This window comes from Lemur catta, chromosome 12 (genome assembly GCF_020740605.2).
Source record: "Lemur catta isolate mLemCat1 chromosome 12, mLemCat1.pri, whole genome shotgun sequence".
NCBI lineage: Eukaryota > Metazoa > Chordata > Mammalia > Primates > Lemuridae > Lemur > Lemur catta.
Window position 1 is genome coordinate 62,592,431 of NC_059139.1, and position 63,078 is coordinate 62,655,508.

General features: G+C 33.6%; 1 long non-coding RNA gene across 1 annotated transcript; it reads right to left on the reverse strand.

Moving 5' to 3' along the window:
• Positions 1-2,605: 2,605 nt before the first annotated feature.
• LOC123648056 lies at positions 2,606-60,397 on the reverse strand. The gene is made up of 4 exons (XR_006738468.1): positions 60,381-60,397; positions 42,632-42,740; positions 26,267-26,328; positions 2,606-2,636 (listed from the first exon to the last, which is right to left on the reverse strand). It is a non-coding gene; the product is annotated as an uncharacterized LOC123648056 (long non-coding RNA).
• Positions 60,398-63,078: the final 2,681 nt, after the last annotated feature.

The following is a 63,078-nucleotide window of genomic DNA, read 5'->3' on the forward strand; positions in this document are numbered from 1 at the left end:
CCAGCAATCCTCCTACTAGGTATTCAAAGGAAAAAAAGACATTCTATAAAAAGATATCTGCACTCGAATGTTTACAGCAGCCCAATTCACAATTGCAAAGATGTGGAAACAACCCAAGTGTCCATCAGTACACGAGTGGATTAATAAAATGTGGTATATGTATACTATGGAGTACTACTCAGCCATAAAAAATGGTGAGCTACCTATTGTATTATACTGGCTGGAGCTGGAGCCCATTCTTCTAAGTAAAGTATCACAGGAATGGAAAAATAAGTACCACATGTACTCACCATTAAATTGGAACTAATTGATCAACACTAATGTACACATATGAGAAGTAACATTCATAGGGTGTTGGGCAGGTGGGACGGGGGAGGAGAGGCTGAGTAAATTCACACCTAACGATGTGGTGCGCACTGTCTGGGTGATGGGCACACTTGCTGGGTGGTGCAAAGGTAATTTATGTAACCAAAGCATTTGTACCCCCATAATACTCTGAAATAAAATTAATAATAAGATAAATAAAATAAAATAAATAAAAATTTAAAAACACTAAAAAAAAAAGACAATAAAGTGACATCTTTAAAGTACTGAAAGAAAAAACAAACCAAAAACACATTCTACACCTAGAAAAAAACATCTTTAAAAAATGAAGGTAAGGCGGGGTACAGTGACTCATGCCTGTAATCCTAGCATTTTGGAAGGCCAAGGTTGGGGGATTGCTTGAGGCCAGGTATTCAAGACCATCCTGAGCAAGAGCAACACCCCATCTCTACAAAAAAACAGAAAAATTAGCCAGCCATAGTGGTGCACACCTGTAGTCCCAGCTACTCAGGAGGCTGAGGCAGGAGGATCGCTTGAGCCCAGGAGTATGAGGTTGCAGTGAGCTATGATGACACCACTACACCCTAGCCTGGGTGACAGAATGAGACTCTGCCTCAAACAAACAACAAAAAAAGGCAAAATAAAGACCCTTTCCAGGCAGATAAATACTGAGAGAAATGGATGGTATCAGACTGGCACTATAAGAAATGTTAAAGTAAGTTTTTGCAGGGGAAGATAGAAATTATACCAGAGGGAAATGTAACTCCACACAAAGGCGTGAAAATGGTAAATATGGGACTAAAAATAATAATATTTTTTCTCACATTTTAGTCTCCTTAAAAGATATCTGATTAAGGCAAAAGCAATTACAATGTATTGTAGGCTTTTATGATATAATAAAAAATATATATTTGGTCTTTGCCCTCAGTTCCTAAGACAGAGCCCCTAAAACCTTTGTAACTAGAGGTGCTAGGAGAATCTTTTGTTCTAATATTTGATCTTTTACTCCAGTTTCCTGACACAGAGCTCCTAAGACTTTCATAATTTCCTGAGTGATACAGCATCTGACACAAAACCCCTAAATCTATTGGAATTTCCTGAGTTATAGGAACAACTTTTGCCCTAATGAGGCAATTCTTGGTGGGCTCCTGGATAGCCATGGGTTGGGGGTGGTTGCCAGGGGAACCAACCATGTGATTAGAGGGTTGGAACTTTTAGCCTCATCCCCCAACCTCCAGGGAGTGGAGAAGGGCTAAAGGTCCAGCTGATCACCCATGGCCAGTGATTTAACCAGTCACACCTACATAGCGAAGCCTCCATAAAAATCTCTGAACTATGGGAATCAGAGAGCTTCTGAACTACTGAACATATGGAGGTGCCTGGAGAGTGGTATGCCCTGAGATGCTGTGGAAGTTCTGTGCCTCATTGTACACACCCTGTCCTTGGCTTCTCTTCCATCTAACTGTTCTTCTGTATCCTTCGTAATATCCTTCATAATAAATGGGCAAATGAAAATAAAGTGTTTCCTTGAGTTCTGGGAGCCATTCTAACAAGTTAATCAAACCCATGGATGGGGTCATGGGAACCATCAATTTATAGCTGGTTGGTCAGAAGTACAGATCACAACCTGGGACTCATGAGTGGCATCAGAAGCGGGGTACAGTCCTGTGGGACTGAACCCTTAACCTATGAGATTAACTGTTATCTTCAGGTAGATAGTGTCAGAATTGAGTTAAATTATAAAACATCCAGTTGGTGTCTGGTGAAGAATTACTTGTTGTGTGGGGAAAATCCCACACACACGTTGTGGTGACCAGAGCTGAAGTATTCAGTATTTTGTTGAATGTATGAGAGAAGGAAAAAACAGTTTGTTTTTTCTTTTACAGGTTCACAAAATATGAAGTAAAATGTATGGTAACAGCACTATTGTAAGGTTCTTATCCTATATGTAAAGTGGTATAATATTATTTAAAGGTATAGACTATGATAAGTTAAAGATGTATATTTTAAACCCCAGAGCTAAACTAAAACAAAGAGATATATAGCTAATAAGTCAAAAGAAGAGGAGACAAATAGGAAAAAAATAGCAAGATGGTAGATTTAAATTCAACCATATTAATAATAACATTACAGACTGCCAGACTGGATTTAAAATGAAGGAAAAACAAAAAGAAAAGGACATACCAGGCATGGTGGCACATGTGTAGTCCCAGCTATGCGGGAGGCTGAGGTAGGAGGATCACTTGAGCCCAGAGGATCCCTTGTGCTCAGGAGTTCAAGTCCAGCCTGGGCAACGTAGTTAGACCCCATCTCTAAAAAAAAAAGAGAGAGAGAGAGAGAGAGAAACAATTTTAAATATAAAGACATAAATAGGTTAAAAGTAAAAAAGTGCAAAGTAGATATGCCATATAAACACTAATCAAAAGAAAGTTGGAGAGTCTATATTGAAATCAGATGAGTTAGACTTCAGATCAAGGAATATTACCAGGGATCAAAAGGAACATTTAATAATGATAAAGGAGTTACCACATCAGGAACACAAAACAATCCTAAATATATGTCCACTTAATAACAGAACTTTGAAATACGCAGAGCTAAATTAATAGATCTGGAAAAAGAAGTAGACAACTCTGCAATTATATCTAGAGATTTGAACACTTCTTTTTCAGTCACTGAATAGAACAAATACACAGGAAATCATTAAGGCTTATCAACACTATCAACCAACTTGACCTAATTAACATGTATAAAATGGTACAACCAACAACAGCAGAATATATATTCTTTTCAAGTATACATGAAATATACAACAAAATGGATCATATATTGGGCCATTTAAAAAGTCTCAATAAATTTAAAAGGATTGATATGCAAAGTAAGTTCTCTGGCCACCATAGCATTAAAACTAGAAATCAATAACAATAAAATATCTGGAATACTTCGAATATTTGAAAATTGAACAACACATTTCTAAATAACCAATGGGTCAAAAAAGAAATTGTAAGAGAAATTAGAAAATATTTTCAACTGAATGAAAATGAAAACACATCATGTCAATATTGGTTGGATGCAGCTAACTCAGTACTTACGGGGAAATTTATAGCTTTAAGTGCTTATATTAGAAAAAATTACTCAATGATCTAAGCTTCCATATTAAGAAACAAGAAAAAAAAGAGAAAATTAAACCTTAAATTTGCAGATGGGTAGAAAAAATAAATATAAGAGTAGAAAGCAGTAAAATATAGAAGGAGGACTAACAATCGAGAAAAATCAATGAAATAAAAAGCTGGGTCTTTAAAAAAATTTATAAAATTGATAAACTAGCTACACCAGTCAGGAAAAAAAAAAAAACAGATTCCTGCATGAAGGCTATGGGAGGAAAAAAAAGAAAGAAAGAAAAAAAAATGACAGAGGATACAAATTACCAGTAATAGAAATGGAAGATGTGATATCACAATAGATACTATGGACATTAAAGCAACAATAATGAGAGGAAATTATGAATTATTTTATGCCATTAAGTTTGACTACTGAGATGAAATTAACAAATTCCCTGAAAGACACAAATTACTAAGTAGTCCTATATTGTTTTTACACTTTTCATCAAAGAAAACTTCAGGTTCACATGGCTTCACTGACAAATTCTTCCAAACATCTAAGGTATAAATAATACCAACTCTACATAAACTGTTTCAGGAAATGTAAATAAACACCCCAGAACTCATTCCATAAAGACAGATGATGATATTGCAAAAAAACACAAATCAATATCCATCATAAATGAGACACAAAAATAGAATTAATTTAATATAATTTTAGTAAATTGAATCCCATAATGTATAAAAAGGATAATAGTGGAGTTTATCCCACAAATACAAGGTGTTACATTCAAATATCATTAGTATAATTGATCATATTAAAAAAATAACACACCACACTCAAAAGGTAATCTCAAAAGATATAGAAAAAGCATTTTTTAGATGTAAAATTTAACTTTTGAAAAATCAATGTAATTAATTGATGCTAACAAAATATATAACATATATTTTTTTAAAAGCTGGGAAAAGTCTATACACACACACATACACACACGATCATCTCAAAAGATGCAGAGAAAGCATTTGACAAAATTCAACACCCATTCACAATAAACTCTCAATAAATTAGGAATAAAAAAGAACTTCAAAAATAAAAAACCTACAACTAATGTAATATATATGGAAAAAGATTAAATGCTTTCCCCCTAAGACTGGAACAAAGCAAGGACACATGCTCTAACCACTTCTATTCAACATTGTACTTCTAGTCCTAGGAAAAAAAATAATAATAACAGGCATATAGATTGGAAAGGAAAAAAATAAAACTGTACTTTTGATAGCTGACATGATTATTTATGATTATTCCTATGTAAGGAATCCACAAAAAAGCAAAACAAAATAACAAAAACCTATCAGAACTAATAAATGCGTTAAGTAAGGTCAAACAATTCAAAGTCTATATGCAAAAATCACTTGTATTTCTATGTTCTGACAACAAACGACTGGAAATTACAATTCAAAAAGCCATTTACAATAGCAATGAAAAACTGGAAATAATTGGGAATAAGTTTAACAAAATATGTGCAAGATCTGTACAATGGAAACTATAAAACACTGCTGATAAAAATTAAAGAAGACCTACATACATGAAGAAATGTACTATGTTTATGGATCAGAAGATCCAATACTTTTTAAGATGTCAATTCTCCCCTAATTAATCTATAGATGCGACACAATTCCAATCAAAATCCAAGTAAGCCTTTTTCTAGAAATTGGCATGCTTATTCTAATTTAAATAAAAATACAAAATACCTAATATATCTAAAATTACTTTTTTTAATCTTTAATTTTAAAAGGAATTTTCAAAATTTTTAAATAAGTTTTGAAAAAGAAAGAAGACTTATGCTATCTGATTTCAGGACTTATTCTTAAGCTATCATAATCAAGTTAGTGTGATATTGGCTTAAAGAAAGACATATAGATTAATGGTACAGATTGAATTGTGAATATACCTATGATAAACTGATTTTCAACAAATGCACCAGGTTAATGTAGTAGTTAACAAAAAGAGCAAGAACAAGTAAATATCCACCTGCCAAAAAATGAAATTCTACCCTTACTTCACACTTTATATAAAAAATTAACTCAAAATGGATCATAGGCTTAAATGTAAGAGCAAAAACTATAAAACTTCTAGAAGAAAACATATGAGAAAATCTTTGTGACCTGGAGCTCTAGTGATAGGACACAAAAGCCATAAACCATAAAAACAAAAAAATCAGTAAATTGGCCTTCATCAAAGTCAAATCTTTTGCTTTTCAAAAAACTTTTGAGAAAATGAAAAGTTAAACCACAGACGGGGAGAAAAATATTTGCAAAAGGTGTATCTGATAAATAACTTGTATCCACAATACATAACAGCATTTACAACTCAAAAATAAGAAAATAACTCAATTTTTTAAAATAGACAAAAGCTTTAAACAGGTCATTCTCCAAAAAAAAAAACAAAATATACACATGGAAAATAAGCATATGAAAAAATGCTCAATGTCATTAGTCACTAGGAATATGCAAATTAAAACCACAATGAGATATAACTAGATATAATGTATTCACTAGAGTGACTAAAATAAAATATTAACACCACCAAATAATAACATGACTGTGGGGCAGTTGAACTTTCATACATTGCTGACAAAAATGTAAAATTATACAATCACTTTGAAAAAAAATTTGAATTATATATTTTAAATTAGTGAATTTAATTTCATATAATTTATACCTCAATAAAGCTGATTTTTAAAAATGAATTTGACAAAACATCTTTAAATTAGTAAAATAAAATTCTGATAATATCTTATAGTGGTTTAACATTTTTGAAATACTAGCTAATTTTTCCCCCAATTGTTCTTAGACTCTTCATCCATTCAACCAGGAGATATACTTAATTTGCCTCAGAAAAGTAATGACAGCAGAAAATAGAAGTAAGGAGGCTTTTTCCTGACCTATGAATTTCAAAATCCTTGGTCTTAACAACAGTAGTAAGGACTCATAACAAGTTTACCAGAGCCAGGCAGGTGAATAACATAAAACGAATGGGAATGTAGGAACTGGAGTGAGCACTCTTGACTTTACTTTGGCTTCACTGGGTTCTATAAGAAGCCACTATGCAGCTCCAGCTGATTCCTACCATATGGAAATGTGGGTCTAGTGTTGCCAAATTGTTTTTCCTCCAAAAAAGGTTTTTGGAGATTCAGATTTTTATGTGAATTTTCCCATTTTTTAAAATATTGTCCAAAGAAAAGCACTTCTGTGGGTTAAATTCAGTCCATGTATTTGTAATATCTGGCACAGAAGACAAATTTAACCAAACACCTTTGGAACAAAAAGGCTTTCTCACCCTCCTGACTTGAAAATACCCTGGAATAGGGAGAAAAAGAGTTAAAGGAACAATGGAACATTGTTCTTGCAGCAGAATGGAGAAAAATCTTTTTCCATCCCACCCACTCTCCCTTATTATCTTCCTTCCTCTCATGTTTCCTCCCCAAACATCTACCCTCTTTTGCCACCTTTTCTGCCCTCCTCTTTTGCTTTGTCTGTTATAAATTGTTTTTTACTTGCATACCACCCTCAAAGAATTCTTTTCCTATGAATCAGTATCCTCAGTAAAAGAAAAGTACTCCACTGAGAAATTGTTAAGAGTAGATCTGAAATTCCTTTATATGCCAAGGAGAACACCAACATCATCATCAACAGTATCAAGTACTCATCATGAAGGCAACAGAATGAGACAAAGAATCATAATGCCATTCCCTTTCACCTCCTACATCAGGAATTTTGAATGCTTTAGAACTTCATCTGCTTAATTTTCTTCTCTTCCTTCTCCAGAATATATCTTTAAAATACAATGAACATCTTTGACTTCTATCCTCACATTCCATTAAAAAAAATTATAACACATTCACTAAAGTACATTTGCTAAAATTCTAAGCCTGACATCCCCTTTTTAAAATTAAGTTGATCCTGGTATTTGTTCAAGTTAAAATAAATGAAAACTGTCAAGCAGCCCCATCAGGCTTATAAAGGATTGTTTGTGTATATATACCTCTCCCCAACCCTCACCAAATGACACTGGGTTTGGCATTCAACTGGGTTCTTTGAAGAATAATTTCTAATACATTAGCAACAGCCAACATAACAATGGCTATTAATTTCAGTTGAGTACCTCTCAAAATACCACACCCCAGATGGTCAAATTACTCATTTTTAAATCCCTCCATATAAGATTACAGGTAGAACATGTTCTCTGTAATTCACAGTGAGTTCTGGAAAAGTAAAGTGTAGAACAAAATTTTAGTAAAAACTTATAGTGAAATTCACAGGTTTATCCACTAGTCCTAGAGAGCAAAGAAAAATTTTTAAAAAATGTTTATTTTTTTAAATATCAAGCATATTAAAAAGTGATGAGGCATTAATATTTATTAAACTATATGATGACCTATAAGATACCCAGTCTTAAATAATTCACTCCATTTTATTAAATTTATTCTATTATTTTGGTAACTACATTTAATTATAATTATAATCATAATCATAAATTCAAGACTTAGAAGAAGAATAGAAGTTAATTCTACAAATTAAAAGTAAAAAAATCTAGCGCAGATGATCAAATGGAATCCCTCATTTGGATCATTCAGCTCATGTAACTCAAGAGTTTTCCCCATCACTCTTTCCAGTTTTTAAATCTAAGTCCAGCTCAGAGAAGACTTGTATAGTCAAACTATGCCATCCACATTTGGCTTTTCCATGGCACCCTCTCCCCTTTTTTAGCACCCTTTCCTAAGATCCTCATACTTCTACTTCACTTCCCAATGACCATCCCACACCTAAATTCATCTGAGCCTTGCCCTCATCAGGCCAATGCTCCATCCAGTCGACTTGATTCTAAGTCCTGTCTACCTGCCATCAAAATGTTATCTATTTCATGTTCTACTCTTATTCTGCTAAACAAATTCGATATTCTGGCAGGAACCTTTGTTACAGCTCCTACATAATTTGCATTTAATAGAATGAACCAATGGATAATTCTTCAACCCAAAATAATATGTAACAGGGATACTTTGGCTCACTGGTACAGATAATTTGTGGAAAAGCTCATTTTTGGCACTCTCTAAATTACAGCTATGCATCAACAATGGGGGTATATATTGAGAAATGTGTTGTTAAGGTAATTTCATCGTTGTGTGAACATCACAGAGTATATTTACACAAACCTGGAAGGTATTATATAATCTACTACACTTCTAGACTATATGGTACACCCTATTGCTCCTAAGCTAAATACCTGCACAGCATGTGACTGTACTGAATACTGCAGTCAACTGTAACATAATGGTCAGTATTTGTATATCTGAACATACCTAAACATAGAAAAGGTATAGAAAACTATGATATTACAATCTCATGGGACCACTGTCATATATCCTGTCTGTCATTGACTGAAACATCATTTTGCGGGGCATGGCTGCACTTTATGAAAGCAAATTATACTCTGTATACATAGAACCTAGTCATAGGAAAAACTACATCTCAATAAACAATCACAGTATTACAGAATCTCAGTGCCTAGGAAAAAGCCATGGAGTTTATCTAGTTTTTAAGTTTTCTTAGGCCAGAAACCACATCTTATTCATCTTCCACAGCAGCTAGCACATGCCTTGCACACAGTTCAAGAAATACATGCTGAATCCAGAAATACCTGAACCTCCATCTGACACATTAACCTCCTCTACATCTTTCTCTATTTCATCTTTCCACTTCCTCACACCCACATTCCCTGCCTGTTATTGTATGCACAACCAGCAGTAGTAATTCCAAGACCAAAGGCTACTAATGTCAATGCAAAAGCGTAACTGTATATATTTGTTTCTCTTGAACCCTCACCAAAACTGTGCCTCCACTGACATATATTTAACAGAAAATATGATAAGTGCAAAGTATATACAACTGTTTATGTATGTCTGTATTAGCATCACAACATATCTGCCAATAGTAAAGGGATAGGTCCAAATTTTGGTTAGCAGCCTAATCTGGCTTAAAACAAAATAAATCTCCCTAAAGCATTTCCATTCTGAAATAACCCATAGCCACAAATGGTAAATATTTACAGAACAAAAATCTAGAACAATAGTAATAGCAGCAAAATTTTCTGCCTTTTATTTTTACTAAGTTGGTGTTACCTTAATGAAATATGACATTGCTATCAGCATAATACAATAAAAATATGAGAGTACCCAATATATAAAGAAAATATGAAAATCCCAAATGATGACAGCAAAAATAAAAATTATGCTTTCCCTTTTCCTTTCATGTGCCTTTTGTGTTAGCTCAAGAGCATATGACCTGGTTATCTACATACTATAATAAAAATAAAAATTGGTTGCCAGTGTGCCTAGATGGAGGCTTTAAAACATAACTAAATAGAATTATATTTCTATGATCCATAAAAGACCCATTACACAGAACTCAGTTCTCATTTCTCTATGTTAGAAGCTCTACAAAATGCAGCTAACCAAGAGAAAAATATCTAAATAACTCTCAGAAGTAGCATACAAATATATTACATCTCTGTTGAAATCTCAAATCTTACATTATCTAAAGATTTGAGTCACCTTTAAAACAGAATTTATTAAAAATTCTAAACTCATATTGTGTTTATCTTTTCTGTAAGTGGATATATTACTCCTAGTAACAAGTTTGTATCTGATGTTACTCATATAAATAAAAGCATATAGTCATTTTAGGGATTAATAGAAAAACAGACATCTGCATGGAACATTTCCCTCATTAGATATTATCATGCTAGCATATTTTTCCTATTTCTGATTGTACTAAAAAATAAAATGAGCTGATTTTTACCCTTAAGTTTCTCTATAATGTATATTGCCAATAATGCGAATACTTTAATTGCACATTAGAAGAATCTCATTTTCCTCTAAAAATTGCTATAGAAATTAGCCCCAAAGAGACCTCATAACACATACAAAAATCAAGATATGACTATGTTGAATTGGCATACTAGTTACCACTTATACCAAATTTTACTTTAAATATTACTTTAAAACTAAAAGCTATCTTTTTGAAAATCAGGTGAGATTACATGGGTTATTAGAATGTTATTTGGCATTTTCCTGAATAAGTGCCAAAATCAATGAATTAGGCAAGAATCAATTAGCAAAAAACTGTACACTGATCAGCTAACTTAACAACTAGCCAAACTGTATATTCAAAACGCAATCCGTTCTTTGTCCAAAAGTCACATTCAGGGCTGGTGGGAGTACAATTTGGTAGGAAGGCAATTTGTTAGAAGGCAATTTGGTAATATATACAGTGTTAATGGCTGTTCTCTGACCAGTAATTCTACTCCTACAAATTATCCTAAGGAAATAATCAGAAATGCTAAGTTTCTACATATAAGTGTGTACATTCCAACATCATTTATTAGAGAAGAAGGAAAAAATTCAAATATCAAAAAAAGCTTAGTTTTAAAAATGAATGCTATTCACCCATTCATATCATAATATGAATAGACTATAATAATCTAATGAAATTATTAGCACATTTACATAAAATACACCAAAATATATCCAATGATTACTTTTGGTTTCAGGTGATATTTATATATCTTTTGCATGTTTTTAGGAGCTAATACCAGTGTTCAAGAATATTTGAATTTTCTACATCAAACTAGTATGAATAAAGTTTTTTGTTGGAAGCCACTGCACTGATAGTCATAAAATATTTCACGTGCACCATGAAGAAAGAACTGCTGGTCATAAATCAATGACTATAATCACCAGGCTCCTTTTGAAGCACCATGAACAGTGGTATAGTACCCCTGTTAATATCTATCAAAAATCAAATTAGTAGAGCATTCATGTTAATAGTTTGTATTTCCATCAAAGGTGAACTGATTTAACAAATTTAATAGCTGCATCTCTCACTAGGGATAGTTAGTACAACTAAACTTCTTGAAAAGGGATAGAAACCAATATTCATTGATTATATAACAGGCATAATCCTTTACTTATTTCATTTAATCTTTGCAACACTATACATTATGTATTATTATTCCCATTTTTCAGAAGAGGGAACTGAAGCTCAGAGAGGTTAGGTAACTTATCTAAGTTCACAAAACTAGTAAATAGTGATGCTGGAATTTGAACACAGTTTTTCCTTATGCAGAACCACTAATGATATTAATGAAGAAAATTAAACTAATAACTGTAATGATGGGATTGTTCACCTTGTACATGTTAATAGACTTGAAAATATTTCAACTGTAAAGCACCAAATAATTTTCAAAAAGGTAATCACTAATTTATTGATTGCTAATAGTTTTTAGCAGATTCCACATATTGAAGTCAAGAGAAAGATAGCTAAATGTTTTAACAAATGTTCAGCAAGATAATATAAATTGTGCCAGGAAATAGTAGGTGTTCAATAAATACTTGTTATTGAACCAAATTGACCTGAGATTGATGAAAATAAATAAATAAATAAATAAATATCTCCTTGTCACTCTCCAAAAGCTACATAAACATACTCTCACTGTAGATATAAAAAATTAAATTTACTAAATGACAAAATAAGGCAGTCCCTGGGTTACGGATGAGATACGTCCCTAAAGATGTCTTTAGGTCAGATTTTCTTCTGTAACTCAGATCCCTGATGAACAGTGCATGTATAGTAATAATAATAACAATACTATAATGGTGCATATGTGGCAATAATACAGTGTAATATTGTAATAATAATAATAACAACAATAATACCCCTGGACTGTAATAGTAAGTTACAGAAACTATGGTGCTCTTTCTTTTAATTCAGACAAACAGAACATGAAAACAAACTCATACAAAAGGTTTAGACAGGAGAAATTTCAAAACAGAATATTAAAGATTACCACTAACCTAATGTTGCATGAATGATAGGATAGTAAGAATGTTACAGTTATTTTGATCTTCTAACCAAATCATTAATAACCTTTCCATTTCAATAATTAATATACTACACTGCTTAGTAATAGCTGATGCTTTCATTGGAGCACTGCCTTTCACATGTTCCACTATTCTCACTTCATCCTTTATAATTGTTGTGATAGTTGAGCAACGGAAGCCTAGTGTTTTCCCAGTGAATAATGGCATCTGGCCTTTCTCTGAATACTTAATTATTTCTACTTTTGTTTCCATTGTAATCACCTTTCTCTTTGTGCAAGCTCACCTGGACTTGCAGTGGACTTTCACTTTGGAGGCATGGTCATAAGGATAAACACAGACTCAAAACTGAATTAAAAAGTTAAGACGCAAGTGATGCTGTGCATAAGTGACCATATAAACAATCAGAATAGCCGCTACCATAAAGATGCTGCCCCAACAAACCACTTACGTCATGTGGGTTTGTTTACATGCACAGAAGAAACTAGTTTCTGTACTATTAATTTAATTATTTGACTATAAATTGTCTTTATGGGAAACCTTGGGAGCCCATTTTTAAGTGTCGTCCATAACCCAGGAACTGCCTGTATATAATCAACATTTTAGACAACTGTGATCATTAGGTAGAAAATGCGTGTTGGAGAGGAGATAATCACATATATACAGAGTAAGCAGAAAGCACACACACACAGAGTGGTGCATTTAGTCCCTACACAAATAGACGCCTCTGAAAATCTAACAATTAAAATTCTAATCTGAACATTACTTCCTTTTAAACAAAGCATTCCAGGGATTTCTTGAAATTTCTTATTTTGGATAAAACTATTTGAAATCATAGCACCTAATCATTTAAATAATCTGTTAAAATGCTGTTGACCAAGCCAAAAGTAAATGTCTATGATTTTGATTCATAAAAATGATCTGAATAATTTTTCCTATTTTTATCAATTTATAAAACCTACACCACCTACATCATTAAGATGATTAAACCAAGTTAAGGCCCATGTGTCTTGTAAATTTACAAAGTTCATTTGTCATCTTTTAGGATTAAAAAAAAAATTACCAAAGTTCAAAAAACTTTGGTGCTGCCAAATGCACCAAGAGTCAACTTTTCTTTGCTATTATAGACAAGAGAGTTTAAACTGCTATAATCAAGGAATAAATTGGGACTAAAAACAATACAGTATTGACCCAACCAAAATGCACAGATATTGATATTATTAGAGAAATAGTCTGAAATCTGCCACATATAAAGTAAACTAGAGTTTTTTTCTGAATAACAAAGATATTAACTATTTTTTCTGCCAATAAAACTATGTTGATCTTTAGCAGATAGAGATTAGTTCTCGAAAATATTATCTAAAATTTTACTAAAAATATGTACAGTTCAGTCTTAACTATTTCACAGGCAGTGCCAACCCAAGGGAAAATATTAAATATACAGAGGTTTCTTTGGAACCCTCCCATTACCATCACTAGTATATCTTTAGTTATACTCCCAACACACTTTTTCCTACTCCAGGTTCTAACCTTGATTTCAATTATTATTAACAGTTAAATTAACTGATGTTAGTATCCCCTTTCCCTTACACCGGAGATATTTGAGGTTTTATGGTATACTCCTAAATATGTATACTAAGTAGATGAGTATGTTTAAATATATATATTGAACAATGTTACACACACAAACCAAAACCCCTTTTGAGATGCAAAAGAATTGAGACTATCTGGTGGAATAACAGACTCTGGGTATGTTGATATTTCTGAAAAGCAGACCTTGCTTAGCCATTATTCAAATTTAAACTCTGTCACTCCATGGATAACCATCTATTCATGGATAATTGAGAAATTAATTAGCACCCCCCCAAAGATCATTTGCACAGTTTATTTTGAGTTTAAATAAAACTAGCTTATAAAAAATCAGTATCCTTTATGTCTTATGTATAAGAAATTATAAAGTACAGAATTTACATTAATAAACAGCTAAAAATATATGAAAATTATATTAATATTACCTGAAATTATTAACCAAAACAGAATTATAAATAAGATGGAAAGGATTAATAAAATCTGTTGACTTAAACTTATAACACAAAACTTATCTCCTCTGATGGTTCAATAATTATATTTTTCAGGTAATTTTTATGCAAAATTGTCAATCTTATCACATTTATAACTCAAAGAAGATTTGTAAAAATACATCAAATTTTAACCAGTTCAGAGAGTGAAAAAGGCTTAAAAAAATAATTGTATAGTAATTCTGAAAACATGTCAATAATTTGTCAAAGCAAGCATAATGCCTAGAACACTACAAGTACTCAATAATATTAAACTGAAGATTCATCCTTCAGTAAGCCAAAATTACTTTTTAAGAATGTCTTAGTCCAATCAGGCTGCTATAACAGCATACAGACTAGATGGTTTATAAACAACAAATGTATTTCTCACAGTTCTGGAGGCTAACAAGTCTATGATCAAGGAGCTAGCAGATTCTGTGGCTGGTAAGGGCCTGCTTCCTGATTTATAGATGGCTGTCTTCTCACTGTGTCCTCACATGGCAGAGGGGGCAAAGCAGTTCTCTGGGGTCTCTTTTATAAGGCCACTAATCCCATTCATGAGCGCTCCATCCTCGTGATCTAATCACCTACTACAGGCCACACCAGGTTTCAACATGTGAATTTTGGGAGAACATAAACATTCAATCTGTAACAAAGATGATTTCCCATCCTGAAAATGTTAGTGTGTGTATGCCCGTGTGAATTTTTCTGGAATGAAGATCAATATCTTTCATCACAGACTCAAAAGTCTCTATGACACCAAAAAGTTAAAAGCTACAGATCTAGGCAAAATATGGACATGCTGAATGTAGGCTGTGTCTTTCAAACACACAGTAGATAGCACCTCTAAAAATAGTTCAGAAGAGGAAAGTCAACTCTAGGAGAAAAAGATAGGGATTTTGTTGCTTTTTTCACCTGTTTATTTACCACCTTTGATGTTTTGCCTATGTTAACCAAAATTAATAGGTTACTACAATTCTTCATTTACCTTTAATGGCACAAACGCAGCCACTGAAACAATTATAGTACAGCACACTTTAGAAAGGAACACTACCTGTATCAAGTTAAAGTACCTATGGCAGGATGAACAAATATTTTACTCAATAATTCTCTTTGAAATCCAGAGTTTAGCCTATTAAAGATTTCTCACATTGACCTCTGTAATCCTCACTTGCTACAACTTAGTAAAATAGTTGCTAAACCTTTCATGATAAAGCTAGATTTCACGTTAGTTTCCCTTTTCAGTATAACCTAATTTTCTTCTTTTAATTTTGAGCACAACTATTTTGTAGGTGAACACCATACAGCCCTGCCCCACTAAGCTCACTGTATGTGCCTCATGCCAACTGTAACTAAAATGCTATAATTCCACATCATTACATTAAGCAATAGCCAAGCTTCAGATGTTAAACTGCCTGATTACTAAAATCACATTAGCTTACTACTAGTGGTTTAGTCACTGTATCAACTATTGGTATTAAATCTTTGAATGCAATGAAAGTTAACAATGCTATTTTTATGTTGTGCCAAAAAAAATCATTCAGTCTGTTTTCTCTTTTTGATTACAGTTCATTTAAGGGAAAAATGTTGCTGTATGGTTTGACAATGTTTTATGTGTCTTTGGCTGATAGAACACACAAAACGTTTGAATAGGCCCATTTATTTGAGCAGACGTATTAAATAATACTTTAAATGTGAACATGCATGTCATAAATTTTGTAGTCTCTTTAAAGTAGGATAAATCTGGTATTTAAAGTAGTCTTTGTTCAAAGCCATTTTTTTTCTAACAGTCATAAAGGGACTCTGATTTGTGCTGCATGAACAATGCCAGCATCATCATTTTAATGTTATCCATATGGGCTTCTAATAATAGATAAGAGTCTACATTTGTATTATATGTCTTAGAGACATTTAAAATCTAGATAAGGAAAGGCTGATTTCATTGGCCCCATAGTTAAAGGAAAGCAGACCCTAATTAAAAGAATTCTGTTCTGAATTAACTAGTTTGACGTGTGCTAATTGACAGTTCCTGTGAAATGGTTCTAATTAAAGTCAATATGTCTTTTTCAATTAAAAGGAAATTAAGAATATACTAATATACATTAACAACTTAATCTGCCTTCAATATCCCATACATCAGCTGCTTTTCCCCCCTAACGTTACTGGAGAACCATCTGACATGAATCATCTACTGTTTGCTTATGGTATCTCATTATTACTTCACACGAGCACAGCAGTAGTAGATATCCCCTTGAGGAAGAAGATAACCTGCACATGCTTTGATTTTCTGAGCTCCTAACTCTTAGTTCATTAAATATAAACCCACCTTGTTGAATTTAAAAAATGGACATTTCTTAATAAGAATTTTTGCTAACTGAAAACAAAGACAAGTGTTCTCAATTAGTTGGTCTTTTTATGATAGGCCTTAGAGGTAATTGCATTCTGCTGGAAAGAAGGCTGGACTATGTTTTCATCATTTGGGTTGATTCAAAGCAAAGCTTGATTTGAGCAACATACAACAAAAACATCTTTCAAATCATGTTTTGTTTCCCAAGTGAAACTTTGGGGAAATCTCAGGTGGGAATACTTTGCATTGTATATACAACAGGAAAATAGAAAGTAGAATTGCTTAAATGCCAGCACCAACAGAAGGCTCGTCTCATTCAATGAAAATGTAACATTAGAGAAGCTGTTTATAGCAACATAATTAAATATTCAAATGTACATTACCAAAGCTATGGTGTTAGCAATTTTAGTTTTAGAGAAAGTAATATTAAATTGAAACATCAATACTAATGTACACAGCATTAACATCACAGGGAGAACTATGAAAAAGATTAAAACTATTTGTTTCTTAGTAGATGATTATAATTGAGACATTTTAATTATAATAAAAAGAATTTTTAAAGAAAATTTTTATACCATCAAGATATCATACGCAGTTTTTTAATAGTATATAGCTAATATTTTGATAGGCATTCCATCACAACCCCCTTTTTCCAGAGTGTAAAATTCAACACAAAATGTAGCTACTTATATAAATAGGAAATTATTTTACTAACTTTCACCAAAACCAGCTTATTCATGTTTAATACAGATCAGGAGAAAAAGTAAACAAGTCACTTCCACTTTCCCACTTCTATTCACTTACATTTTTAAAAGATAAAATTTGCTATCACCTGTAGCATTCTGAGTATCTTTTGGAGGGATGGAAGGACAGCCAGGCAACTAACCAACCCAAAATCTCTCATTGAAAGCATTTTTTCTCCAAATGTACTCTATTATTCTTTTCTGAGTAGTTACCAAAAACTTTAAAGAAAATCATCTTAAGTGGAACTCTAAAAGCAGCTGAAGTCTGGTGAATTTCCAGAATGAGTAAATGCATATTAATTCACTTTCAATAAAGCACCTCTTTATAATTATAAATATGATCAGACTCAACAGTTAAAATGTAGCACTGTGTATTACCATGTGGAGCCCCTAGTTTGATTTCCAATCCTAGGATCTTGCTCCTCGAGCTGGCATAGACTGGAAATGCTGCAGTAACAGCATGTACTCAGCTTTTTGAAATGGGAAAGAAGCCAATGCAGCAAGTTTTCTGCCCAATTAAAGAGCATTGTCTATAGCAGCCCTACACAACATAAGGCCTGCAGACTGAACACAGCCATGAAGCAATTGTTCATGACCCACCCACAGATTTGGGAAGGGGGAGCAAGTAGAAAGACAGACAATATGGCACCCATGTCAGCAACAAGAGATAAGACTGTTCCACAGACTTCACCTCTCACATTACAATGACAATGCTAACCTCAGGATGGCAATCAATGTGATCTGTCCATCCTTCCAACAAAGGCATTCACCATACCAATGCTGCACTAGTATAAGAATTTCCTAAAGGGCAGTTTTATATATATTGAACTGAAAAGAGGAAAACTGTAGCATTCATCTGAGAATTTATACTCTTTGAGCAGTCAATAGATACTTACTGATGATTCTCATGGTTTACATTTTCTTATAGAAACTTGTTTTCATTTGTCTCCTGCTCCTGTCATTCAAGTGTCAATGGGTGACTATATAACTTACTGTTCAACTGGAACATTTTTAGGAATGAACATGGAAGAAAGTAATGTCATGGAAGATGGTAGAATAGGATGAGTCCCTCCACCAAAAAAAAACCACTGAGCTGGCAAAAAGTATCAGAATCAACTATTTCAGAACTCTGGAGTCTAGCTGAATATCTGCAGTGTCCAGGGGACAGCTTCATGAAGAAAGACACTGGAAAATTTTGGTAAATTTCAGTGTTATACAGAGCAACTACTATCCTTAAGCTCTACAGAAAGCAGCCAAAGGGACAATGGCCTGTATTCCTGCTACAATTTGCTGGTGCCATGGTAGACAATGAGAACCTTCTGCTCCAAAAACTGGAGTTCTGTGTTTTGATCTGTCTGGCAGTTGACTGAGGGGCTGAGACAGAGGCTGGTCATTTGTTTAACACTTATTAGCTGAAGCAGATTTCCTGGTATCAGTTGAAGAAAGTTAAAGAGATAGAACATATTTTATTTTCCTTCTCTTATTGGATGCAGGCATTTAAGGAAAATTCTATCAGTTCAGTGGCTGACCATGCAGATAACAAAATATAGACTTCAGCAACCACACATGACAAGGAATAGAGTCTTTGCAAAACAATTTGGAAAAGTCACTAAACAAATGAACAACTACAGCCTTCATCACAAAACAACAGCAATTCTTGCTTCAGAGGGTAAACTGATTTCCAGAAGTGGACAATATAGTATTGAAAATGTCCAGTTCTCCATAAAAAAATTGTAAAGCACACAAAAAGATAGGAAAGTATGACCCATTCACAGGAAAAAAAAATTGACAGAAATTATTCCTGAGGAAGCCCAGACATGGAACTTACTAAACAAACATTTTAAATTAATTGTCTTTAATATACTCAAAGAGCTAAAGAAAACCATGGATAAATAACTAAATTAAATTAGGCAAACTATGTATAAATAAAGAATATCAACAAGGATATAAAGGATATAAAAAGGATAGAATTTTTTTTTAAAAAATTAACATAGTAGAAATACAGGAGCTGAAAAGTATAAGAGATGAAATTAAAAATTCACAAGAGAGGTTTCATAGCTAATATGTGCAGACAAAATAAAGAATCATCAAACTTGATGATAGGGTAATGGTAATTAACCAGTCTGATGAGCAGAAAGATAATGAATGAAGAAAAGTGAAGAGCCTAATGGATCTATGGAACACCATCAAGCATACCAATATACACATTATGGAAGTTACAGAAAGAGAAGAGAAAGAGAGATGGCAGAAAAAATATTTGAAGAAATATTATACAAAACTACCCAAATTTAATAAAAGACAGGAATCTAAATCCAGGAATCTCAACAAACTCCAAGCAGGACAAACTCAGAGATATCCACACCAAGACACATAAATAATTAAACTGTTGAAAATCAAAGAGAAAATCTTGAAAGCAGCAAGAAAGAAAGGATTCCTCACATACAAGATAGCTTCAATAAGATTAACAGCCTATTTCTCATGAGAATCTATGAGGGCCAAAAGGCAGTAGAATGAAACATTTAAAACACAGAAAGGAAAAAAATGCCAATGAGGAATTTATATATGGCAAAACAATTCTTCAAAAGTGAAGAAGAAATTAAGATATTGCCAGATAAACAAGAGCTAAGGGAATTCATTGCTAGTTGACCTGCTCTATAAGAAATGCTAAAGGGAGTTCTTCAGGATTTGTATGGAGTTACTAAAAAGTAACTTAAAGTCATACAAAGAAATAAAAATCACTAGTAAAAGTAAACGTACAGGTAAATATAAAACCTAGTATTAATATATTTAGACTATCTATTTCTCCCTTCAGTTCTGTAACTCTTATTTTTATTTCTTGTATTATTTAAAAGACAAATGAATAAAGTAATAATTATAAATCTATGTTAATAGGTACATAATGTATAAAGATTCAATCTATGACAATAACAACACAAAGGGAAGGACAAAGTTGGATAGAAGCAGAATTAATGTATGCTACTGAAGCTAAGTTGATTATCAATTCAAACTAGGAATTGTTATCAAGGATCAAAGTAGATTGTTATAAACTTAGAATGTAACTGTAATCCCCATAGTAACCACTAAGGAAATAATTTAAAATATACTGAAAAGGAAGAGGGAATCAAAATGGTATACTGTAAAAAATTCAATCAAACACAAAGGAGGAAATACTGGAGGAGTTGAGGAACAAAAAAGATATGACACAAAAAACAAATAGCACAATGGCAAAAATAAGTCCTTCATTATCAGTAAGCACTTTAAATTATAAATGGATCAAACTCACCAATTAATAAACAGAGACTGGCAGAACAAATTTTTAAAAAGCATAATATAGCTATATGCTGCTTATGAGAGACTAATTTTAGACCCAAAGAGCCAGGCTGGCTATACTAATATCAGATAAAATCAATCTTTACATCAAAAACTGTTGCAAGAAACAAATAAATACATTGTATAACGATAAAAGATCAATTCATCAAGACAATATAACATACAAAAATATACACACCAAACAATAGAGCCTCAAAATGTATAAACCAAACAGTGACAGAACTGAAGAGAAAAATAGTCTAGAATAATAGTTGGAAACTTCAATAGCCCACTTTCAATAATGAATAGAACACATAGAAAATCAATAAGGAAATAGAGGACTTGAACAATACTATAAACCAACAAGACCAACCACAAATATATATAATACTCTACTCACAAATAGCAGAATATATATTCTTCTCAAGTTCACATGAAACATTCTCCAGAATAAACCATATGATAGGCCATAACATAATTCTTAATAAATCTTAAAATATTTATTAAATCATACAAAGTATCTTCTCCAACCACAGTAGAATAAAGTTAGAAATCAATAACAGAAAGAAAACCAGAAATTTCTCAAATACACAGAAATTAAATAACAGTCTTAACCAATAAGTCAAGGAAGAAGTCACTAGGAAAATTAGAAAATACTTTCAGATAAATACAGATGAAAATACAACATATCTAAATTTAGGGGGCCAGGCACAGGGGCATGCACCTATAATTCCAGCTATTCAGGAGGCTGAAGTGGGAGGATCATCTGAGCTCACGAGTTTGAGACCAGCTTGGGCAATGTAGCAAGACCTCTGTTTTCAAAAAAAAAACAAAAACATAGATATAGCAAAAGCAGTGTTCAAAGGTAAATTTATAGTTGTAAATACCTACATTTTTTTAAAGAAAAATCTCAAATTAACACCCTAACTTTATACCTTAAGGCAGCAGTCCCCAACCTTTTTGGCACGAGGAACCAGTTTCATAGAAGACAATTTTTCCCCTGACGGGGGCATGGTGGGGTGGGGGTTTAGGCAGAGCTCAGGCAGTGATGCGAGTGATGGGGGGGCGGCTGTAAATACAGATGAAGCTTTGCTCCCTCACCTGCCACTCACCTCCTGCTGTGTCATCCCCCCACCCCTGCATTCCTAAGTTTCATGGAAGACAATTTTTTTCACAGACCCAGAGTAGGGAGGGTGGGTGGGGGAATGGAGCTCACTAGCCCTGTCCCTAACAGGCCATGGACCAATACTGGGGTTGGGACTGCAGCTTTAAGGAACTAGAAAAAGAAGTCCAAACTAAACCCAAAGTCAGCAAAAGGAAGGAACTAATAAAAATTAGAGCAAAGATACATAAAATAGAGGAGAAAATCAACAAAACCATATATGGTTCTTTGAAAAAAATCCACCATAATGGTTAATTTTTTGTGTAATTTGACTGAGCTAAGGGATATCCAGATAGCTAGTAAAACATTATTTCTGGCTGTGTCTGTGAGGGTATTTCCAGGCAATGTTAGCATTTTAATCAGTAGACTGAGTAAAGAAGATCTCCCCTCACCAATGTGGGTATCATCTAATCTATTAAAGGTCCAAATTGAACAAACAAGTGGAAGAAGAACAAATGTTCCCTCTCTCTTCTAGAGGTAGGATGTCCATCTTCTGCCCTTGGACATTAGAGCTCCTGGTTCTCAGGCCTTCAAACTCCAAGACTTACACTCGTGACCTCCCCAATTCTCAGGCCTTCAGCCTCAGACTTGGAGTTACGCTATCAGCTTCCTGGGTTCTCAGGCAGGCCCTCAGAGTCTTAACTGAATTATACTACTGGCTTTCCTGGTTCTCCAGCTTGCAGACAGTACTGGGAATTCTTGGCTTCCATAATCACATGAGCCAATTCCCATAATAAATATATGTATACACACACACACACACATTTCTCCTATCAGTTCTGCTTCTCTGGAGAACCTTGACTAACACATGAACTAAATCAATAAATCTTTAGCTACACTGATTAAGAAAAAGAGAGATGAAAGTAGCTAAAATCAGACAAAAATGCAGAGACATTATGACCTTTACATAAACTAAAATGGTTATAAGAGAATACTATGAACAATTGTACACCAACAAATTAAATAATCTAGATGAAATGGACAAATTCCTAAGAACACATAAATTACCAAAACTGACTTAAGAAGTAGAAAATCTTAATAGGAGTGATCAGTAATCAAAAACCTTCCAGAAAAGAAAAATCCAGAACCATATGGCTTCAGTGGTGAATTCCACCAAAATTCAAAGAAGAATTAACACCATTCTTTCTCAAACTCTTCCAGTAAAACAGTAGAGGGAACACTTCCTGACATATTTTGTGAGGTCAGCATTGCTCCAATACCAAAGCTAGACAAAGACATCAGAAGAAAACTATAAATCAATATCTATTATTAACATAGATGCAAAATTCCTCGACAAAATACCAGCAAACCAAATCCAACAGCACATTGTAAAAAATTATATACCATGACCAAAGGGGATGTAATTCAGGAACACAAGTGTATGTTGAACATACAGAAATAAAATCAATGTAATACATTAATAGAATGCAAGAAAAAACTACATGATCATCTCAATACATGCAGAAGGAGCATTTGACAAAATTCTATATCCTTTCATGATAAAAACATAAACTAGGGAAGAAAAGAACTTCCTTAATATGATAGCATTTATGAAAAACCCACAGCTAACATCATGTTCAATGGTGAAAGAATGGAAACTTTTCCCCTAAGGTCAGGAATAAGACATGATGCCTCTTCAACCATTGCTATTTGACATTGTACTGGAGGTTCTAGCCAAAGAATTACCCAAGAAAAAGAAACAAAAGGCATCCAAATTGATGACACCTTTTAGAAGTACAAAGAAGTTAAAACTATCTTATCTTTATTTGCAGATGACATAATTCTATATATACAAAATCCCATAGAATCCACAAAAAAAAAAAAAAACCTACTAGCACTTATAAATGAATTCAGCAAAGTTTCAGGGTACAAGAATTAGTTGTGTTTCTATATAGCAGCAGTGAACAATCCGGCAAAGAAATTAAGAAAACAATTCCATTTACAATAGCATCCAAAAGAATAAAATATCTAAAAATAAATTTAACCAAGGAGGTGAAAGACATATACAACTGAAAACTACAAAACATTGCTGAAATAAATCTTAAAAGACCTAAATAAATGGAAATGCTTCCCACGTTCATGATTTAGAAGACTTAGTATTGTTCACATGACAATCTTCCCCAAAGAAATCTATAGTTCCTCAAATTCATGTGGAACCATAAGGGACCCCGAATAACCAAAACAATATTTAAAAAGTAAAACACCGTTGGAAGACTCACACTTCCCAATTTCAAAACTTACTACAAAGCTGAAGTAACCAAAACAGTATGGTATTGGTATAATAATACATATATAGAACAATAGAATAGAACTGAGAGTCCAGAAATACGGTCAACTGATTTTCAACAAAGGTGCCAAGATCATCCAACAGGAACAAATGGAAAACCACATACAAAATAAGAAAGTTGAATCACTACCTTATACAAAAATTAACTCAAAATGGATCAAAGACCTAAATATAAAAGCTACTATTATAAAACTATTAGAAGAAATCATAGGGTTAAATCTTCATGACCTCAGATTTGGTAATAGATTCTTAGATTTATACAAAAACATAAGCAATAAAAGTAAAAATAGATATTCTGGACTTCATAAAAATTAAATTATTTTGTGCATCAAAGAATATTACAAAGAATGTGAAGGGACAATCCACAGAATGGGAGAAAATTTTTTCAAATCACATATCAGATAAGGGATTAATATCCAGAATGTATAAAGAATCATTACAACTCTACAACACATCGTCAAACAACTCAAATTTTAAAATGGGCAAAGACCTTGATTAGACACTTATCCAAAAGAGATACACAAATGATCAAGAAGCACATGAAAAGATGTTCAACATCATTGATCACAAAGGAATGGACAATGAGATACCATTTCACACCCATTAGAATAGCTTTGATCAAAAAAATAAAAAATAATAAATGTTGGCTAGGGCATATAGAAATAGGAATCCTGAAACATTACTGGTGGGCATGTAAATGGTACATCTTCTCTGAAAAACAGTTTGGCTGTTCCTCAAAAAGTTAAACACAGAATTACTGTATGATCCAGAAATTCTGCTCCTAGGTATATACTCAAGAGAAATGAAAACATGTCCACACAGAAACTTGTACACAAATGTTTATAGCAGTATTATTCATAATAGCAAAAACGTGGAAACAGTTCAAATCCCCATTAACGGACAAATGTATAAACAAATTGTTGTAAGGGTTTATGAGTATGTGTCTATCGAAAACATTATGCTAAGTGAAAGAAAGCAGACACAAAAGGTCACATATTGTATGGTTCCTTTTAAATGATATATCCAGAATAAGCCAATCCATAGCACAGAAAGCAGATTAGTAGTGACCAAAAGAAAATTCCTTCCAAACAACAAAAATTCCAAGATAGAATCAGCATTTATTATATGAAAACTAGTCTAACCAAGTAACTATTTACATGCTTTGGTATGGTTTTCTTTGATCTTTTCAAACATCATGCATTTTGCAAACAGTGATATTGTACTTCCATGGATTTAAGCTACAATCTCCATAGGGTTTGCATGTATGTGGCTCTTCTTTTCAGTACTTCATTCACTTTTATTTTAGTCTCTTCTCTGATGCTTGATTTTTGTCTTTTCTCATTAAGAAAAAGAAAGTAGAATTATATGTCCAAATCTAGCATTAAATTACAATTCTTTTTAAGTGAGAAAATAAGACCAAGCACATGGAGAAAATGCAAATAGAGAAAAAAACCTCTCCAAAATTCTAATTAAGCTGCAAGCCATAAAAGTGCACAGTTTCCATAATGGAATTTAAATGTTTACAGACTTTTCATCAAGAGACAAACAACCAATGTTTGGCCTTGACAACATAATGGAAGTTAAGAATCCTAAGATAATACCTATTGTTTTATTCTATTTGGAAAAAAATAATTTATCTCCAAAGTCTTTAGTCTTTAACATATAAATATGTATACTATATAAAATTTTGTAATACGGTACTATTTGTACTCACAAATATGGCTATTAGAGGTCAGCTAATTTTTAAGAGGAAATATGCCCACTAACATCACTAGTTATGGTTTATTTTGAAAATGCTCTCTTCAAACAAATTTTCTGAATTTAGTTTATAATTTTAAAACCAGGAAGAAATGTTTTCTGGACACTATAACATTGTATATTTCTCAAAATCATTGTAGAAGATAGATGGTATTATTACCATATATCATAACTATGATCTCAACATAAAGAAGAAACTCAATTATCACCATAAAGAAAAATTAGAAGTGAAATGAATGAATTACCTCTCCAAGACTGGACCAAAAACAGTAGCCAAATGTTTTTCAAATATCATTGTTAGATATACCTGAAAGTAAATAAAATCAAAGTGAAATGTAAAAGAAATCCTCAATTTCTTTATTCATTCATTCATACACCAGAGAATAATATGAAATACATATAAAACTTACATGTCATCTATCTTTGTCCTTGTGTAAATAATTAGCAAAGTATTATAACTGTTTATGTCTTGCTTTGCTCAAGCAGGCTCGTCTGTGAGGGAAAGAAACTGCTGTGTTGTTAATGTTAGCTAAGCACATCCTATAAATTTTAGAGTCCCGGGAAAATACATTGTGGCAAGAAGTCTATTCAAAAAATCAGCATGTGGGACATAGCATGGCTTGGCCCTTGTAGGAGGATAGCTCCTCTTTGTCAGAATTGCTTTTATCCAAGGACTTCGGTTATTATTCCCTTCTCTCTACCATATCTCCTTACCTTGAATATCATGAAATAGACATTCTCTTTAATTTACACATTATGGAAACTGTTTGTTTTCACTGTTAAACAGATAAACATGTGCTCTACATTTATTTGCTCACTAGTTGAAAACAAATACAAGTGTTTTTAATGTTTTCCTGGCTTTGCCATATAAAGTAATTGTTCCCAGCCATTCTTAATTTACATGCCATGACTTTTGTGATATTTTTCTCTTGCTGCTCCTGTTAATTGGATATTCATATTTGGTATGTCAAAGCATAACAACATTTCTCCTGAATCTGATCCCTTTATAGGATTCAAGATCCTTGGATGTATAATAAAGACACAGTCACATCTTTGCCAGCGAAAGAAAGACATACTACATGCAACTACACAGAACACTTTCTAATTGTTTGCTTTAGCCTCCACTTTACTGTGAATACAGAAGACATCTGCTTTAAATGGTGCCAATTTTCAATAAAGCAGCCTACATACAGAGAAAACTGCATGAAAAGAAACCCAGTGACTCTGAAATACTCTGTCCAAATGAGTGGACTTCTGAAATGTAACCCTTTCTTAGATTTTTGTCATATATTCAGTAGAGGCCTTATTTTTTCAAGTTAATTCTTCTACATGCTTCACTGATTAGTAGTAGCTTTATCTTGACATTCCCATAGACTATGACAGAAACGAAATAACTCAAAGCCTAGCTTTCTGGTTGAGTTTCCATTAATGCAATGCAAAGGAGTTGCGTGAAGAATGCTGGAGCAGGAAATGACTTGGATAGCAATGAAGATATTACGCTTTGTTTGTTTAAGTTGCTGTGTGAAAGGCAAACCTTCCCACTCCCCTCATCACCACAGCTGTGATTATAACTCTGGCTGGCTGAAACCAAATGTAAGATTGTGTTCTTTCCACCCAGACGTCAATCTTTCAACTAGTTGGTTTACAGGTTGTGAGAAAAGACATGCTCCTGCTTTCAACATGTGGGTGAAAGATCCCGCTTCGGCAAATTCAATTAGATGAGAAATTGAGCTTTCTCTCATAATTCTGCCTCATGTGGAACAGTGACAACTACAGGATCTTGGATTATCTTGCTGAACCCTGTTTTTGCTTATTAACTGATGTATATTTCGTTGTCACTACCTATAAATGGATGTTTAAATGTATATACTCTACTCAAAATACATTTAATGTAATATATGTGCATTAATCCAGGTTGATATAACTTTGACACATATGACATAATTAACATATGAAGAAAAATGATGGCAAATGCCATAGCTTGAAATATCATGAAAAGTCAAAGTTAAGATTCTCATTAGTTTTCTTGCATTCGTCATGTTGTAATTAAACATGTCACTAAATACCTACACTTCATGAACTCATATCATTTGAATCAAGGATCAATTATAAAGCATCTGATTTTCAATCAGATCTGATTTTCATTGATCAATTTGTTGATCAATGCACAGCTTTAAATAGCATGTATACCATTTTTTGCACTGGGTTTTCTAAGTGTTCTTTTTGAAAATAACTCAAGTAGTACTATACTTCAGATTTTTTCTTAAAGGGTATATCTTGTAACCAAAAAACTAATTATAATAATAATAACATCTTCTGGGGGACCCTGAAAATTAACTCTCTTGGAACCACTTACTCTAAAGAAAGAGTAATAGTCTTTCTTTCATTGTTTGTTCCTCTAGCCAAAACATTTTGTATGAGTTAAAAGCTAACAAAACAAGTAGGAATAAAATTACTATTTTTTATCACTTAAGAAGCTCAAAAATAGTTAAAACAACTTTTCTCATACTTTTTCAAAATTTTTACCTCTGCTCAAAGTTGCAAGTAAATGTGTCATACCCAAAGGAGAATTTTTCTGAAAGGTACAGATATCTTTGAGAGATCTGAATACTTAACTATGACTTGTACACTTCCAAGCTATTTACTGCATATTAATATTACTTTTATTTTAACACTTTCACAAAGCAAAAGATCTAGTTGAAATTTATGAAATACAAAAGTTCCTATATGTGGCAGGACAATGCCAGATGCAGTTTTAATGCAACATCTATATTGCAGATAGAGGAGTATAAAAGAAAGTAACAGGAAAGAGACAAGTTAGAGGACAGCAGAAGTGCAACAAAAACATAAAATCAAACAGGAGTAAATGTAATCGAATAAAGTCTCTTCAAATACTCACAAAGTAGCCTGAACTAAGAATCTGCACTAGTGTTCACAAATTATACTTAGGTAATCTTTTCTATTTTATTAAAAAGAATTTATATTCACTATAATGTCTAAAAGCCTTGTGACTATATTTATTGCCTTTATGAAAGAAGCACTAAGCTTAGTTGACTTAGGTACCCCTACATAAATTTTTCCTTGATTTGGTGAAAAAAGAGAAAAATAAGCAAGGCAGAGAGGAGGAAAAGGATGAAAATATGCTGAAAAATACCTTAAAATAACTATTACAGACATCAATAATCTTTGCAAGTAAAAGAAAAAGGAAAAGGTTTGGTAGCAAAAGTACAATTTTAGTTATAAGATATATCTTATAAAATTGTTTCATATATGTGAATATGTGTGTCCCTTTATTAAATAATTACAGAAAAGGGATGGCACATGGGTGATAGAAGTACAAGCATACCTTGTATCATTGCACTTCACAGATATTATGTTTTTTTACAGACTAAAAGTTTGTGGCAACCCAACCCCTGCATCAAGCAAGTTGATCACCACCATTTTTCCAACAGCATGTGCTCACTTAATGTCTCTATGTCACATTTTGGTAATTCTTGCAACATTTCAAACTTTTTCATTATTATTGTATCTATCATGGTGATCTGGTATCAGTCATCTTTGATGTTACTATTGTAATTGTTTGGGGGCATCACGGACCATGCCCAGTAAAGATGGAGAACTTAATAAATGTTGTATGCATTCTGACTGCTCCAACGACCAGTTGTTCCCTAACTCTCTCCCTCTCTTGAGGCCTCTCCATTCTTTGAGATACAACAATATTGAAATTAGGCCAATGAATAACTCTACATTGGCCTCTAAGTATTTAAGTGAAAGGAAGAGTCACGCATCTCTCACTGTAAATCAAAAGCTAGAAATGATTAAGCTTAGTGAGGAAGTCATGTCAAAAGCCAAGAGAGGCCAAAAGCTAGGGCTCTTGCACCTAACAGCCAAGTTGTGAATGCAAAGGAAAAGTTCTTGAAGGAAATTAAAAGTGCTACTCCAATGAATACATGAATGATAAGAAAGCATAACAACCTTATTGCTGGTATAGAGAAATCTTTAGAGTCTGGATAGGAGATCAAACTAGCCATGACATTCCCTTAAGCCAAAACCAAATACAGAAGAATCACCCAACTCTCTCCAAGTCTATGAAGGCTGAGAGAGGTGAGGAAGCTGCAGAAGAAAAGTTGGAAGCTAGCAGAGGTTCATGAGGTTTTAGGAAAGAAGCCATCTCAAGAACATAAAAGTGCAAGGGGAAGCAGTAAGTGCCAGTTATCCAGAGGATCTTGCTAAGATCATTGATGAAGGTGACTACACTAAACAACATATTTTCAATGTAGATGAAACCTCCTTCTTTTCAAAAAAGATGCCATCTAGTACTTGCATAGCTGGAAAGGAGAAGTCAATGGCTTCAAAGCTTCAAATAAGGCTGACTCTTTTATTAGGGGTTAATGTAGTTAGTGACTTTGAAGCCAATGCTCATTTACCATTCTGAAAATCTTAGGGCCCTTAAGAATTATGCTAAATCCATTCTGCCTGTGCTCTATAAATGGAGCAACAAAGCCTGGATGACAGCATATTTTTTATATCATGGTTTACTAAATTATATTAAGCCTACTGTTGAGATCTACTGCTCAGAAAAAAACATTCCTTTCAAAATATTACCGTTCATTGACAATGCACCTGGTCCTCTGATGGAAATGTACAAGATTCATGGTGTTTTCATGTCTGCTAACACAACAGCCATCCTGTAGCTCAGGGATCAAGGAGTAATTTCAACTTTCACATCTTATTATTTAGGACACATTTTATAAGGCTATATAGCTGCTGTACATAGCGATTCCTCTGATGAATCCATGCAAAGTAAACTCAAATCCTGGAAAGGATTCACAATTCTATATGCCATCAAAAACATCCACAACTCATAGAAGGAGTTCAAAATATCAACATGAACAGGAGTTTGTAAGAAGTTGATTCTAACCCTCAGGGATGACTTTGAAGGGTTTAAGACTTCAGTGGAGGAAGTAATTGCCGATGTGCTGGAAATATCAAGAGAACTAGAATTATAAATGAAACCTGAAGATGTTACTGAATTGCTGCAATCTCATGATAAAACTTAAACAGATGAGGAGTTGCTTATTATGGATAAGCAAAGAAAGTGGTTTCTTGAGATGGAATCTACTCCTGGTGAAGAAGCTAAGAACATTGCATCATTGTTGTGAACAACAAAGGATTTAGACATAAACTTAGTTGATAAAGCAACAGCAGGGATTGAGAGGATTGGCTCCAGTTTTGAAAGAAGGTCTACTATAAGCCTGGGGCAGTGGCTCACACCTGTAATCCTAGCAACTTGGGAGCCTAGGCAGAGGATCACTTAAGCCCAGGAGTTCGAGACTGCACTCCAGCCTGGGCAACAGAATAAGATCCTGTCTCTTAAAAAAAAAAAAAAAAAAAAAAGTTCTACTGTTAGTAAAATGGTATCAAAATAGCATCACATGCTACAGAGAAATCTTTCATGAAAGAAAGAGTAAATTGATGCAGCGAACTTCATTGTTGTCTTATGTTGTTAAGAAATTGCCACAGCAACTTCTGGCTCCCAACTTTTGGCAGCCACCACTCTGATTAGTCAGCAGCCATCAACATTAAGGAAAGAATCTCTACCAGCAAAAAGATTACAACTTGTGAAGGCTCAGATGATTGTTAGCTTTTTTTTTTTCAGCAATACAGTATTTTTATTATAAATTAGGCATGTGCCTTGTTTTTTTAGACATAATTCTAGTGCACACTTAATAGCCTAAAGTCTAGCGTAAACATAACTTTTATATGCACTGGGAAACCAAAAAATTCATGTGACATATTTTAATGTGATAGTCACTTTATTGTGGTGATCTGGAACTGGACCTGCAATATCTCTGAGGTATGCTTGTAAATACATTTGATCTGCTGGCAACATGACAAAGTGAATTGCTCTTGCACCAAACACAGAGAAATGCTGGATAGTATACAAACAAACAGGGAACTCAAAGCCAGAGTTACAAAAGTATAAGCTGACAGCATGACAACTTAGGGAGGTATAAAGTAGAAATTGAGACTGGGGGCCAGTAGCTGAGGTTTTAAAGTCCATATGTCAGGACAGGATATGTGGTTTGGGGCCTACACAAGTACAGGAGTTAGAATGTGATAACCAAGGTACCTGAACAAAAAGTTTAGATAATCAAAAGATAGCTTATTCCATAAAAAAGGGATATTAGAAAAACAAAAACAAAATCTCCGCTTCCTAGCCCAGGAGAGCAGCAAGGAAGCTGGGTCTCTGCCAAAAGCTCTGGATAGAAAAAAATTTCCTGTGAAAGAGTAAGACCTAAAGATAGGTTTGGGGTCCAAATTTATATTATCTGCATGATATCATGGTAATCCCATGCCAGATAAAAACAGATTCTAATAAGGAATTTTTATATAATGTTACAGTGTGATCTCTAGGAAATATTAAATGAAAAAAAAACAAGTGAATAGAATACTTGCATTCATCTAGGAAAAAATACAAATATGATTCCATTAAAAAAAACAAATACAAAGGGAAGAGGCAAGATGGTGGATGAGAAAAACCGCCAGCCAGAGTGTCTCTGCAAGAAAGGCAGATTTTAGATGAAAGTGAAAAAAACAAACAAGCAGACAAACACAGATTGGGTGAGGGTCAGAAGGAAGGGTACCTGAAACTACAGGAGACTCCACGGAAAGAAGCTGCAGAGCAGAACTGGAAGAAGAAACGTATCGGCAGAGTCTAAAGCCCAAGAGGCTTGGAGACCAGCAACAAGGGTAGGTGCAGTGGTCAAATTTCCCCTCCCTTGCATCTTGGACTTCTGGTGGGCTTCTGAACTGCAAATAAGGCTGAAGAGACCTGCCCAGAGACCATTGCTGCCAGTGAGTGGTAAGCCTCTTGAGGACAGGGCACTAGGCTCCCAGCTCCCTTGGGGCACCTCCCACCACACAGACCCAAGCTGATTGGTAGCCACCATATTGCTTCATTCTCCCCTTCCCTTTTCCTACCCATGGCTGCCAAGAAAGACAAATTAGCCACCACCTGGAGGCATACACAGGGAACAGGACATTTCCTTTTGGTGCCCTGCAGCAGACTGAGGGGTACTCGGACTGTGAGCTCCCGACCCACTGGCCCTCCCAGGTGCTGCTTGCCTGGTGACTCCTGATAACAGCATTTGTGGAGCTTGAGGGCAGGCTCACCCAACCTAGCCCTGCCCAATCTCACTCCCCCACCTTGTCCCCACTGAGGTAGAGAATAAGGACACACCTGGAAGTTCCAGGGCCCTACCCACCACCTGAAGCACTAGAGTCCCTCTCCAGAGGAATTAGAGCTGGTTACAAAACCCCCCAAAAAACTGCAGCTTGCTCCTCCCAGCAAGCGCCACCTACTGACAGGGAGGTCAATTTGCACACCCTTTTACTGCATTTACTGACTCATCATACAGGGTGTGGTTGACTCTCACCCACAAACACCACCTACTAGATTAAAGACTAAACTGGGCATGTCATTATCTAAACAAAAATCTAAAGGTAAGAAGCAACAGCTGCTCCAGATGGGAAGGAATCAGGAAAAGAACTCTGGAAGTATGAATAATCAAACTGAACGCACACCCTCAAAGGGGAACACCAGCTTTCTAGCAATGGATATCAACCAAATTCAGAACACTAAAATGACAGAAGAAGTATTTCAAACATAGATTGTAACAAAACTCAATGATATGCAGCAGAAAATGGATAACCAACACATAGAAACCACAAAAAAAAAAAAAAATCCAGGACTTGGATGAAAAATTCACTAAAGAAATTGAAATATTAAAGAAAAATCAAACAGAACTTCTGGAAATAAAGAAGTTATTTAAGGAATTACATAACACAGTGGAAAGCCTCAAGAATAGGGTAGATCAAACAGAATGAAGAATCTCAGTTGATTGAAGATAACACCTTTCAATTAAATAAGTCAGTTGCAGAGATAAAGCAGAGAAATAAGAAGAAAGAGTGAAATCTACAAGAAATGTGGGATTATGTGAAGAGGCCTAACATGAGAATTATAGGCATCCCTGAGGGTGAAGAAAAAAATACACAAGGCTTGGATCAACTATTTGAGTATATAATGTAGGAAAATTTCCCAGGCCTTGCTAAAAATCTAGATATCCAGGTACAAGAAGCTCAAAGGACTCCTGGGAGATTCATTGCAAACAGGAAGACACTGTGACACGGAGTCATCAGACTGGTCAAAATAAACACAAAAGAGACCCTCCTGCAAGCTCTAACATGAAAGAGGCAGGTAACCAACAAAGGAAAACCCATCAGATTAACTGCAGCCTTCTCAACTGAGATCTTAGAAGCCAGAAGAGACTGGATTCCCATTCTCACTCACATCAAACAGAATAATGCCCAGCCTAGAATCTTGTACCCTGCAAAACTAAGTTGAAGGGAAGGGAAAATAAAGACCTTCTCAGAAAAGCAAAGACTGAGAGAATGCATCAAGACCAGACCTGCCCTCCAGGAAGCACTCAGAACAGTGTTACACATGGATCAGCACAATAAACATTCGCCAATGTAAAAACACTCAAAAGCTAAAGGTCAAAGACCATATACCACAATGGCTCAAGAGAGAAAACAAAGCAACAAAGTTCAACTCAACAGGATGAACAGAAATCTGCCCCACTTATCAATTCTTTCAATAGATAAGAATGGCTTGAACTGCCCACTAAAGAGACATAGGCTGGCTGAATGGATAAATATACACAAACCAAGTATCTTCTATCTTCAAGAAACACACCTAACCCAGAAGGATGCATTCAGACTCAAGGTGAAGGGATGGAAAATAATATTTCATGCAAATGGAATACAAAAGGAAGCTGGCGTAGCAGTTGCAATTTCAGATAACTTAGTCTTCAAACCAACAAAAGTAATGAAAGACAAAAATGGTCACTATATAATGGTGAAGGGTACAATTCAACAAGAAGACATAAGAATTCTAAATATTTATGCACCTAACTCATGTACATCCAGATTCATAAAGCAAATCCTACTTGATCTAAACAAAATGACAAAAACCAACACAATAATATCCAAGGACTTCAACACCCCTCTGACAGAACAGGATAAGATCCTCCAAACAGAAACCAAATAAAGAAACAATGGACTTAAACAGAACTCTAGAATAAATGGGCCTGACTGATATTTATGGAACATACTACCCAAAAACCACTGAATATACATTTTTCTCATCAGCTCATTCTCTAAGATTGACCATATCCTAGGCCACAAAGCATGTCTCAACAAATTAAAAAAATAGAAATTATACCATGCATCTTCTCAGACCACAGTGGAATAAAATTAGAAATCGACTCTAACAGAAACTCTCATCTCTACACAAAGTCATGGAAATTAAATAACCTTCTGCTGAATGATTATTGGGTTAAGGAGGAAATTAAGATAGACATCAAAATATTCCTTAAACTAAATGATAAAGGAGACAAAAGCTATCGAAATCTGTGGGACACAGCCATAGCAGTCCTGAGAGGAAACTTTATGTCCATAAATGTCTACATCTAAAAGACAGAAAGATCACAAATCTACAATCTAATGAATCATCTCAAAGAACTAGAAAAGGATGAGGAAACCAATCCCAAACTCAGCAGAAGAAATGCAATGAAAGTCAGCAGAACTAAATGAAGTCAATAACAAAAAATTATACAGAAGAATAATAAAACAAAAAGTTGGTTCTTTGAAAAAATGAAAAAAAATTGACACATATCTTGCTAGATCAATGAGCAGCAGAAAAGGACAGACTCTACTAACCTCCATTGGGAATGAAAAAGGAGAAATTAAAACTGATACCACAGAAATACAAAATATCATCTATGAATACTATAAAAACCTCTATGCATATAAACTTGAAAACATGGAGGAAATGGACAAATTCTCAGAAACATACAGCCTCCCTAGGCTCAATAAGGAAGAAATAGAATTCCTGAACGGACCAATATCAAGTACCAAAACTGAAACAGCAATAAAAAACCTTCCTAAAAAGAAAAGTCCCAGACCAGATGGTTTCACATTTGAATTTTACCAGACCTACAAACACAAACTGGTGCCTATCCTGCAGAAATTATTCCACAACATCAAGAAGGAAGGGATCCTCCCCAACATGTTTTATGAAGCCAATCATTGTGATACCAAAACCAGGAGAGGACACAGCAAAAAAAGAAAACTACAGACCAATATCCCTTATGAATATTGATGCAAAAATTCTCAACAAAATCCTAGCAAAATGAATTCACATGCTTATCAAAAAAATAATCCATCACAACCAAGTTGGCTTCATTCCAGAGATGCAGAGATGGTTCAACATATGCAAATCTATACATGTAATTCACCACATAAATAGAAGCGAAAACAAAGATCATAAAATCCTCTCAATAGACGTAGAAAAAGCATTCAACAAAATTCAGCACCCTTTTATCATGAGAACACTTAACAAAATAGGCACAGATGGGACTTACCTGAAAATGATAAAAGCCATATATGACAAACCCACAGCCAACATCATACTGAACAGAGAAAAACTGAAAGCATTCTCACTTCCAACTGGAACCAGACAAGGTCACCGTCTATCACCATTTCTATTCAACATAGTACTGGAAGTCCTAGCCAGAGCAAGCGGACAAGAGAAGGACATCAAGGGCATCCAAATGGGGCAGAAGAGGTCAAACTATCACTCTTTGCTGACAATTTGATCTTATATCTAGAACACTTCAAAGATTCTGTCATGAGACTACTGGAATTGATAAACAAATTCAGCAAAGTCTCAGATTACAAAATCAATATCCAGAAATCAGTAGCATTCCTATATGACAACAACAGTCAAAGTGGGAACCAAATCAAAGACTCAATGCCCTTCACAATAGCAATAAAGAAGATAAAATACCTAGGAATATATTTAACTAAGGTGGTTAAGAGACCTCTACAGGGAGAACTATGAAACACTGAGGAAGGAAATAGCAGAGGGCGTAAACAGGTGGAAAACCATACCATGCTCATGGGTTGCCAGAATCAACATTGTTAAAATGTCTAGAGTACCCAAAGTGATCTACAAATTCAATACAATTCCTATTAAAATACCAACATCATTTTTCACAGACCTAGAAAAAATAATTCTTTGCTTTCTATGGAACCAGAGGTATAGCAAAAGTAATCTTAATCAAAAAGAACAAATTGGGAGGGATCAATTTATCAGACTTCAAGCTATACTACAAGGCTATAGTAACTAAAACAGCATGGTACTGGCACAAAAACAGACAGAGACCAATGGAACAGAACTGAGAACCTAGATATAAAACCATCCTCATATAGCCATCTAATCTTTGACAATGCAGACAAAAACATACACTGGGGAAAAAATCCTTATTCAATAAATGGTGCTGGGAAAATTGGATAGCCACATGTAGAAGACTGAAACAGGATCTGCACCTTTCACCTCTCACAAAAATCAACTCACAGTGGATAACAGACTTATATGTAAGGCATGAAACTGTAAGAATTCTAGAAGAAAATGTTGGAAAAACTCTTACAGACATTGGCTTAGGCAAGGAATTTATGAAGAAGACCCCAAAGGCAATCACAGCAACAACAAAAATAAAGAAATGAGACCTGATCAAATTAAAAAGCTTCTGCACAGCCAAGGAAATTATCACAAGAGCAATCAGACAACCTATAGAATGGGAGAAAATATTTGCATGCTATACATCTGATAAAGGGCTGATTAACTAGAATCTATATAGAATTCAGGATCATCAGCAAGAAAAAATCAAACAACCCTATCAAAAAGTGGGCAAAGGACATGAACAGAAACTTTTCAAAAGAAGATAGACTAATGGCCAACAAACATGAAAAAATACTCAACGTTTCTTATCATCAGGGAAATGCAAATCAAAACAGCAATGAGATATCACTTAACTCCAGTGAGAATGGCCTTTATCAAAAAGTCCCAAAACAATAAATGTTGATGTGGATGCGGAGAGATAGGAACACTCATATGTTGCTGGTGGGACTGCGAACTGTACAACCTCTGTGGAAAGTAATATGGAGATACCTCAAAGAGCTACAAGTAGAACTACCATTTGATCCAGCAATCTCATTACTAGGCATCTACCCAAAGGAACAAAAGACATTCTACAAAAAAGACATCTGTACTCGAATGTTTATAGCAGCAAAATTCACAACTGCAAAGATGTGAAAACAACCCAAGTGCCCATCAATACATGATTAGATTAATAAAGTGTGGTATATGTATACCATGAAGTTCTACTCAGCCATAAAAAACAATGGTGATCTAGCACCTCTTGTATTATCCTGGATAGAGCTGGAGCCCATTCTACTAAGTGAAGTATCCCAAGAATGGAAAAACAAGCACGACATGTACTCACCATCAAATTGGTATTAACTGATCAACACTCATGTGCACATATAGTAGTAACATTCATTGGGTGTTGGGCAGATCCGGGGTGGGGAGGGGATGGATGTATTCACACCTCATGAGTGTGGTGCTCACCATGTGGGGGATGGACAAACTTGAAGCTCTGACTCAGGTGGGGCAAAGGCAATATATGTAACCTAAACATTTGTACCCTCATGATATGCTAAAATAAAAAATAATAAAAAATAAAATAAAAAACAAATATAAAGGAGAGATAAATCAAAAGCTAATTAAATTGTTTACCTATGGGAAAAGAGAGAGGAGGGCAACAGGAGAAAGACAGAAGCTAGACTTCTCCAAATTTACCTTATTTTCTAGATATGACTTTGAAACTATATAAATTTCTAACATAATTATAAAATATAACCAAATCAAGAATTTTAAAAGCTATCCTCAAAATTTGGAAGTAAAATGAAATAAATTAACTTATGTATCAAGTTGCTGGCTTAAATACACAGCAATCATTAATATTTCAAGTGGCATCAAACAGAGTAATTTGATGTAAATTCTTAATGGGATATACAAGGACCAAAAGAACTGTAAAGAAATTTTAAATTATTTAACAGTAACCATACTGTTAGTGATGGCATTGATACTGTTATTCTGGCATTAATATAGAGATTAGATAATTTTATTAAGGTCCAGGATAATTAATAAGGAACCAACATTTTCAACACAAGAGGGGGAAAGAAACTAACACATCAACAAAAATGTTAAGTAAAACTCCCATAATCCCAAATTTGAATTAGAAAATTTCCTAAGAAAAACTTGTTTACAAGGTTGGTCCTGTGAACTTGGATTTCAGGAGGGTTCCAACCATTCCCAGAATCGGTAACAGTGCTCACCGTGCCTAAACTGCACAATGAGGTTTAAGCTGAACACATGCTTTCCTTCCAAGAGTCTGGAATTCTGTATATGCCAGACAGAGGATATCCTCACTACGTGACCAGCCTCCAATAAACACCCTGGGCACTAAATCTCTAATGAGCTTCCCTGGTAGACATTTCACGTGTGTTGTCACAACTTATTACTGAGGGAATTTAGTTCATCTTGCGTGACTCTGTGTGGAGAGGACTCTTAGAGGCTTGTGGTTGGTTTCATCCAGGCTTTGTTCCATTTGGCTTTTCCCTTTACTGGTATTGCTTCGTATCCTTTGCTATAATAAATCATAGCCATGAGTACAACTAGATGCTGAGTCCTGTGAGTCCTCCTAGTGAATCACTGTTGGTCTTAGAAACTCCTAACACAGTGGGAAACTACAGACTAATAAGCTGGTTTCCTCAACACATAAATTGCACAAGACAAAAAGGAGGAAAAACCTATAAAGAAATTTAATAATAAATGTTTAATTTTAATTTTTTATTTCAGTGCCTCTGACTAAATATGGCAAACTGAAATAAATATGACTGAAACAAAAAATTACAAATTTGTTACTCAAAAACCACAAAATTTGAAAGAAATTTAAGTAATTAAAATTTCAAGTAATTGTATAAGTCTGTCATTTATACTCTTAAGGTTACTTAAGCTTAAAACTGTGCTAAGATTTTTGGGATACCCTGTATAGATAACCTAAATTTGACAGAAGAAAAATATAGAAAACCAGAATATATTCATGATCATCAAAGAAATTAAATCAGCAGTCAAAAGTCTACCCGTAAGAAATCATCAGGCCAAAGTTGTTTATAGACAAGTATTACCAAATCTTAAAGAAACAGATAACCTCTATTTTAAGCAAGATATTCCAGAGAGTAAAAAATATGGAAAGCTATCCCGCTCATTTTGTAAGGTTAATATAATCTTCATGCTTAAAATGACAAAAACTGTATAGGAAAAGACTATAGGAAGTCTCATTTACTAACATAGATGAAAAATCTACATAAAGTGGCAATCAACTTAAGCAAAGTATGTCTGTCTACATCTACATAACTACATCATAATCAAGTAAGGTTTATCTCAGAAATTCAAGGAGAGATTAACATTTAAAAATTTATTAATGTAATTTGCCACTTTAACATATTAAGGGAGAAAAAAATCACAAGATCATTTCAAAGGATACAGGAAAAATTTAACACCCATAAATTATCTTTCATTAAGTACCTCTTAGCAAGCTAAGAATACAAGGAAATTTTTTCCTTAATCTGATATTTAATGGTAAAACTTTAAAGCATTCTGTTTAAAGTCAGAAATAAGATAAGAATATTTGTTATCACTGCTTTTATTCAACACTGTACAGGAAATCCTAACCAATTTTAAAAGTATTAAAAATATAAGGATTGAAAAAAATAGTCATTGTTTACAGATAATGTGATTACACAAAATATCCAAGAGAACCTACACATTGTCAAAACTAATAAGATAATTCAACAAGGTTATTGGATATAAAATCAATATACAAAAATATTACTAGCATTCCTATACATAAGCAACATCCAAGTAGAAATGTATTAAAATATCTCATTTGTAATAGTAATAGAAACAAAATCATAATGTGCCTAAGAATATATCTAACAAAATCTGAATAAGACCTCTATGGGGGAAATTACAAAACTTTATTGTCAGGCATAAATGGAAACTTAAATGAATGAGAAGATATACCATGTTGGTAGATGGGAAAATTCAGATTCATAAAAATGTCTATTCTCCCTAAATTATCCTATAAATTCAATTCCAATAAAAATCCCATGAGTGTTGTTAACAGATTTGACAATATGACCCTGTAATTCATATGCAAGAGAACAGACTTTCATCTTAGGACACTTTTGAAGACAATGAACAATGTGAAAAGACTTACCCTAACAGCCATCATCCTATTACAAAACTTTGATAATTTAAATGACATGATATTGGCACAGAGATAAACAAATCAACCACATAGAATAGAGAACCCCAAAACAGAATCATATATATATATGGCAATTTAGTACTACATATAAGAAAGTTGCCAAAACAAATCATTGAGGAAAGTATAAATTATTTTTAGAATGATGCTAAGAAAATTAGTCATACATATGGGAAAAAATTAGACTTTCTTGCAAAATAAATCCCAGGTGGATTTTAAAACTTAAATCTAGAAACCAAAATTATAACACTTTTAGGGGAAAAAAGTGGAAATAACTATACGGCATCAAAATAGGAAGAGCTTTCTTAAGACCCAAAAAAGTACAGACCTTAAAGGGAAAAGCTGAAAATATTTACATAAATAAATTTTAAAACTTCTATACATCAAGACACCATAAATAAAGTAAAAACACAAGCCACAAAATGGGACAAATTTATAATGCATAACAACCAAAACAAATTATAATAAAGGGCTAAATCAAAAAGAAAAAGACAGTTAAAACCAAAAATAAAATATAAATAAACAATTCACAGCAAATGGCCAATAAACATATAAAAGTTTATTCATCCTCATTAACTATTAAAGAAATGCAAATTAGAACAAAATAACATTTCATACTATAGTCTAATAATTGTAAGTATCAGCAAGTACATGAGGAAAAGGAAATCTTCTGCCCAGCTAGTGAAGTATAAATTGGTATTACTGTTTTGGGGAATGATTGGCCACATCATGCAAAGTTGATAATGATTGGAACCAACAAATACATATCTTAAAGAAACTTTGTTTACATATATGTGCAAAGAACAAGCATAAAAATGCTCACTGCAGCATTATTTTAACATTTAATAACTGGAAATAGACTAAATGTCCATAAATCAGTGAATAAATAAATAAGTAAATTGAAGTATATTTATACAATGAAATACTAAGGAAAGGATACTACATGTATCAGTTGTAAATAAATCTCGAAAACATAATGCTGACTAAAAAAGCAAGCTCCAGAATATGTACAGCACGACACAATTTATATGACGTTTAAGAACATGCAAACAATGGTATATATCAGAACTTTCTGCAATGATGAAAATGTTCATAATCTGTACTGTCCTATACAATAGCCTTATGTGAATACCAAACACTAGTAATGTGGCTAGTACTCCAAAGGAACTGAATGTGCTTTATTTCATTTTAATTAATTTAGATTTAAATAGCCACATGTGGCTAGCATATAAAATATTGGCAGAGCAGGTATATAAAATTTATGAATACATACACACATATAAATATAAAAACACGGAGAAGAAGACATACCAACTTCAGGACAGTGGTTATCTCTGGAGAAGTGAAATAGGACAGAATGGAATGTGAAGGGGCTCAACAGTCTCCGTGAACTTTTATTTCTTTGCAACAGCAAAAATATCTATAAAGCAAATATGTCAAAATATTAATATTGTTAAAATTGATTAGTCTGGTTTTTCAGTGTGTTTAAAATTTTTCCTACTTAATTTTTCTAATATTTCTGACTTTAAATGTTTCATTTTAGTTTCTTTGAAGTATTTCTTTATTTAAATTTTTAAATAACTTTTTGAAAGCAAACAGTATTTGAATCTTTATCATACCTGTAATGCTAAACCCAAGGGACCAACTATCATATATATTGTCTGGATGAATACATAAAACATTGAAAAGCAGAGAGCAGAGCAAAAAATGTGACACAATATGCTTGTAGAGTTCCTAACTCATGTGATTTTTTACAATTGATTTTCAAAGGTCCAACAAAGATAATTCAAAAATGTTATTTTACTTAAATTCTAAATATAACAAATGGAGACAACCATGAGCTAACTGATCTTATTGATTAGTTAGAACTATTATAAATATATTAACTAAAATAATGAAAATAGCCCTGGACCAGAGGTCAGGACAGTTTTTATCAACTTTCGAGTACCAGTTTACATGAACTTTCTGTGTTCCATTTATTTAAGTTTCCTCATCTGTACAGGCTGAATAAGAGAGTCTCTGAGTTCACCGTCAATTTTTTTAAGTTTGGAACTGTTAATCAAATTTTATTTCTCCTTTCAAATGTATTCTTAATAAGTTATTTAAACAGTCATTCCTTTGTGTCAAACTGTCAAAGTTCTCACGCCTGAAATCCAAATTCCCTTATTGTTGTCTGACTTCACCTCTAGCTGTCCATAGGATAGAAAAAAGAAGAGAATAAATACATGATCATATAGTCAATGATCCATGACTCTCAAAGGACCTCATTTTTCAAAGATGGAAGCTTTTCTACTGATATGACTTTTAATGGGTCTTATAATCAACACATAAAATCTCCACGCTATATTCTTGTGGATATCTGAAGACCCTGAGCAGAAAAATGATTCCATATGTAGTTGCATCTTTGCTCATATGAATGTTTTTAACTCACAAAAATCTAAAACTTATACATAGTTTTGATTGTATTACTTTATAAAAATATTGAAGATCTTAATAAGAAAGGCAAATACAACTATTCACATGTATAACATTAGCCAGAGATCTTAATTCATTCAATGTTCTCCCCAAGTTATCGTGCAGCCAAAGAATGTGAAAGAATTGGGTCTTTCTGTGCTATTCATGCACACAACTTTTAGTTACATCATTCAGTGTGTGACAAAAATGTCCTGATCAGAGGAGAGAAGTTTGTTTATGATCTGTTCTGACTGTTATTAAATGGTGAGGCTTTGGGTTAAATTATTTGGGATGGTGGTACCAATGGCAGGAAATGACACTAATTATCTCCTACTTTTTAATTTATTTTGTGGCAGAATTATTGAGACGTTCCTCACCTCTTAACACCTTTCACAAAATATACATACAACTTAAATTAATGAGATGTTTAATTTTATGTGTCAATTTGAGTGGGCCACAGGGTACTGAGATTAAACATATTTTCTGAGTGTGTCTGTGAGTGTATTTCTGGATGAAATTAGCATTTGAATCAGTAGACTCAGCAAATCACATTGCCCTCCCCAATGTGGTTCACCACCCAATTCATTGGTTGAAGGCCTGAATGAAACAAAAGGAAGAGGAAGGAGAAATTTGCTGCTTTTTGCTTCCCAACCATCTGTTTGGGCTGGGACATGGGTCTTCTGCAGTTGAGACTGGGATTTACACCATCAGCTCATCTGGTTCTCAGTCCTTCAAACTCAGAGTGGAATTACACCACCAGCTTTCCTAGGTCTCCAGTTTGCAGGCAGCAGATCATGGGACTTCTCAGCCATTTCCCCAAAATAAATCTCTTCCTTACAATCAGGCCCACATAACACTGTTTTGGTCAGTGATGAACCTCATATATGATAGTGGTCCCGTAAGATTATAATGGAGCTGAAAAATTCCAATTGCCTAGTGACACTGTAGTCACTGTAACATTGTAGCACAATGTGTTAGAAATATTTGTGGTGACACTGATGTAAACAAACCTACTGTACTGCCAGTCATATAGAAGTATAGCACATATAATTGTATATAGTACATAATACTTGGTAATGAAAATAAATGACTATGTTACTGATTTATGTACTTACTATACTATACTTTTTATGGTTAGAGTGTGCTCCTTCTACTTATAAAAAAAAAGTTAACTGTAAAACAGCCTCAGGCAGCTCCTGCAGGAGCCATTCCAGAAGAAGGTATTGTTATCATACGAGACGACAGCTCCATGTGTGTTATTGCCCCAGAAGACATCCCAGTGGAACAAGATATGCAGGTGGAAGACAATGATATTGATGATCTGACCCTGCCTAGACCTGGATGAATGTGTATGTTTGCATCTTTAGTTTTTCACAAAAAAGTTTAACCCCCCCCCCAAAAATTAAACATCTTAAAAATAGAAAAAAGCTTATAGCTGGGCGAGGTGGCTCACGCCTGTAATCCTAGCACTCTGGGAGGCCGAGGCAGGTGGATTGTTTGAGCTCAGGAGTTCGAGACCAGCCTGAGCAAGAGCGAGACCTCGTCTCTATTAAAAATAGAAAGAAATTATATGGACAGCTAAAATATATATAGAAAAATTAGCCGGGCATAGTGGCGCATGCCTGTAGTCCCAGCTACACGGGAGGCTGAGGCAGAAGGATTGCTTGACCCCAGGAGTTTGAGGTTGGTGTGAGCTAGGCTGATGCCACGGCACTCTAGCCCAGGCAACAGAGTGAGACTGTCTCAAAAAAAAAAAAAATAGAAAAAAGCTTATAAAGATATAAAGAAAGAATACTTTTGTGCAGCTATACAATGTGTTGTGTTTTAAGCTAAGTGTCAAAAAGTTTTTAAGAATTAAGAAGCTTATAAAGTTACAGTGATTAATTTATTACTAAAGAAAGAAAAATCTTTTTATAAATTTAGTATAGCCTAAGTGTACATGGTTTATAAAGTCTACAGTAGCATACAGTAACGTCCTAGCCTTCACATATACTCATCACTCACTCAATGACTCACCCAGAGCAACTTCCAGTCCTGCAAACTTCATTCGTGATAAGTGCCCTATACAGGTGTACCATTTTTTATTTTCTTACATCTTTACTGTACCTTTTCTATATTTAGATATGTTTAGATATACAAATAATTACCATTGTGTTATAATTGCCTACAGTATCGAGTATAGTAACATGCTATACAGGTTTGCAGCCTAGGAGCAACAGGTTATACAATATATTAATAGTCTAGGTGTATAGTAGGCTATACCATCCAAGTCTGTGTAAGTGCACTATGATGTTTGCACAACAAAATTGCCTAATGACACATTTCTCAGAAAGTATCCCTATCATTAAGCAATGTATGACTGTATGTTCTATTGGTTCTGTTTCTGTGAAGAATCTTCAGCAATATAGTTAATAAATGTCTCCTATGATTAATTAACTCCCCAACTTTGATGGGTCAATATTTTTACTGAACTTAAGTACTATTTTTAGCATGGGGGAAATTCAAGCTTGAAAAGTACAAAGGAACAGAATTCCCCCATCCCAAAAAGAAAAAAGTATTTTATGCTTCATTAATCCTAATTACAATAGTCGACCCTCATGGAGACCACCATAAACCAGGAGTTGATAGATAGAATTTCAGTGTATTTCAGTATATAATTACAATGCAGTTTGAAACATGTTATTTTTCATCAAAGTCAGCATGATACTGTTGGATGTTAAATACAGGGCTACTTAAAGGAATGCTTGCTTTAAATCCAAAGATCAAGAGGGAAAAGAGGAAAAAATATTGTCAACTGGTAATTCTAGTAACCCCCAGTATTGAATATGCCACCCGGAATACTAAACATGCAACAAATTATTACTCTTTGCTAAATCTAAATTGAAAATAGCCAAACAAAAAGGAAAAATGAATATAAGCTGCAATACCCTCATGATTAAGGCATAAAACTCAAAGGCATACATTTTTCTTTCTCCAACTTCCAACCTACCAAAGGATTTTTACCTCCAGCACCCATTAAAAAATGAAATTCATTTAGGAAGCTCTATGAGTGATGAAGTGAAAATAGCTGTCATAATGTCTGGCCTGTTTCCTCTGCAAACCTAGAAAAAAGGCTGATAGTGTATAAGCTTTGACATTATTTGTGAATTACTTGCCATTCAACAATCAATAAGAACTTAAATATTATTAACATATCTCTTTTATTCTTAAGCAAGAGAAACATTTTAGTTGGGTCAATTCTTGCTGATGCATTGAATTAAATACTTAAGGAAGGAGATCTAACATTATACATCAATACAATTAGAAATCAAAAATGCTAACCAATTAATTTTAAATAACTTTAAGCTTATATTTAGGCTTTGCTTATGAAAATAATGAAGAGAAGGGAAATGTTATTTCATGAAACTAAAAATTATTTTTTTAATTTTTAAAATTTCTTGTAAGTTCTCCAATTCAAACAACTACATAAATAGTTCATGTAACAAAGCAAAATCGAAAAATTTAAATTGAAATTAATGAGTTCCCTTTATAAAGTTAAATTTTAGCAAAAGTAAAACCTCAATAAAAATATATTAAAAAATAAAAAATAATATAAATTTTTATGCTTCCATTAGTGTCTCCGGAGAAGAATTTTATTTCAGCCAGCTTCACAGTTCCCAAAGTCATATTTTCCTACTTTTCAAGGCAAAGAAACACCATGAATAAGAAAGTGATGTGTGTAAAGAGATAATTTAGCAATTGGACTTATTCCACTGATCCCAAACATATAAAAAAAAACTGTGGGTTTTTTCCTCTAATGGTTCAGTTTTTATATTTAACATTATTTTTATAATCTATTTCAAATAATTTTTTAGTACATCAAAATTGTTTAAGTTCATCTAGCCAATGGAAAATTATTCCCACTCATAATTTTATCAAAACTCTTACCACTAGAACTCCGTGACATATAAGATACATATAATAATATTGTTATTGATTACGAACAGTGGTTTCCCACTTCTTTTTCTCATTCAGATATGTACCTATTACTTTTTCTATTTCTCTCAAATGCTGTGTGTTCTCATAAGACCATGTACCTCTTCTTACTATTTATGACTGCTTTAATTCTAAACTAAATTATGAAATTATTTGATTAATGTCTATCTCTTCTAGACTATAAGCAAGGACAGAAACCATGTCTCTTTTTACTCTTATTTTATCCTCAACATCTAGCATAGTGTCTGGTTTAGATAATCAAATAAATATGTACTAATCAATGAAAGATATTAACAACAAATACTAATTGTTTCCCTTATTTTAGAAAATCTCTCTTGTCTGCTTTATATAAATTGGGCCTCAATAGTTGATAGAATGGAAATAACACCAGAAAACCTTCCTCAACATGCAGCCGTGCATCCAGGAAATACACCACTTTTGTCTCTTTTTTATACCATTTTTACTTCTTTAATGTATGGTTAAATTTAAGGTAATAAACTGAAAACAGAATGCATCCCTTATCAATATCTATATCCAATGAAGACATGATTATCTGCTGAAAAGGTACATAATGAACAGAAATTAATAATCATATAATGTAACCAACAAACTTATGGCCAAGTTTTCATACTTAATGTGGTCAAACACTTGAGCAAAGACAATTAACTTGTGCCTGGCACAAATAACTGCAAAAAATATGAATGAATGAATGAATGAAGTTTTCTCCTCAAAAGGAACTATCTCTTACTATGCCTACTGCAGTATTTTTCTACACCCAGACTTAAATGTATATATACTACACAAAAACGCACACACTCACATAGAATATTATCATAGGAAGTAAACAACAAGGTCAAAAAATAAGATTACAAGATTCTAAAGCTGAAAAATGTTTAAATATAAGGACATACATGACCTGAAATCTATGCCCCATATTAAACTTTGCTCTAATTCTCTACTGACGACAGACAAAGCAGTTGACCTTTCTGGAGTATTCCCACTCTATCTAATAGATTATGGTTGGTATCTCTCATATGAATGTTAATAAAGAGAAATAACTTACATTTGTACTTTTTCTCTTTATAACCCTTCTCATTCTAAGGAAAGTATTTTAGGTAGTATATTAAATAATACTTTACAATTTACAAGGCATTTTCACATAAATTCTCATTTAAGCTACACAGCAACCCTATGAGTTATATGAGTAAGTATTATTAGCCCTATTTTACCAGTGAGAACACTAAGGGCAAAAGAAGTTAAGTGAATTGTCAAAGACACAAAACTAATAAGCAGAAAAGCCAAGACTGTAACCCAGATGTTCTGACTCTTCATCTTTTCATTGTACCACAAACATTAATGTAACGTTAGAGGTACTTAAAATGCACAGAAGCAATACTAAGTATTAAACCAGCAGTATACCTCCTGAGTTTAGAAACTAGGACAGAATAATCTGAATCTTTCATATTATCAAAAAAGAGATATACTTTATTTAGAGTTATTACATTTCTTCTTTCCCTGAGCAATGCACTAGTCAACACTAGATTCACTAAAATGGCACCTACCTACCATACTAGAAAATAACCCTGACAGCAGATTCACTCAATTATACAATTAATACAAACCATTACATAGTTTGTTTATAGAATAATATACTCAGGATATTTTCCTGAACCTCTCACTGATAAAATGCAATCTTTTCAATTAATTCACATTATTGTTTTACATATACTTTTCATAAAATATATTTGCTCTGTCTTATTTTTCTTTTGCCTAAACTTTAAAAGTTTTTTAACAATCATGGTTGGGGTTCTACACAGAATAAGTAATTGCCTGATACCTTCTTGCTAAGTCTTTAAAGTATGATACAGCTGCTGATGTATGTTTGTGCTGGCATTGCAGAGTGGAGTCTTGGGAATACAAAATCTGATTTCAGAGAAACCAGAGCTTAGTTCAAAGAAAACAACAACTCCCAACAACTGATAAGACTTTTCCTGCAAGAAAACCACTACCAAGTAAGAAACACATTGGTGTTATCCTCTGTTAGTTCTCTACAAATCTAATCAATTTCACATATTCTCCTGTGATGGTTTAATTTTTGTTAGCTTATTGTTTGTTGTAGGTTTCAGAGTGTAATCCCATTACTTCAACATACATCGTATTAGGCATTTAAGACAAAAAAGATCAACTATATAATTGCAAAATATCCTCAAGATTCTCATCAGAAAGGGAAGCAAATTTGAAAAGGACAAAGTAGGTATTTTTCTTACAGATTTAGAATGTTACTGGGCAATAATAATCAGGTAACTTATTATCAGTCACATGTTCATGCCATAAAACTTAAACTTAAACTAATCAAGTTTATTTATATTCTTCTTTTCAGAAGAAATAAGTGAAATAAACAAATTTGCCAACAAAACTTTTATCTTACATTCTGGGAAAAGGCAGGAAGAATGAGACTATGTGGGTGACCTATTCCATATTGCTTTTGGTAGTTTACAAACTTGAATAAGTTTTAATTGGAAGAAAAAAAATAAACATTCCTTATCTAGAATTTTTTTTTAAGAGAGAAAGGGTCATGCTATGTTGCCCAGGCTGGCCTGGAACTCCTGGGCTCAAGCAGTCCTCTCACCTCAGCTTTCTGAGGGAGCTAAGACTATGGGGGTTTGCCACCAAACCCAGCTAATCAGGGATTTTTAAAATTATTATTCAAAGGACTTCCACAATTTATGATAGACCTAAGATGACTTTTGGGCTTATGAGAACAAGAGTTTTTCAAAATTGCTTTTATGATAAACATTAGTAATGTGATACAGACCTAATGGTAAGTAAACCTACTGTCTCTAGACCTGAGGCTGTATAGAAACAGTAGAAAGAACACTCAGTTGTTCCTTTCTAATATTATTAAATCAATGATGTTACAATTGGTAGTGTACTGGAATACTGTAATCCTGGCTTTACATTGGTATGGAACCTTACAGTTTCAAAGCATTTTCACTTAGATGATTTCATTCAATCCTTCCAACATCCCTTTGGTGGGATAAGAACCCCATTTTACAGATGAGAAAGCAGAAGCTCAGGATCAAGGGATTTTCCAAAGATCATACAATTTTAGAAATGGGAGATTAACTCAGATTTTTAAATTCCAAGACAATACATTTGCCTTCATCTGTACTTCAGTTTCTTTAAAATGGGAACAATTATGTCCATGTGACACAGGTGTTCACTTAATCCTCAACTATTTAATGAGTATCAATTATATGATGGGCAAGATTAAATGCTATGCATTTTGAAAGTGTTTTGGGCAGTATACAAAAAGAAAAACTAAACATACACACATGAATATAGGGTGATAGCAGTAAAGAAATTGGTCTGGGCTTAAAGAGGATTGATATCAAAGCTGATAATTTTGCCCACAGTATTATCCTTCTTCAGGCTCCATAAGATATACATTTGAGAGATCATCATGGTATAGGCTGGCACAGGAGTTTATTACAGTAAATTTAAAATGATATATAAATGGCCAACAAATATAAAGATCCTCAACATCACTAATTATCAAGCAAATGCAAATTAAAACCAGAATGACCAAAAAAAAAAAAAAAACGCACAATGAGATACCATCTTACCCCAATCAGAATGGCCATTATTAAAAAGTCAAAACACAATAGATGTTGGCACAGATGTGGTGAAAAGGGAACACTTATACACTGTTGGTGGGAATGTAAATTAGTACAACCTCTACAGAAAAAGTATGGAAATTCCTCAAAGAACTAAAAGTAGATCTACCATTTGATCCAGCAATCCCAGTAGTGGGTATCTACCCAAAGGAAATGAAGTCATTATATCAAAAAGATATCTTCACTCATGTTTATTGCAACACAACTCACAATTGCAGAGATATAGAATCAACTTATGTGCTCATAACTGATGAGTGGATAGAGAAAATGTAATGTATATATATGTATACACACACACACATACACACACACACACACACGTACCACAGAATACTACTTAGCCATAAAAAAGAATGTCTTCTGCAGCAACTTGGATAGAACTAGAGGCCATTATTCTAAGTGAAGTAACTCAGGAATAGAAAACCAAATACCATATGTTCTCATTTATAAGTGGGAGCTAAACTATGGGCATGCATGATCATACAAAGTGGTACAATGGATGCTGGAGACTCAGAAAGGGGGAGAGGGATGAAAAATTACCTATTGGGTACAGTGTATACTATTCAGGCCCTAGGTACACTAAAAGCCCAAACTTCGCTACTACACAATGCATCCACATAACCAAAAACCATTTGTACCCCTAAGTCAACTGAAATAAAAATAAATAATTAATTAATTAAAAATAAAATAGATTATCATAGTCTACCAGACTATTAAACTTTTTTAGTTAAGAAAAAAAAATCACTAGTTAAATGGCCTCTTTCTCAGAGATCAGGATCTAAAGTCAGCACATAAAGAAAATTTGCATATGATCAAAATCCCTTAAAGCAATGGCATGCTGAAGACCAACATAATTTCTCTCATAGTCAGTTATCTTTTTACTTTGGTTGAGTACCAGATGAATTAGTTGGCTTGTATTTCATATTGTATATAAAAAGAATCCATGTCTTTAAAACTCAAGAAACACACTCGGCCCAGCACACATAAAGGAACTGAGACTGACAGAATCAGCAGATTTACGTCTCACATTCATTCCAGGGCACACATTCATTGAGTAGAATATTTTAATTTCTCTCTCTTTCTTTTTGGCCAAATCTTCATACATATATGTATTTAAGTAAAGCAAATGTATGATGTGACTCCATTGTGTAAATCACTAAAATAGAAAACATGAAGATATATGTCCACACTGATATTTACACGTGTGGAAGTATATAGTCAAAAAACTGCCCACACTGCATGCTGCTGAGAGGACCCTTAATTTCTATTTCTATGCTGTATATTTTTGTAATAACTTAATTGTCAATGAAAGTATACATAAATATATATTAAAATTCCCAAGAGAAATTTCCAAAGGACCTCTAAAACAATTATTTCTATTTAGAAATGCATGTTAGAAGCCTATGTCTGTTGCTATTGCCCAGTAATTCTTAACGTTTAACAAAAAGGAAAATATCCAACTTGATTCCAAGAAATGTGTGACATTTTATAGAAGAGGAGTCTGCAACAACTGCTACTACATATTTTGTTCAACATAACACTTAAAATACAATATACTGTGTTTGAAAAATTAGACAAAATAACATTTAAGAAGTCTAAACTAAGAGAAAGAATTTCTAGAATATTACTCATCTATGATGACTCAGTACAAACTGACATTTCTCCTAGCAGAGGTTTTAAAAAATCCTTTCTATTTATGGAAAGACAAATTGAACATTACTGTATCTAAGGTCTCAATGTTAAGAATCTTGGGGCTTTAAAAAGGCAAATTCACATTCACTATTATTTATACTAATATGTAGATCCTATTAAACTCTATGTAAATCACATAACTCAAAAAGAAAAAATGTGATCTACCCATTAAAAAAATGAAATCTATATATACATATTATGGTAATTTCTACATGATCAAAACTAAAGGTTACTTAAAATTTTAGTTTTTGTGTGTGTGGGTTTGAGACAGGGTCTTGTTCTGTTGCCTGGGCTAGAGTGCAGTGGCATCATCATAGGTCACTGCAACCTCAAACTCCTGAGCTCAGACTCAGCCTCCTGAGTAGCTGGGACTACAGGCGCATGCCACCACACATGGCCTTTTTCCTCTTTTTTTTGTAGAGATAGGATCTCTGTCTTGTTCAGGCTAAAAATTTTAGTTTTTAATAGTCACATTTAGTCGTTTACTTTTCCATCTTTTAAGCTTAGGAATAGATTTTTTTTTTTAGTTACTCTCTACTTTTTTGTTAATGAACACTTCTACATTCTGCTCTTTTTGCAGTAAGAATGACAAATCCACTTGGAAATGCTGTCAAATCCACAGTTCCATTTTCACATATTGACAACACTCAATTATCCAAAGGAAAGTTCCTTAAAAAGTAGACTAATCATTGAAATGTTAATAAAGACCAAACAAAAAAATTTTATCATATTAATTTTATTTAAATATTATCCTTTTTCATTCAACAAGAAGAAATATGTAGGTCTAATGAATGAAGAATGCCTTTATCTGAATTAGATAGCATTTAATCTAGGACCAGATTCTCATCCTATAAATCCTAAGAAAATTTTCAAGAGTAGCATAGCCTATTCTTAAGTAGATTTGTACCAGATGTCTTGGAGACTCCAGTGAATCCAAATAAATTCTCATCTTCCATCAAAAACAAATAAATTGCTTAAATCACCAAAAGATAGATGATGGTCATAGTTTAAACATCAGAATAATATAGTACTCCCCTTCTATAGCAGCATACGATAAAGTTTCTACATATTTCAAGTCAAAAAAAAATCTGTGTATTTTATATTTCTTTGACCAAAATACAAATGGAAATCACAAAATCAAGGATTTGGAAATGCTTCATCAATAAATAGATGAGATGATAACACCTATAAATGTTTTACATTTTGTATTCTCTAAACACCCATTGAGAGGAATAAGTCAATAGTATAAATTTGCATTACATATTGTTATGAATTTAAAAAGTGAGGATATAACAATTCATTCTCTTAAAAAATTAATAAAAATGAACAGCATGATAACCAATTCATATATCTGTCTTAACACAATTCAAAATAGGATGTGAGTAATGAAGAAGAAACAGAAAGAGGGAGAGTGAGGAAGAGAGCGAATACACGTGTAGTCTTCGTAAACATATACTAGCTTGCCTTGATTATTGATGCTAAAGATTATTTATTTCTCACATGATGCAAATGACAATTGCTAAAGCTGCTGTTATTGCTGTCGGAGAAATAAGAAGGCAATAAAATTTCCTGAAACAGCCCTATGTTAAAGGTATAGGGCTCACCAAAATTACCAGTGACTGTACTGACACTGAAATGGGCTAGATGCCAACTTATATACACTAGAAGAAAGATAAAGGAGTCAAGAAGTTTCAAATATATTAGGACCTACCACTGTCTTAGTAACACTTAGATTATAGAAATAGTGAAAAATTTGGCAATTATCTTAATTGAAGCAGAGATTGGACTAAATAAAAATCCTTCCCTCCCCTCACCCTGAGAATAGTTAATTTGCTTGAAAATACCTACAATTCTCTAATTTTCTTTTTCTGAGGAGTCAAGGCCAAAGTGACTGTAAGTGAATTATTTAATCACATGGTGCCTCATTTTCAATTAACAGAAATTCATATCAAAGAGATGTTGTGGATGCAGGTTTCCTAGCTTCCAATTTAAAACCAATATGACGGGCCAGGCACAGAGGCTCACGCCTGTAAACCTGGCACTCTGGGAGGCTAAGGCAGGAGGATCATCTGAGGTCAGGAGTTCAAGACCAGCCTGAGTAAGAGTGACACCTTGTCTCTACAAAAAGTAGAAAAATAGCCAGGCGTGGTGGCATGCACCTGTAGTCCCAGCTACTCAGGAGGATTAGGCAGGAGGATCGCTTGAGCCTAGGAGTTTGAGGTTGCAGTGAGCTATGATGATGCCACTGCACTCTAGCTGGGGCAACAGAGCGAGACTCTGTCTCAAAAGATAAAAATAAAAATAAAACCAATATGATATTATACTAAAACTCTAACCTCACTTTTACTCATGTAGTTGTTAATATAAAATATAAATAATAAATTGCTGTATTGTAGAAAAAAGGGAAAAGTTATTTTCTTTGACTATTTTGTACAAATAGTCACAACATTTTACACTTGGCAAAAACAATAGGTAATCTATGTGATAAGCTTTAAAGTTGACAAAGTTCTTTCACATAAATGATTCATTGTACCCTTACATCAGCACTATATCCAATTTTACAAATTAAAAACTATGGCTCAAATATGTTAAATAACTTGTCCAAAAATAAATCACAAAAGTCATAGCTGACAGACTCAAACTCAGACTCTAATATCTGTACTTTCAATTTAAATTAATAGGCCTGCCTCTCACGTACAATTTAAGGATTTTTAAACTTACATCTAGTCAGGGCTCTTAAGAAGAGATTTCTGTGCCAGCAATAGGAATCTCTGGTTCCACCAAAGATCATCTGGCTCCTCAGCTTTGTGCCCTAGACAGGTCGCCCTTGCTGCCCTCATCAGCCTAGTCTTTGCCTCCCATTCAAAGCAGCACCAGCAGCAGAACCAATGGCAATAACCTCACTAGCAGTTAGAGAGGCAAAGGGAAATGGGCAAACAAGAGGATACTGTGCTAATTGCCCCTTCTAAAAACAGATTCATGGTATATTTCATACCTCAAGGTTCTGACTAACTTTCTAACATTTCATTCACTAAGAAGAATGACAGAAATACCAAATTTCATAGCAAGGCAAAGAGTTCTTTAGTCCTAGAAGCCATATTTGGTCAGACACATGATAGTTTGAAGCTGGGACAAACCCTGAAGATCAAGTTCTGTCTTTCATTTAATACATAAGAAAATGGACTCAGAGAGGCTCAGTGACTTGTCCAAGGTTATGTTTCTTAAGTTTAATTTTTTTAAAAAAGAATAAGTATTTTTCAAGTTTTCCTTTGATAACTTTTGCACGGGAAAAAAAAAAAGTGAAGATCTGCCCAAACTTTTTAAATACATTATTTTAAAAATTGGCATTTTTCAATTTTTCCAACATGGTCTGATTGGAAGTCACTAAATAATGGAAAAGGAACTTCTTATTCTGTTTAATAAAAAGCAAACATAGAAGAGAACCCTGTTTACCAATATATATAATACCTCATACTGCAACACCATTCATAATAACAAGAAATTCAAGGAAAGGAAAATAACACAAATGACTGCCCAAACTCCAGGGAAATTTGTTTGTTAGGGTTTACTGAATAAATTAGATGAAGACAAGACCACCTGTGAATTAAGATATTCTCAGAAAATTCTGTTTAAAAGACAAAATGGGTTTGTTTGATTGTTATACAACGGATGAAGAAATCAGACTTTATGAAACACACTGGAAAGTCCCATCCTTCCCACGCCTATCCCCATTAGTACAGATAAAATAAGCCAAGGTCTCCCCACTTATGATCCAAACTGCATGCCTTGCTTTCCACTAGGAAGTAGACTAAATTTTCTAATGAAATGCTTTTATTTTCCCATTGAACTGGATGATTTCTTTGTAACTGCTACCATCCCAAAGAAACATATTTACAATGAAAGTAACTAATGACTTATACTTTGTGTTTGGGAATGGTTCTATTACCATCTTTTCATTTTCCCTCAACTTACCTTTTTCTACTTTAGAATTTCCAGTGCGCCACATCTTTATCAACAAAGAATTACAAATCCATGGATGAAATATATAACGAAATTGACCAAGATAGGAGTTGTAACTCTGTAGTAGTATACAAACAGAAGAAAGAAAACAAACCACTAAGGCAGACAAATATAATAGGCAAGGAACTAAAGAAGGCCCTTCAAGCCAAAGTCTAAAGTCAGAGAAGGTAAATCTAATATTTATTTTGTCTTTTCTATTCTTAGAATGAATTCCTGCTTTAAGCAAAAATAACAATAGCAATAAATCTAAAGGAAGACCAGAAATTTTGAGGAAGCCTAAATATCCCTTTTTTCTTCATAATAAGATACAGCAAATCCTAACACTCAATATCATAACTTACACTAGTAGATGAGCTCATTAATTAAAATACTTCACTAGATTGTTTTAAAGGTTGCTTCTGGTAGCTTAGATGGAACAGAGATATACTGCCTCTTTAAAAAGCCTACAATTGACCCACCTTTTTCTGAAAATATTTTTAATCTTCATTATTTTAATATACTTACTCTTTTTCTAAAATGTACTTTGCAATCAATTTTGTAAGAATTCATCATCATAAATTCAATTTTTGAACTTCTGTCCCTAAAAAGAAAAGTTGTTCTAAATTTATTTTATATAAAACATGAATGTATTTGGTTGCTTCATTTATATACTTGGTTTTTATAAAATTCCTTGCATTTTTATAAGTTTCAGACACCAAGACACAGAGAGAAAGAAAGAGAGGGAAAGGATTTTGCAATAGAATCCTGCCTGAGCCAACTCTCAGTAGTCTGTTGGCAGAAGGCCTGCGTGTGAACTATTTCCAAGACCTCAGTCTGAAAGGCAGCCAAAGGCTCCACAAAAGAACAGGCCCAAAATGACTTATTACCTTTCACCTTTGACCCTTTACCCAGCTGCCTCAAACTTTGTGAACTTGAAATCTTGTGAGAGAATGCTTAGCCATCCTGTTTACAAACAGCCTATTTATTCCACGGGAACAGCTTGGCAGGACATATCCAGGTCACCTGACCCTTGGTTGTCACAGAAACCATGAGCCTCAGACTCTTCTTGTTGCTAAGCCAAAACTGCAACATTTTGACTGGTTGAAGGCAGTGTTGGATTATGTAGCAATCATCAATCATTTAATTCACTTTTATGTGTGCACTTCACCAAAGTATTAACACACAAAATGTGAAAACAATCATATTTAAACTACAAGTGGTATAACATGGAAGAGAGAAAAAGCATAAATTTTTAAACTGAATATTACAAGTTAACCTCAACTATTACACTGACCTAGATCTTGCTAAGTTTATCAGTACACAACAAAAATCACACAATCTTGTAATTATTCATGTGTTTTCAAAACTCTAGTCTTGGTTGTAGTCAGACTTTACCTTACATTAGGCATTTACCTGAAGACATTACTTGACTAAATGCATTATCTCCAGCATGTTTGAACTAATCCCTCAAGGCTGATGCTTTGATCATTCTGGTGATTCCTTTAAAATAGATTAATTAATTAATTCTCACAAATTATTAATGAGTACAAATGTAGCCAGATTTCTTTTTTAAACTGATTTTAAGAATGAATAAATTAGTGAGTGATCACATTTCAAAGGGTCATTTGTTATTCAGTGGATTTATTTTCAGGAGGTATTTCCTGAATTTCCTTACTATACTCAAAACATAATTAAACTTACCAAAATTCTGTATGCACACAACTTATCAGGAATATCTACTCTTTGCCAAGTACAACATAAGTGAGATTTTTTAGCTGAGAAAACTATTATCAGTGTATTGACATACATATTCACCACTAAGGAAAAATTAAATTAATTGCTTTGATACTTCACAGCAGAGCAGCTACTTGATAAATGGTAGATGTGGATTTTGATTTAGGCAAGGAGTTCCCTTTTTTAATCTAAGCATGATGATGATGATGATATGTAACATTTATTGAATATACTTGGCACTGTTTAGAAGTACTTTACATGGATTAGCTGATTTAACCTTCATAACTACCCTACAAGATAGATATTATCTTTCTCATTTTACAGAAGAAGAAAGTGAGACTAAGAGAGGTTAGGTCACATCTCTCTAGTAAAAAGAAGACTTGGAATTTGACCTTAAGCAATGCGACTTAACTTTACTCCCTCTCAAAACATAGCCTTTACAAAACAACTCACCAAATATTAATATATGAGTAAAATAACATGTCATTACTTAGAATTATAATACTATATACTGCTTTACAATTTATAAAGCATCTTCACAAATATTATGTCATTTGAGTATCACAATGACCCTGTGAGCTAATATTATCATTCCAATTTTAAAGATGAAGAAGCTAAAGCTAAGAAAGGTTAACTGACTTATCCAAGGTTACCTGGTTAGCAAATAATGTAGTGAAGATGCCAATCCAGGTGTTCTAATACCACACCTTATGTTTTGCCTCCTATAATCAGTCTCCTTATTTCATACTCGAATCTTTTCTAAGATGGAATATTATTCACTCAACAATTCAAATGATGAATTTCCAATAAGAATAATATAAAAAATAAAATAAAGGCTTCCCTAATTTAACCTTAAAAGAAAACAATATTATAGTGAAACAGTTTAGTGAAAATAAATCTTATTTTCCATATTTTAAAATCATATAATTCCTAGCATGATTTTAAAGATTGTCATTTTCCTCACTTAGTGTCCATAAATACATTCTTAATTCAAATAATGAAGAAAAAGAGCTAGAAGAGCTTTATACAAGAAGGATTCTCCTATGATCCTGCCAGGCAGAGAAGTGGATCATCCAGGAAATAACTAAATTAGGATCCAGCTGGTATAAAAGCTATACCAAGAGTTTGACCTAAGAATTTCTATGGGTCCACACCTCCTATGAGCATTTTTAAGGGGGTTCACCACCACCTGAATTATCAGCAGGATTAGGCTAGGCATATTACATGGAAGATCATTTCCCAAGTGGAATGCCCCTAACTCTCTATTCTCTTTTGTTAATGTTTTTCCAAAAGCCAAAAACTGTCTGTTTCAGAAAACACAGATTTTAAAACAGGCACCCATAGGAGTTAGATGGCATGCAATTTTAGGAAGCAATTTCTTTTCCAAAAGACTAAATATGATATCTACAAAGCAGAAAGTATGTTAAGGAAAGTTAACTCATGTGTTACTAGAGCAAAGGATTTTAAAAAGCCATTGTTAAACTGACTGAGAGACCCATTAGAAAAAAATTAAAGAAATAAAGCCCTACCTTTGCTCATCTGTGGTAGAGACACTCTCTTTGGCCATGTCTGTGACATAACTGTAACCATTATAAAAAAAATAAGTAAAAAAAATATATATGAGAGAGAGGAGAAAAATAAATAATGTGAAAATAAATATATTGGAAAAATGTTCAAATATTTGTTCTCTAAAATTAATTGTAAAAAAATTAAAGGAAAACTAAAATAGAAACAGAAATCCTTGGAGAGAAATTTTCCTTCTATAATAAAGAGGAAATTTTTAAACAATCAGCATACAACATGACAACGTGAAACTTTGAAGCAGTGTTAACATGCTGATATTTACAATGGAATAAGTCTATAGGAAGCAAGGAATAAAAAGAGACAGAGAACACAACAGCAACAATAACAACAACAACAAAAACACAGACCAATATCCCTGATGAACATAGATGCAAAAATTCTCAGCAAGATACTAGCAAACCAAATTCAACAGTATATTAAAAAGATTACTCACTATGATCAAGCAGAATTCATCCCAGGGATGCAAAGATGGTTCAACATATGCAAAACAATAAATGTGATATACCATGTTAACAAAAAAATGGCAAAAACCATCTGATCTTTTCAACATATGCAGAAAAGCATGACAAAATTCAATATCCCTCCATAATAAAAACTCTCAACAAATTAGGTATAGAAGGTATGTACCTCAACACAATAAAGGCCACATATGACAAACCATAGCTAATATCACACTGAACAAGGAAAAGCTGAAAGCCTTTGTTCTAAGATAAGGAACAAGAAAAGGATGCCCACTTTCACCATTTCTATTCAACATAGTGCTGGAAGTCCGAGCCAGAGAAATTAGACAAGAGAAAGAAATAAAAGGCATCCAAACTGAAAGGAAGACCCTATTTGTCCCTATTTGCAGAAGACATGATCTTATATGTAAAAAACCCTAAAGACTCCACCAAAAACCTGTTAAAACTAACAGGCGGGTCTCCTCCACTCATGGAGATAGACCTGTTCCTTCTCCAGAATGAACTATGTTTTAATAAACTTTGGCACTTTGCTTGCTTGCAAAACAAAACAAAACAAAACTAAACTAACAGACAAATTCAATAAAGTTTCAGGTTATAAAATCAACATACAAAAGTGAGTAGCATTTCTATATGCTAATAATGAACTATCTGAAAAAGAAATCAAGAAAACAATTCCATTTACAATAGCTACAAGAAAAATAAGATACCTAGGAATAAACTAAATCAAGGAGTTGAAAGATCTCTATACTGAAAACTATAAAATATTGATGAAAGAAACTAAAGAGGACACAAATAAATGGAAAGATATCCCATGTTCATGAATTGGAAGACTTAATATTGTTCAAATGGCATATCACCCAAAGCAATCTACAGATTTAATGCAATCCCTATCAAAATACCAATGACATTCTACACAAAAATAGAAAAAACAATCCTAAAATTCATATGGAACCACAAAAGATCTAAAATAACCAAAGCAACCCTGAACAAAAAGAACAAAGCGGGAGGCATCACACTACCTGACTTCAAAATATATTACAAAGCTATAGTAACCAAAACAGCATGATACTAGCATAAAATCAACACATAGATCAACAATGGAACAGAATAGAAAGTCCAGAAATAAATTTACACACCTATAGTCAACTGATTTTCAACAAAAATGCCAAGAACACATGTCAGGAAAAATACAGTCTCTTCAATAAATGATGCTGGGAAAACTGGATATGCATGTGCAGAATGAGAATTCTTACCTCTCACCTATATACAAAAATCAACTCAAAATGGATTCAAGACTTAATTGTAAAACATGAAACTATGAAATCAGTAGAAGAAAATATAGGGGAAATGCTTTGTGACATTTGGCTGAAAAAGGATTTTTTTAAATAAGACCTCAAATGAACATAAGCAAAAATACACAAATGGTATTACATCAAACTAAAAAGCTTTTGCACAATGAGGGAAACAATTAACAGAGTGAAGAGACGACCTACAGAATGGGAGAAAATATTTGTAAACTATACATCCAAAAAGGGGTTAATATCCAGAATATATAAGGAACTTAACAGCAAAAAACCAAATAACTCAATTTAAAAATGGGCAAAGGGCCTTAATAGACATTTCTCAAAAGATGACATACAAACAGCCAACAGGTATATTTTTTAAAAAGTCAACATCACTCACTAATCACCAGGGAAATGCAAATCAAAACCATAATGAGATACCACCTCACTACAGTTAAGATGACTATTATCAAAAAGACAAAAGAAAACAAGTACTGGTAAGGATGTGGAGAAAAAGAAACACTTACACACAGTTAGTGGGATTGTAAATTAGTATAGCCATTATGGAAAACAGTATGAAGGTTCCTTAAAAAAGAACTATCATATGACCCAGTGATCCCACTACTGGGTATACAGCAGGCACTCCAATAACATCATTTCATTCAATGTCCTTTCAATGTAACTTTGATGAGAAAAAAAATTGATTCTTGGCCAAGGCCACTGTCTGTCTGGAGTTTGCACATTTACCCATGTCTGCATGGGCTTTCTCTGGGTACTCTGGTTTCCTCCCACATCCCAGAGATGTACACATTAGGTTAATTGGCATGTTTTCATTGTCCCAGTCTGAGTGAGATGTGGGTGTGGGTGTGAGTGTGTCCTGCAATAGAATGGCATCCTGT